This window comes from Triticum urartu, chromosome 3A (genome assembly GCF_056163025.1).
Source record: "Triticum urartu cultivar PI428250 chromosome 3A, HENAU_Tu73, whole genome shotgun sequence".
NCBI lineage: Eukaryota > Viridiplantae > Streptophyta > Magnoliopsida > Poales > Poaceae > Triticum > Triticum urartu.
Window position 1 is genome coordinate 455,009,918 of NC_141875.1, and position 71,569 is coordinate 455,081,486.

General features: G+C 44.5%; 4 protein-coding genes and 2 non-coding genes across 8 annotated transcripts; 3 read left to right on the forward strand and 3 right to left on the reverse strand.

The window, feature by feature from the left end:
- Positions 1–13,327: 13,327 nt before the first annotated feature.
- LOC125544415 (lipid phosphate phosphatase 2) lies at positions 13,328–19,198 on the reverse strand. 3 transcript variants are annotated; one of them, XM_087547342.1, is made up of 8 exons: positions 18,817–19,198; positions 18,653–18,740; positions 18,447–18,556; positions 18,280–18,373; positions 17,961–18,149; positions 17,784–17,843; positions 14,269–14,430; positions 13,328–13,574 (listed from the first exon to the last, which is right to left on the reverse strand). In XM_087547342.1, exons 1-8 carry the CDS (start codon positions 19,054–19,056, stop codon positions 13,546–13,548), a joined length of 972 nt encoding a protein of 323 aa, XP_087403468.1. In that variant the 5' UTR covers positions 19,057–19,198; the 3' UTR covers positions 13,328–13,545. The 3 variants fall into 3 exon arrangements, with proteins under 3 accessions (XP_087403468.1, XP_048564063.1, XP_087403469.1); XM_048708106.2 differs by lacking the exon at positions 13,328–13,574 and adding an exon at positions 13,648–14,050; XM_087547343.1 differs by lacking the exon at positions 13,328–13,574 and having other exon boundaries at positions 13,648–14,430; positions 18,817–19,197.
- A 692-nt stretch (positions 19,199–19,890) lies between these two features.
- LOC125549792 (U4 spliceosomal RNA) lies at positions 19,891–20,041 on the reverse strand. Its single transcript, XR_007301511.1, has one exon. It is a non-coding gene; the product is annotated as a U4 spliceosomal RNA (small nuclear RNA).
- Positions 20,042–20,114: 73 nt separating this feature from the next.
- On the forward strand, positions 20,115–24,312 carry LOC125544416 (HMG-box (high mobility group) DNA-binding family protein). The gene is made up of 5 exons (XM_048708107.2): positions 20,115–20,534; positions 22,901–22,958; positions 23,036–23,080; positions 23,928–24,008; positions 24,086–24,312. Exons 1-5 carry the CDS (start codon positions 20,362–20,364, stop codon positions 24,116–24,118), a joined length of 390 nt encoding a protein of 129 aa, XP_048564064.1. The 5' UTR covers positions 20,115–20,361; the 3' UTR covers positions 24,119–24,312.
- A 154-nt stretch (positions 24,313–24,466) lies between these two features.
- On the forward strand, positions 24,467–24,539 carry TRNAR-ACG (transfer RNA arginine (anticodon ACG)). The gene has a single exon. It is a non-coding gene; the product is annotated as a tRNA-Arg (tRNA).
- A 4,630-nt stretch (positions 24,540–29,169) lies between these two features.
- LOC125544329 (GDSL esterase/lipase At4g10955) lies at positions 29,170–30,547 on the forward strand. The gene is made up of 2 exons (XM_048707972.2): positions 29,170–29,408; positions 29,494–30,547. The coding sequence occupies exons 1-2, from the start codon at positions 29,278–29,280 to the stop codon at positions 30,497–30,499; spliced, it is 1,137 nt and encodes a 378-aa protein (XP_048563929.2). The 5' UTR covers positions 29,170–29,277; the 3' UTR covers positions 30,500–30,547.
- A 5,631-nt stretch (positions 30,548–36,178) lies between these two features.
- Positions 36,179–38,306, reverse strand: LOC147980051 (protein FAR1-RELATED SEQUENCE 5-like). Its single transcript, XM_087515453.1, has 5 exons — positions 38,130–38,306; positions 37,980–38,045; positions 37,717–37,894; positions 36,326–37,512; positions 36,179–36,193 (listed from the first exon to the last, which is right to left on the reverse strand). Exons 1-5 carry the CDS (start codon positions 38,304–38,306, stop codon positions 36,179–36,181), a joined length of 1,623 nt encoding a protein of 540 aa, XP_087371579.1.
- Positions 38,307–71,569: the final 33,263 nt, after the last annotated feature.

Sequence of the window (71,569 nt, forward strand, 5' to 3'; positions counted from 1 at the left end):
GGTGACGATCTTGATGTACTACAGCAGCAGGGCTTCGCCTAAACTCCGCTACAATATTATCGAGGACTATGGTGGCTGGGGGTGCCGCACACGGCTAAGGAAAAGATCACGTGGATCAACTTGTGTGTCTCTGGGGTGCCCCTGCCTCCGTATATAAAGGACTAAAAGGGGGGAGGCTGGCCAGCCAAGGAGGGCGCGCCAGGAGAGTCCTACTCCCTCTGGGAGTAGGATTCCCCCCCCCCCAATCCTAGTTGGAATAGGATTCGCGGAGGGGGGGAAAGAGAGAGAGGGGCCGGCCCCCTCTCCTTGTCCTATTCGGACCAAGGGAGGGGAGGGGCGCGCGGCCCATGAGGGGCTGCCTCTTCTCTTTTCCACTAAGGCCCATCATGGCCCATATAGCTCCCGGGGGGTTCCGGTAACCTCCCGGTACTCCGGTAAAATCCCGATTTCACCCGGAACACTTCCGATATCCAAACATAGGCTTCCAATATATCAATCTTTATGTCTCGACCATTTCGAGACTCCTCGTCATGTCCGTGATCACATCCAGGACTCCGAACAATCTTCGGTACATCAAAATGCATAAACTCATAATATAACTGTCATCGTAACCTTAAGCGTGCGGACCCTACGGGTTCGAGAACAATGTAGACATGACCGAGACATGTCTCCGGTCAATAACCAATAGCGGGACCTGGATGCCCATATTGGCTCCTACATATTCTACGAAGATCTTTATCGGTCAGACCGCATAACAACATACGTCGTTCCCTTTGCCATCGGTATGTTACTTGCCTGAGATTCGATCGTCGGTATTCCAATACCTATTTCAATCTCGTTGCCGGCAAGTCTCTTTACTCGTTCTGTAATACATCATCCCGCAACTAACTCATTTAGTTGCAATGCTTGCAAGGCTTAAGTGATGTGCATTACCGAGAGGGCCCAGAGATACCTCTCCGACAATCGGAGTGACAAATCCTAATCTCGAAATACGCCAACCCAACATGTACCTTTGGAGACACCTGTAGAGCTCCTTTATAATCACCCAGTTACGTTGTGACGTTTGGTAGCACAAAAAGTGTTCCTCCGGCAAACGGGAGTTGCATAATCTCATAGTCATAGGAACATGCATAAGTCATGAAGAAAGCAATAGCAACATACTAAACGATCGGGTGCTAAGCTAATGGAATGGGTCATGTCAATCACATCATTCTCCTAATGATGTGATCCCGTTAATCAAATAACAACTCTTTTGTTTATGGTTAGGAAACATAACCATCTTCGATTAACGAGCTAGTCAAGTAGAGGCATACTAGTGACACTTTGTTTGTCTATGTATTCACACAAGTATTATGTTTCCGGTTAATACAATTCTAGCATGAATAATAAACATTTATCATGATATAAGGAAATAAATAATAACTTTATTATTGCCTCTAGGGCATATTTCCTTCAAAACTCTCCCTCAACGTTTTGCTGGATCGGAACTCGAGGGACGTCACCGAGTTGAACGTGTGCAGAACTCGGAGGTGCCGTACGTTCGGTACTTGGATCGGTCGGATCGGGAAGACGTACGACTACTTCCTCTACGTTGTGTCAACACTTCCGTTGCCGGTCTACGAGGGTACGTAGACAACACTCTCCCCTCTCGTTGCTATGCATCACCATGATCTTGCGTGTGCGTAGGAAATTTTTTGAAATTACTACGTTCCCCAACTGTGGCATCCAAGCCTAGGTTTTATGCGTTGATGTTGTGCACGAGTAGAACACAAGTGTGTTGTGGGCGATATAAGTCATACTGCTTACCAGCATGTCATACTTTGGTTCGGCGGTATTGTTGGATGAAGCGGCCCGGACCGACATTACGCGTACGCTTACGCGGGACTGGTTCTACCGACGTGCTTTGCACACAGGTGGCTGGCGGGTGTCAGTTTCTCCAACTTTAGTTGAACCAAGTGTGGCTACGCCCGGTCCTTGCGAAGGTTAAAACAGCACCAACTTGACAAACTATCGTTGTGGTTTTGATGCGTAGGTAAGAACGGTTCTTGCTAAGCCCATAGCAGCCACATAAAACTTGCAACAACAAAGTAGGGGACGTCTAACTTGTTTTTGCAGGGCATGTTGTGATGTGATATGGTCAAGACATGATGCTAAATTTTATTGTATGAGATGATCATGTTTTTTAACCGAGTTATCGGCAACTGGCAGGAGCCATATGGTTGTCGCTTTATTGTATGCAATGCAATTGCGCTGTAATGCTTTACTTTATCACTAAGCGGTAGCGATAGTCGTGGAAGCATAAGATTGGCAAGACGACAATGATGCTACGATGGTGATCAAGGTGTCGCGCCAATGACGATGGTGATCATGAAGGTGCTTCGGAGATGGAGATCACAAGCACAAGATGATGATGGCCATATCATATCACTTATATTGATTCCATGTGATGTTTATCTTTTATGCATCTTATCTTGCTTTAATTGACGGTAGCATTATAAGATGATCCCTCACTAAATTATCAAAGTATAAGTGTTCTCCCTGAGTATGCACCGTTGCGAAAGTTCTTCGTGCTGAGACACCACGTGATGATCGGGTGTGATAGGCTCTACGTTCAAATACAACGGGTGCAAAATAGTTACACACGCGGAATACTCAGGTTTAACTTGACGAGCCTAGCATATAACAGATATGGCCTCGGAACACGAAGACCGAAAGGTCGAGCGTGAATCATATAGTAGATATGATCAACATATTGATGTTCACCATTGATACTACTCCATCTCACGTGATGATCGGACATGGTTTAATTGATTTGGATCACGTGATCACTTAGAGGATTAGAGGGATATCTTTCTAAGTGGGAGTTCTTAAGTAATATGATTAATTGAACTTAAATTTATCATGAACTTAGTACCTGATAGTATCTTGCTTGTCTATGTTTTATTGTAGATAGATGGCTCGTGCTGTTGTTCCGTTGAATTTTAATGCGTTCCTTGAGAAACCAAAGTTGAAAGATGATGGTAGCAATTACACGGACTGGGTCCGTAACTTGAGGATTATCCTCATTGCTGCACAGAAGAATTACGTCCTAGAAGCACCGCTAAGTGCCAAGCCTACTGCAGGAGTAACACCAGATGTTATGAATGTCTGACAGAGCAAAGCTGATGACTACTCAATAGTTCAGTGTGCCATGCTTTACGGCTTAGAACCGGGTCTTCAACGACGTTTTGAACATCATGGAGCATATGAGATGTTCCAGGAGTTGAAGTTAATATTTCAAGCAAATGCCCGGATTGAGAGATATGAAGTCTCCAATAAGTTCTATAGCTGCAAGATGGAGGAGAATAGTTCTGTCAGTGAACATATACTCAAAATGTCTGGGTATCATAATCACTTGACTCAACTGGGGGTTAATCTTCCTGTTGATAGTGTCATTGACAGAGTTCTTCAATCACTGCCACCAAGCTACAAAAGCTTCATGATGAACTATAATATGCAAGGGATGAATAAAACTATTCCTGAGCTCTTCGCGATGCTAAAAGCCGTGGAGGTAGAAATCAAGAAGGAGCATCAAGTGTTGATGGTCAATAAGACCACCAGTTTCAAGAAAAAAGGGTAAAGGGGAGAAGAAAGGGAACTTCAAGAAGAACAACAAACAAGTTGCTGCTCAGGAGGAGAAACCCAAGTCTGGACCTAAGCCTGAGACTGAGTGCTTCTACTGCAAGCAGACTGGTCACTGGAAGCGGAACTGCCCCAAGTATTTGGCGGATAAGAAGGATGGCAAAGTGAACAAAGGTATATGTGATATACATGTTATTGATGTGTACCTTACTAATGCTCGCCGTAGCACCTGGGTATTTGATACTGGTTCTGTTGCTAACATTTGCAACTGAAACAGGGGCTATGGATTAAGCGAAGATTGGCTAAGGACGAGGTGACGATGCGCGTGGGAAATGGTTCCAAAGTCGATGTGACCGCGGTCGGCACGCTACCTCTACATCTACCTTCGGGATTAGTATTAGACCTAAATAATTATTATTTGGTGCCAGCGTTGAGCATGAACATTATATCTGGATCTTGTTTCATGCGAGACGGTTATTCATTTAAATCAGAGAATAATGGTTGTTCTATTTATATGAGTAATATCTTTTATGGTCATGCACCCTTGAAGAGTGGTCTATTTTTGATGAATCTCGATAGTAGTGATACACATATTCATAATATTGAAATCAAAAGATGCAGAGTTGATAATGATAGTGCAACTTATTTGTGGCACTGTCGTTTAGGTCATATCGGTGTAAAGCGCATGAAGAAACTCCATACTGATGGACTTTTGGAACTACTTGATTATGAATCACTTGGTACTTGCGAACCGTGCCTCATGGGTAAGATGACTAAAACGTCGTTCTCCGGTACTATGGAGAGAGCAACGGATTTGTTGGAAATCATACATACAGATGTATGTGGTCCAATGAATGTTGAGGCTCGTGGCGGATATTGTTATTTTCTCACCTTCACAGATGATTTAAGCAGATATGGGTATATCTACTTAATGAAACATAAGTCTGAAATATTTGAAAAGTTCAAAGAATTTCAAAGTGAAGTTGAAAATCATCGTAACAAGAAAATAAAGTTTCTATGATCTGATCGTGGAGGAGAATATTTGAGTTACGAGTTTGGTCTACATTTGAAACAATGCAGAATAGTTTCGCAACTCACGCCACCCGGAACACCACAGCATAATGGTGTGTCCGAACATCGTAATCGTACTTTATTAAATATGGTGCGATCTATGATGTCTCTTACTGATTTACCGTTATCATTTTGGGGTTATGCTTTAGAGACGGCTGCATTCACGTTAAATAGGACACCATCGAAATCCGTTGAGACGACGTCTTATGAACTGTGGTTTGGCAAGAAACCAAAGTTGTCGTTCCTGAAAGTTTGGTGCTGCGATGCTTATGTGAAAAAGCTTCAACCTGATAAGCTCGAACCCAAATCGGAGAAATGTGTCTTCATAGGATACCCAAAGGAGACTGTTGGGTACACCTTCTATCACAGATCCGAAGGCAGAACTTTTGTTGCTAAATTCAGAGTTTTTCTAGAGAAGGAGTTTCTCTCGAAAGAAGTGAGTGGGAGAAAAGTAGAACTTGATGAGGTAACTGTACCTGCTCCCTTATTGGATAGTAGTACATCACAGAAACCAGTTTCTGTGACACCTACACCAATTAGTGATGAAGCTAATGATAATGATCATGAAACTTCAGATCAAGTTACTACCGAACCTCGTAGATCAACCAGAGTAAGATCCGCACCAGAGTGGTACGGTAATCCTGTTCTGGAAGTCATGCTACTAGATCATGATGAACCTACGAACTATGAAGAAGCGATGGTGAGCCCAGATTCCGCAAAATGGCTTGAAGCCATGAAATCTGAGATGGGATCCATGTATGAGAACAAAGTATGGACTTTGGTTGACTTGCCCAATGATCGGCAAGCAATTGAGAATAAATGGATCTTCAAGCAATTGAGCCCAGATTTCACAAGAGAACCAAACACATCAAGAGACGCTTCAATTCCATTCGGGATTTAGTCCAAGTGGGAGACATAGAAATTTGCAAGATACATACGGATCTGAATGTTGCAGACCCGCTGACTAAGCCTCTTCCATGAGCAAAACATGATCAGCACCAAGGCTCCATGAGTGTTAGAATCATTACTGTGTAATCTAGATTATTGACTCTAGTGCAAGTGGGAGATTAAAGGAAATATTCCCTAGAGGCAATAATAAAGTTATTATTTATTTCCTTATATCATGATAAATGTTTATTATTCATGCTAGAATTGTATTAACCGGAAACATAATACATGTGTGAATACATAGACAAAAACAGAGAGTCACTAGTATGCCTCTACTTGACTAGCTCGTTAATCAAAGATGGTTATGTTTCCTAAACATAGACATGAGTTGTTATTTGATTAACGGGATCACATCATTAGGAGAATGATGTGATTGAATTGACCCATTCCGTTAGCTTAGCACTTGATCATTTAGTTTGTTGCTATTGCTTTCTTCATAACTTATACATGTTCCTATGACTATGAGATTATGCAACTCCCGTTTACCGGAGGAACACTTTGTGTGTTACCAAACGTCACAATGTAACTGGGTGATCATAAAGGTGCTCTACAGGTGTCTCCGAAGGTACTTGTTGGGTTGGCGTATTTCGAGATTAGGATTTGTCACTCCGATTGTCGGAGAGGTATCTCAGGGCCCTCTCGGTAATACACATCACTCAAGCCTTGCAAGCATTGCAACTAATAAGTTAGTTGCAGGATGATGTATTACGAAACGAGTAAAGAGACTTGCCGGTAACGAGATTGAACTAGGTATTGAGATACCGACGATCGAATCTCGGGCAAGTAACATACCGATGACAAAGGGAACAACATATGTTGTTATGCGGTCTGACCGATAAAGATCTTCGTAGAATATTTAGGAGCCAATATGAGCATCCAGGTTCCGCTATTGGTTATTGACCGGAGACGTCTCTCGGTCATGTCTACATAGTTCTCGAACCCGTAGGGTCTGCACGCTTAAAGTTCGGTGACGATCGTAATTAGGGTTTTTGTGTTTTGATGTACCGAAGGTTGTTCGGAGTCCCGGATGTGATCACGGACATGACGAGGAGTCTCAAAATGGTCGAGACATAAAGATTGATATATTGGAAGCCTATATTTGGATATCGGAAACGTTCCGGGTGAAATCGGGATTTTACCGGAGTACCGGGGGGTTACCGGAACCTCCCGGGGGTTATTGGGCCTACATAGGCCATAAGGGAGAAGAGGAGGGCCGACCAGGGCAGGCCGCGCGCCCCCTCCTCCCCTAGTCCGAATAGGACAAGGAAGGGGGGCGGCGCCCCCCTTTCCTCTTTCTCCCTTCCTCCTTCCTTTTCCAACAAGGCAAGAGGGGGGAGTCCTACTCCCGGTTGGAGTAGGACTCCTCCAGGCGCACCCATAGGGCCGGCCGCACCTCCCCCTCTCCCTCCTTTATATACTGAGGCAAGGGGGCACCCCATGACACACAAGTTGATCCTCGTGATCGTTCCTTAGCCGTGTGCGGTGCCCCCTTCCACCATATTCCACCTCGGTCATATCGTAGCAGTGCTTAGGCGAAGCCCTGTGTCGGTAGAACATCATCACTGTCATCACGCCGTCGTGCTGACGAAACTCTTCCTCAACGTTTTGCTGGATCGGAACTCGAGGGACGTCACCGAGTTGAACGTGTGCAGAACTCGGAGGTGCCGTATGTTCGGTACTTGCATCGGTCGGATCGGGAAGACGTACGACTACTTCCTCTACGTTGTGTCAACACTTCCGTTGCCGGTCTACGAGGGTACGTAGACAACACTCTCCCCTCTCGTTGCTATGCATCACCATGATCTTGCGTGTGCGTAGGAATTTTTTTGAAATTACTATGTTCCGCAACAATTGTGAGTCACCATGACACGTTAAACCCTGCAGTATCAAAATATTTTTTTTTCCTTTTTTTGGCAGTGAGGGCTATCAAATTCTAATTCAATCCATAGCAGGGGAAACAGGTTCTGACAAAATTTAGAGATATCGTATTTTTGGTGGGTCTATCGTTCTTCTATAACTTTGAATGTAATTAAACATCTACTGAAGTTATGTACTGTACTTTCAATTTTCTTTTTTTTGTTTATGTCGTACTGGATACCGGAAACTAAAAGTTAGTATAGAAATATAGTCGAGAGAAACCCCTTAGAATTCTATTAAAAAAGGTCTTAAGTCTCAAGTTACATATTCCCTCCGTTCATAAATATAAGATGTTTTACATATTTTAATATAGACTAAAAAAGACCAAAATGAGTAAACAAATAATACGTCTATAAGGATTTGAATGAGACAAAAGTTAGAACAACTATAATAATAAATAGAGGTAGTATCTTCTAACATTTTTTGGTAAACGTTTGGGGTCAGGGCGCCGGCCGAACTCTCGACCGGTCGTCCACATAGCCAGCGCACACACGGGAAGATGGGTGGGACCACACACACCACTCGTGAGCAGCCTTATCCCCTCCAATTTCTTTCTCGTGGTAAAAAACATCGCCGGTCGTAGCAAAAAAAAAAAAAACAGCGGATGCAGCAAATCGTTGTCGTTGTTGTCGTGAGGCCGCAGCTCCGCCTGATGAATGTAGCGAAAAACTTCGCCGTTAGTAGCAAAATCCAACTATGGTTGAAACCTTCTTTTCATGGTCGTTTGAAGATTTCTGTGATGTCGGTTGAAGCTTTTTGTGATGCAGGTTGAAGCTTTTTGTGATGCAGGTTGAAGCTTGTCGCGACACCGGTTGAAGCTTTTCGTTGTGGTAGCGGTCGGTTCCAGCATCTGTTATCGCTGTTTGAAGCTTTTTTTGCATCGTTGTAGCTTCCCAAAACGCCGGTTGTAACATCGGGGGGTTGTCCCCCTTGAAGCATTTTGTTGTGGGTCCCTCCGATGGAGATCGTCGCCCATGGCCGAGGTTGCCGACGCGGTTGTAGCTCGCCGCGTAGCCAGTGCCAGCAAAAATCCAAGGCCGGTTGCAGCAAAAAACTATGCTATGGGGGAAGCAGGGGTGCGGGATGGAGCACGACTATGAGGGTGGCAGCCGGCGGCGAAGGCGCAGGATGGTGGAGCCTGCTAGGCGGCGACGGCGCGCGGCCATGGGATGGCCTGCGGCAGGATGCGCGCGACCACGAGAAAGAAATTGGAGGGACTAAGGTTGCTCACGAGTGGTGTGTGTGGTCCCACCCATCTTCACGTGTGTGCGCTGGCTGTGTGCACGACCGGCCGAGCGTTCGGCTGGCGCCCTGGCCCCAAACATTTACCAAAAAATGTTAGAAGATACTCCCTCTCTTTATTATTATAGTTGTTCTAACTTTTGTCTCATTCAAATCCACATAGATGTATTTTTGTTTACTCATTTTGGTCTTTTTTAGTCTATATTAAAATATTTAAAACATCTTATATTTATGAACGGAGGGAATATGTAACTAGAGACTTAAGACCTTTTTTAATAGAATTATAATGGGTTTCTCCTGACTATACTTCTATATTAACTTTTAGTTTCCGGTATACAGTACAACATAAACAAAAAAAGAAAATTGAAAGTACAGTACATAACTTCAGTAGATGTTTAATTACATTCAAAGATATAGAAGTAACGATAGACCCACCAAAAATCCAATATCTCCGAATTTTGCCAGAACCTGTTTCCCCTACTATGGATTCAATCAGAATTTGATAGCCCTCACTGCCAAAAAAAAGAAAAAATATTTTGATACCGCAGAGTTTAACGTGTCATGGTGACCCACAATCCACAATCCACAATCAGCCTTTGCGCGAGACATTGGCGAGAGGTGAGGGTGACCATTAGAGCAACTCTAGCAGACCCCGCATCCGGCCTCGACCCGCAAAATTGAAGGAAATATCATGAGTTATGTGGTTTGGTGACCGAATGTTGTATGGAGTCCCGGATGAGATCACGGACATGACGAGGAGTCTCGAAATGGTCGAGAGATAAAGATTCATATATTGGACGATGATATTCGGACACCGGAAGTGTTCCGGGGATACCGGGTGCATATCGGGTCACCAGAAGAGGTTTCCGACATCCCTCCGGCAACTACATGGGACTTAATGGGCCAAGAGAGAGACAGACCAGCCCCTAAGGGGCTGGTGCGCCCCTCCCATATGGGCTGGCCAAATTGGAGTAGAAAAGAGGAAGGATGGAAGGAAAAAGGGAATAGGATTCCTCCTCCCCCCTCTTCCCTTCCTACTCCGAATAGGAATAGGAAAGGGGGAGGCAAAATTGGGAGGACCCCAAGTAGGATTCCTCCTACTTGGGGTGTCCCCTTGGCTGCCTCTCCTTCCCTCCAACCTATATATATGAAGGGGGGCACCGCTAGAACACACACCAATAATTGTTAGCCGTGTGCGGCGCCCCCTTCACAGTTTACGCCTCCGGTTATATCTTCATAGTGCTTAGGCGAAGTCCTGCGCGGATCACTTCACCATCACCGTCACCACGCTGTCGTGATAATGGAACTCTCCCTCGACACTTTGTTGAATCAGGAGTTCGAGGGACGTCATCGAGCTGAACGTGTGCAGAACTCGGAGGTGCCGTACGTTCGGTGCTTGATCTGTCGGAACGAGAAGAAGTTCGACTACATCAACCGTGTTGTCTAACGCTTCCGCTTTCGGTCTACGAGGGTATGTAGACACACTCTCCCTCTCTCTTTGCTATGCATCTCCTAGATAGATCTTGCATGAGCATAGGATTTTTTTTGAAATTGCATACTACATTCCCCAACAGTGGCATCAGAGTCAGGTCTATGCGTAGATGATATGCACGAGTAGAACACAAAGAGTTGTGGGCAGTGATCGCCATACTGCTTACCACTAATGTCTTATTTTGATTTGGCGGTATTGTTGGATGAAGTGGCTCGGACCAACCTTACATGACACGTTCATGAGACCGGTTCCACCGACAGACATGCAACTAGTTTTGCATAAAGGTGGCTGGCGGGTGTCTGTTTCTCCAACTTTAATTGAATCGAATTTGACTGCGGCCGGTCCTTGTTGAAGGTTAAAACAACAAACTTGATAAATCACCGTTGTGGTTTTGATGCGTTCTTGCTAGAAGTCCGTAGCAGCCACGTAAATCTTGCAACAACAAAGTAGATGGTGTCTAACTTGTTTTTGCAGGGCATGTTGTGATGTGATATAATCAAGACATGATGTGATATACGTTATTGTATGAGATGATGATGTTTTGTAGAAGTTATTGGCAACTGGCAGGAGCCTTATGGTTGTCGCTTTATTGTATGAAATGCAAACACCATGCAATTGCTTTACTTTATCACTATGCGTTAGCGATAGTTGTAGAAGCAATAGTTGGCAAGATGACCACGACGCTATGATGGAGATCAAGGTGTTAAGTCGGTGACGATGGAGTTCATGACGGTGCTTTGGAGATGGAGATTAAAAGCACAAGATGATGATGGTCATATCATGTCACATATTTTGGGGGGACCACACGCACCACTCGTGAGCAACCTTATCCCCTCCAATTTCTTTCTCGTGGCCGCGCGCCGTCGCCGCCTAGCAGGCTCCACCATCCCGCGCCTTCGCCGCCGGCTGCCACCCTCACAGTCGTGCTCCATCCCGCACCCCTGCTTCCCACATAGCATCGTTTTTTGCTGCAACCGACCTTGGATTTTTGCTGGCATTGGCTACGCGGCGAGCTACAACCGCGTCGGCAACCTCGGCCATGGGCGACGATCTCCATCGGAGGGACCCACGACAAAATGCTTCAAGGGGGACAACCCCCCGATGTTACAACCGGTGTTCTGGGAAGCTACAACGATGCACAAAAAAGCTTCAAATAGCGACAACAGATGCTGGAACCAGCCGCTGCCACAACGAAAAGCTTCAACCAGTGTCGCAACAAGCTTCAACCTGCATCACAAAAAGCTTCAACCTGCATCACAAAAAGCTTCAACCGTCATCACAGAAATCTTCAACCGACCACGAAAAGAAGGTTTCAACCGTTGATAATAGAGATTCAACTGTAGTTGGATTTTGCTACTAACGGTGAAGTTTTTCGCTACATCCATCAGGCGGAGCTGCGACCTCACGATGACGGCGACAACGATTTGCTGCATCCGCTGTCTTTTTTTGCTATGATCGGCGATGTTTTTTTTTACGTCCATTCAGCGGCGGCGACAGACTGGCCGGCCGTCGTCGATGCAATTCCATGCAGGGAGCATCAATGGCGAGGGGCAACGGCAGAGCTATGACCGGAGCTACACCCATCGCTGCTGAGAGTTGAAACTGTAGGTGCAGTTGTTGCACTGGTCGAGGTGGTGACGAGATCGACCGATGAAGGTGGGCACCGGCGACGAGGACAACCGGGGAGGGTGGAGATCGGCGACGAGGACGGCCGCCGGTGGGGACATGCCGACGAGGGGTAGGGACCGGCGAAGAGACGGCCACTGGAGCAGAGGAGACGCGGCGCTGCACACCCGAGCGGGAGGAAGAAGACACTGGGGCGAGCTTGTGTTTTTCCACCGGATCTAATTGCTAATGCGGCCCACATCGAACAGCTGAGGCGCGCGTCCGGCCGAAACTTTTGGGTCGGTGCGCGCGGCGTCTATCGCTGCCCCATCTTTTTGTAGAAGTACAATCTTCATATTTTTTTAGTGTTGTGCAACTTGCCGTAGAGATGGATGTACCTAAGCCGATTGTCAAGCTCAACAACAAAGGAGTGGTTAGTATGATCAATGACACCCAAAAGAATTTATTATCCGTTGGACCTTCATTGAAGAGATCGAAAGGGGTGCCGAAGTCTAGACAAGATTGGTGCGGCTCTCGGCCAATGAGGCGACACACCTCCTAGGTAAGGAAGGAGTACATATTGAATTATGCAAATCATGGTTTTATGTCCCTCCGGAGTGTATTTTGAGCGCTGTATGACAGAGGTTTCGAACTTTTATGAATAAATGAAGCAAGCAATTTTCTTCTAAAAAAGAGAGTACAATTTGGAGGGACCTTTGGTCGTGTTTGTTAATACCGTTCGCTCGCTTTTCTCGAAGTGATAGAAGGGTTTTGGCTCTTGTACAGTAAGAAAATATCATGGTTTCAGTACCACTACATGACAAGAAATATAGTCTGTTTGGTGTGATCCATTAGTGTCATCTAGTGCACTATCCTGTTCCAGTCCTGGCCTCTGCCATACGACACACTTTTCATCATTAAACCCCGGTGCCAAGTGCTGAATGTTAGGTTGATCTCTATCCCGTTCAAACTCAACGGATCGAACGGGCCCTTGACTCACGCCCTGATCGAGGGCGCCCAACCAAACCATGGTTGGTGGGCCCCTGTGACCCGCGATATATAACAGAGGTGGGGGCCGGGACACGACTCACGAGGTTGAACACTGCCACCAACCCCATCGAATACTCCCTACCGATTTAGGATTATCGCGGTGCTCACGGGAAGCTCCACTACCACCGCCATCCACTCACTGCCATCACCGGCCACCGTCACCATGGCCGGCACCGGAAGTTTCTCGTCTGCACCAACAGAGGGTAAGTTTCCTGAAAATCCTACCCTACACGATCCCATGGATCTATCGCTGAACTGTTGACTGACCGGCATTGCGAAATATCTTACTCAATCGTCAGGGTCAATAATATCTTCTACGGGCCACATCGCTCCAGCGTGAAAAGTGAAAAGCGAAAGCTTAGCAGAAGAATTTACAAGAGTATATTTGGCTGCGCCGTCATGCATGCACTGATACACGTTCTTATCTGATCTCTCGTAGTTTCGTTCCGCGCAACTTGGCAAGCAGAGCAGGAGTAGTGGTATTTGACATGGATTTCCACCGTCGGTGAGTCCCCGTGCCCACCCTGGCTGCCGGCACCCGTTCGCACACCCGCTCTGCTCAGAATGGGGATGGTGGTTCGCTCTTCAGTAACCAGCATTCAGTCCTCATCATGCATGCATGCATGCTCTGGCAGTATAAACTCTGGTTATGTGTTACTTCAGAAAAAGTATGCAGAGAAGGACTGGGAAATTCGTAGCAATTGTAGAAAAAACAGCTATACACATCGGAAGCATTCAGTATATGTACATAGAGATACAGTGAAATCTCTAGCCCTACACATCAGAAGTTGGAAGCTAGACCTCCATTCTCCAAGGCTTAGGCCCCAACGGAATAGATTCCACATTACATGTGTATATACATACAGATTCAGTGACATTTCTAACCGTACACATTGGAACTTGGAATCTGGATCTCCATGGCTTTTACTAGATGCCAAGTGATCGATCTACAATACATGTTACACAGGGCCATTGCCTTGTCCTACGCACCGGACTCTAAGAAAGTAGTACTATGTATACAAAGAGATTCAGTGACACTTCCAACCCTACATTTTGGAACTCCGAAGCTGAGATCTCCAAGGCTTAGGGTAGGTGACAACGGATCTATCCACAGGCCACAATATATGCATGTTACTCCCTCCGTTTCTAAATATAAGTCTTTTTAAACATTTCAAATGAATTATAACATACGGATGTATGTAGATATATTTAGAGTGTAGATTCACTCATTTTGCTCCGTATATAGTTACTAGTTAAATTCTTTAAAAGACTTATATTTGGGAACGGAGGAGTACTTGGGGCCATCGCCCTGTCCTACGTACCGGACTCCATCGCGTCCAACGTGCGGCTCGTGTTTGCTCCTGTCTCACCCTGCCGAGGGACAACTGCGGTCGAGTCACTGTTGCTCATTTCAGTAGTGCGCCGCCTCCGGCTCTCCTCTTCCCTGTCGCTGATGTACCTAAAGTGTGCATGAGGCCAGAAACCTGCAGCCATTGCGTTGATTATGGTTGTTTGTTAGATCAAATTCAGCAAGCACACATTAGCTTGTATCGACAGAGAAAGCAACGGAAAGTGCAGTTTCAAAATTGCAAAAATTAAAATAAAGTTGGTGTAGTCTGTTTCCGGAATATAGTCAAACATACGGTTCTAGTCAACTTATTTTCCTTTAAGATCTAAGATTTGGTATTTGCGGAACACGATTATACAACATTTAGGGCCTTTTTAGTCACAAGATTCTGGAAAGATAGGCATACGAAAGACACATAAATAGAATACGAATCCATGTGGAAAGCAGAGGAGTTAAAAACACAATCTTGTAAACATGGAAGTTCAAGAGTAGGAAAAACAGGTGTACGAATAGTAATAAAGACAACCAAATTAAAATCAAATCACATAAAAAATATATAATTAGAATGTTATCATCCCGCTAAAGACCTTCATCTCGTACTTCATAGGTATAAACTCTAAGAAGAGATCCAATAAATTGTAAAATTAGTGTGTTTTTCTTTAAAGCGGACATCGAAAGACATTTTCTCCATTTCACTGAACCAGGAGGTTTGCTTTAGTAATCTTTTTCTACAACATGTTGCTGTTATGTGCCACTTGATTTTTTTGAAGGAAGAGAAAAGAAAACTAAATAAGCATATCAACATATTTCTTGTGCATCATCCGTTCCATTTCTTGTGCAACAAGTGACTTATTTAGTACCCATGGCTTCATGGGATATTTCCCCCCGTGTATTTGTCTTCTAACATTTTTTTATTAGGTTGATTCTCCAACATATTTATGTTGCATACAGGACAAGGTAATGTCATTTCTCCCTTATCTTGTGTTTTTAGGTGTTACTTGATTCTTTTGTAAAAACTATTTCTTGAATAAACATCATTGAAGTTTATTTCCCTCGTGGGTAGCTGTCCATAAACAAATATTTTTTATTGAATTTCATCAACATATGCCCTACACCTAATTTGTTGTGGACTTTGATAACCAGCGAACATCAGATTTTCAAGCATGGCAAAACAAACATTTTTTTATGACAATTTATGTTGTGAGGATGATAATTTCTTTTATCAAGCATTTTTTGTTAACATTTCCCTTTGTTTTAGAATCGTGCAATAATTTTCCTATATGCATGGATCCGTTGTGGGATGTCTTAAAGGGCAGCTAGCATATTCCTAGTGTTCATTGTACTTAATTGCTCATATTAGGTACAAGTGTTACTCTTCTATTTTGATGTGTCTCAAATTCTTAAAAGACGTGTCTCAAATTTTCCGGCTAAAAAAAGATGTGTCTCAAACAAATACATCGAATCTAACGGTATGGAGTATAATCAGCTTGACTATTGTGGCTCAAATTTTTAAGTGTTTTTACTACTACTTTAGTGACACTAATTGAGATTAGTTAGTATGGACTAATTAGACGGCATCACAGACAATGGTGAGGTCTACGAGGGGCACTCCAGCTACTCCCTCCGTCCCATATGTAAGACGTTTTTTGACACTAGTACTTGGCACCTGATTGGGGAGTCACTTGTGGACCTCGCCCCAGTCCATTTGTGATGCCACCAGCGGGATTTCAAAACTCACATACACATGTCCATTTTCCCTTCCGCCCTTTATGTTTGCCTTTCATTATAAAGCTCCAAATTGTCTGCATGATGGCTTCTCTTGCTCTATTTCAACTCGATCATCCGTGGCCTCATTTGACAAACCAATATTCCATGCAACACGATGATTGGTTCTATTGCTTTGTCTGGATGTCAAATGCTCACCCATGAATCCAACATGGTGATGACAAATGATCACCATGCGAAGTAGACTAAGTTGTCATTTTTAATAAATGGTACATTTTCAAAGGGTCAATGATGTAGAAGAATGGTGATATCGGTGAAGATGTGAACCATCAAATTAAAGTCGGATGGACGAAGTGTTGTCAAGCTTCAGTCATCCTTTGTGACAAGAGTCCAACAAACTAAAAGATAGGTTCTATAGGACGTTGATTCGACTTGCGATGTTGTATCACGCATAATGTTGGCCAACTAAGAGGCGACATGTTCAACAGTTAAGTGTAACAAAGATCCACATGCTGAGATGGATATGTGGCCACGCAAGAAATGATCAGGCCTGGAATGATGATATACACGATAGAGTTGGGGTAGCACTAATTGAAGAGAATCTTGTACAACATCGTCTGAGATGATTTGGACGTATACAATGCAGCTCTCCAGAAGCTCCGTGTGTAGTAGAAGATTAAAGCTTGCTGATAATGTCAAAAGTGGTCGGGGTAGAACAAACTTGACATGAGGGGAGTTCGTAAAGAGACATAATGTCACCAAAGAACTAGCCATGGACAGGGGATAGCTATCCACGTGCCAGAACCATTACTAGGTTTCATGATCTTAATTGTTTCAGCTCTAGACTACCCTAATTTATTTGGACTGGAATACTTTATTGTTGTTGTTGTTGTTGTTGTTGTACTTTTTAATCTCCACTGTTGATTTACATAGAGATTTTTAAATCCTTATAGAGAAGGTGTACCAAAGTATACTACTTCAACTAAACAAGAAATCTTACGATGCTCCCAAATTATTAAGGGTTGTCTATTAATATTGATCTAATTGCTAGGAACTTTTTTCTTTGATAAGGAGGCTACAACCCTCTAATGGCTAGGATGGTGTACTACTTTGTAGAAGGTAAGAGGTAACTTTGGCTATGGCTAAATAAGTTTATTGCACACTTGTGCCGAGTGCAAGAAATATATTCGTTAAACATATTGTGTCAATGAAGGTATACAAAAGACTCATTGAGCAACAGTACAAATATTAGATCAAAACATTTCACCCAAATTTAAGCCATAATTTTTTATGAACTATTTCAATGGCACGAACTTGTAAATAGCTAGACAAAATGATAAATTTGGACTACATACAACACTTGATTAGAAATATAAGATAGATATGCAATTTTAAAGTTTAAGATGCTTATTAAACGTGCATATGTTAGATTACTTGGTATGGCTAAGCAATCAAGCATGACAATTGTGGACAGAATGCATCTCTTCAGACCAATTAACTGGAACGTCATCAAGATTCCATTGTGATCAATTGTCAGATTGTTACCAATTGTTATGGAAGGATGGTGGGGCAAGGTGGAGCCTCTTTAAAAAGCTCAACTAAATGAATGAATAGTACTGTCAACGTAATTATTTTTCTTCTTCTTATTTTTCTGTTCATTCTTCACTTTTTCTATGCACCAAAGAGGGCCTTAACATGTAACTGAAAGTCCTCAGTCCTGATATGAAATACTCCAGATGCACCAAGAGTCCAGAAGAAGTATACCTTTGTCATCAGAGGGTGGTGGAAAGAACTGCAGGTAGCAAACAGACGCAATCACCATTCCTTCACGGACATGACAAACCTCGTCAGCACCGAAGAGAGTTTGGATATTTCCCGCAAAAACATGAATAGAAAAAAAAAGAGTTCAGAGATAACAAAGCATAGGCGCGAGCTTCTGACCAAGGATGCCGCCGGCGAAGACGTCCTGCCAATGGTGCCAGTAGTCATCTACCCGCGAGATGGCGATGACAGCGGCGACGAGGAGAGGCAGGATGACGACGCACAGCTTGGCGACGTGTCCTCGTCGGTCGAAGACGGTGATCTTCCCGGCGAGGTACCACGACAGGAAGCCCAGGCCGGCGAAAGACCCTGCGCCACGGCACGACGAAAAGCTTATTAGGCATCGAGCACATAGTACACAGTACACGTAGATTGTTGCTGCTATCGCTTTGTGACAGTAACAGTGCAACTGAATCTAGTAAAGTGAGTGGCATCTTACAGGAAGAGTGGCCACTTGGGAAGCTCTTGTGGCCTTCTTTGATCACGCTGGCGTCGCCGTGGCATATGACTGCTGTGGTGATGTTGTCGTACACCTGGGCAACAAGGGGACCAGTCTAAGTTTGGGTGCAAGATAAAATTCAGAGAAATCCGAGCGAGTGTCATTACAGCGATTCCGTCAGGGAAGCAGCGCCAGAAGAAGTTGGGGCGCGGACGGCCCACGGCGTTCTTGATCGCATCCGTCAGGACGCCGGTGATCAGCACAGAGAACAGAATACCTGCTTGTTCAATTGAGGCGCATCAGAACGAGACTTGTTTTTCCTGAGCACTGCATTTTCATTAACAACTTGAGGAAAACTACATAAACAAAGTACCAATTGTAGCATGGTGCAAATCATACGCATTCCGCCTCCAGATGTAGATGGCGATAAAGATGAGCATAGGTGCAATGACAGCAACGATCTGCGTGAAAAGACCTCAAATTTCAAACTCAGGAGATATACGCTTCCAAATTTAAATGTGGGAGGGTCGCACGCACCGGCACGGCCCAGACCGGGACGGTGTTGCTCTTCAACGGGTATCTGAGGTCCGCGATCATGCCTTCGCCGACGAAGCGGTGGAACGGCTCGATGGCGTTGAGGACGCATTCCATGGCGATCAGAAGGAGCAGCGCAACCCAGTCGTAGGCGTGCGACCTCGCGATCCTGACGCCATGCGACTGCATCGTGGCGAAGGGGAATGTGCACGCCGGAGCATTGGTACACGCCGGCGCCTGCATCTCAGCCTCTCCTCTGTCTATGTGGATCTATCTAACACTCCTTATCCGTTCCAATGAATGCAGGAGGAGAGACAGTGATGTTAGCGCATTTGCTCTCGACCCCGGACTCTTCCGTTTTCTTTTATTCCGTTGTGGGGCGGCGCGTCAGCCCTTGTTTTATAGCACACAGAATGGAGGACTTGAAGACGACTGGCAGTTGCGAGGGAAATTTCGAAATCGGCTATGCAGTACAGTATTTTTTGGTAGACCCCAAGATTTAAATGACTGACCGGGAATCTGCACGGAGTTGACTGACTTGCGGCACCGCGTATGGACAGCGACTGCAAACCGCGTTCTACGCGGTACCCACTAGGTCCACCACCCAGTTATATATGCTTGCATTTCTGTGCAATGGCAGTGGCAGAATCAATCGTGCTCTCAGGTCCTTGAAAAATTTGTCATCAGTGCTAGCTGACCTGTACCCGCGGATCTGAGAAACTACTCCTAGTACCAATTCCAGCTTCAGAAGCAACCAGCGATTTAGAAACGAAAACTGAAGAAACAATTAGTACCAATTCTACACATCACTGCCAGCGGACCTGAGAAAATACTAAAATCATCTTCAGCAGTGCCCGCGGATCTGAGAAACAATTAGTACCAATTACAGTTTGAGAAGCAACCATCTTCAGTTCCCGCGGATCTAAGAAACAACCTATACTAATCGCAATTTGAGAAGCAACCATCACTTTTGACAAAACTTAATCTTCACCTTCATAGGCCGTCAACCTTCAAAGGTCAGGCCAAAGGAACAAAAACTACTCAAGAGTACTAAATATTTCGAATGTTAGATTTGTGGGCTTTACCCTTCCCGAAGGAAAGGAGCCCTTTCAGAAATTCTCAGTGGCCCCGGAGGGCCAAAGAGGGGGTTTGGAAATAGTTTTCAACCAGCAATTGACGCGCCTCGGTATAACCTCACTAGCTGCGTCATTGCCCCAAGCGCAAAGATGCCTTTTCCAGGCCGCCCATCGCCCCATCTTATACCCGGCCACCCCTCGCGCTCCTTCCTCCACAACCGATGTGGGACAAAACTAACGCAACGCTGCCCCTGCACAGAGCAAAACAGACCGACTCAATGAATTATTAGGAGCGGGCGGGCCAGATATCCTTGCTGGGCCGTGCCTTCCCCTGGCCCATGCAAACCCGGGAGCCCAGCAGCCAGGTGATCCAGAGTCTCTGTACGCTCGGCTTCTCTGCTTCTTTCTTCTTCCTCCTCCCGCAAGCCGACCTACGCCTCTGTACGCTCGGCGAGCCCGAGAAAAGTGCGGGATGAAGACGAGGTCGCAGACCACCCCGAAGCCCCTCAATACGGTGCGGCTGCCCCCCGTAGAGAGCCCCCGCACGAGGTCGAGGCCGAAGCCGAAGCCGGAGACGCGGAAGAAGGGGACCCTCGGCGACCTCCGCCGCCCCAAGAAGCCCCCAACCGCCTTCTTCTATTTTATGTATGTCCAATTCTTCATCTGTGTTTAATCTCGTGTCTGCTTACTGGCGACTGCTCTGCTGAGAAGCAATTGGGATGCGGTATTAGGGGTTTCTCTGGCTTCTCGGCTGGGCTGTTCGCTCGCAACCTCGGGCTAGTTAGGATATTACACCTCTTCGGATGTGCGGCAGTTCTGTTGAGAAACTTTGAATCGGTGCGTGCCTTAGTGGTGGTGTTCTGGTGCAGAGAGCTCTAGTGAGCCCCCATGTCCTGGTAATAAGGTACTACTATTCTGAAGATGTTTCATCTCAGTCTAGCAGTCAGAGGTGCATTTGTTTGTTCTCTAATCGATGGGTGCAGCGTTGTTCGGACCTAGTATCTTATTTTGTCAATTCGAACTGTTTTCAGCTTATCTGAAAACCGGAACAGTTAATAATCACTGATATATAAACAAAAAATGTACTATGTGCTGTTGACTTACCCCAATGTTGATGTTCCAAAATGCTTTAAGTACTGATAAAGAACAACTGCTCCTCGCAAGTAAAGAATAACTGCAATAGGACATTATCGCTGCACCATATAAACGTTTTCTGCTTCATCCAGTCATCATCTTTGAACATATTGATTGCTTATCCTTTGGGTTCTTCACATGGCTTTAGGTGTAACACAAATACCAAACATCCTTCCTGCTGTCCTGGTGTTGAACATTTAATCTATCGTGGACACAATGACTACAGAGATAAATAATTCATTCCTCTGTCCATCGTAGACTGTTAACCAGGGCACCAGGCTAAAATGATGAAATTGCTGTACATATGATCCATGCTTTTCGAGTCGAACGACTAGTCGTTGACTAGTCGAGGAGTCGTAACTGCAAGGTCGACTCGACTAATTGGCTGAGTCGAGCGACTCAATCGACTAGTCGTTGACTAGTCTAAGAGTCGTAACTGCAAGGTCGACTCAACATGTCGACTCGACTAATTGGCTGAGTCGAGTGACTCAATCGACTAGTCTAGGTTTATGAGTCGAACGACTAGAAGTTGGCCCAGCCTGTCATTTTTTTTTCTATTTGCTTGCCCAATCCCCCCGTGAAACCTAGATCGCCCCAGTTTTCCCCTGACCCAAACCTATACTGGCTTACGCGAGCCTCTCCCTTGGCCACAGCCGCCACCCCACAATCCTGCCGGCCGGCGCCGCGGCAAGCTGGTCTGCTCCTCCCCTGGTTGCTGCTGCTGGTGGTGGTCTGCTCCTCCCCTGGTAACTCATGTCGACTATGAGTCTTGACTAGTCACAACTAGTCAAGAGTTGCTAACCCAAAACGACTCGTCGAATCGAAAACCTTGATACGATCTTGAATGTACGATTTGCATCCGACACTGAAATCAAATAGTGGAACAATGCTTTCAGCTTATCAGTAGCACCGGAACGGTTAACTCATGCTTTCAGCGTTGTTCGGACCTAGTATGCTTTTTTGTCAATTCGAACTGTTTTCAGCTTATCAGTAGCACCGGAACGGTTAATAATCACTGATGTATGAACAAAAATGTACTATGTGCTGTTGACTTACCCCAATGTTGATGTTCCAAAATGCTTTAAGTGCTGATAAAGAATAACTGCTCCTCGCAAGTAAAGAATAGCTGCAATAGGACATTGTCGCTGCACCATATAAACGTTTTCTGCTTCATCCAGTCATCATCTTTGAACATATTGATTGCTTATCCTTTGGGTTCTTCACATGGCTTTAGGTGTAACACAAATACCAAACTTCCTTCCTGCTGTCCTGGTGTTGAACATTAATCTATCATGAACGTAATGACTGCAGAGATAATTCCTCTGTCCATCGTAGACTGTTAACCAGGGCACCAGGCTAAAACAATCAAATAAATAACGAAACTGCTGTACATACGATCTTGAATTACGATTTGCATCCCACACTGAAATCAAATGGTGGAACAATGCTGATAGACTGGCATCGGACGGTGGCTGGAGTGCATCGGACATAAATCTTACATGGATGTGTCGTACGCATAGCAACGGTCAACAAATAATGCAAACATGCGATGTATGTTGCCAAACGCCTATCTCTGTCCCTGTGCGACTCATAGCTTGCATGCCTCAGTACATGTCTGATTTCACAGCACTCCTTATGTTTCACGTTTGTGTATTTAAATTGTTTAATTAATTGTCTAATTAGAAATATCTGTAGGCAAACATAGGCTTTTTTTCCCTAGAACCTAGTTGATTTCCATGGGCATCAAGAAAGAATCCTGTGTTCCAAATGGGGCCTTAATGTTCTCTTTATTTATATGATCATTTCATTGCCCTGGTTAAGATGTTTCATCGCTTGCACTGAACCAATTTTACTGAAGCTGGTATATTCTCTTGAAGGGAGGATTTCCGGAAAACGTTTCAGGAAGAAAATCCAAGTGTAAAAGCAATGCAGGATGTAAGTTTCCATCATTTAAATTTGAAGCTTGAGGTTGGCTTTCTTAGTCTTGTAATGTAATATACCTTTCACTGCAGGTAGGGAAGGCATGTGGTGAGAAATGGAATAAAATGGCATTTGAGGTTGGTATTTTCCTTCCAATAGCCTGATGATGTCTGTGTTGCATTAGGTTGCTGTCTGGTACTATAATATGGTTGATAGGAATATATGTAGTGGAGATGTCGTTTGGTTTCTTTGATGATTCACTTATTTCCGTTTTGTTATTGGAAATCAATAGAAGCTTCTTTGTCCAATCATGAAATGCAAAACCTTGCCTTGATATTTTATTCAGCAAGATCCAAATTTCGCAATGAAAATACCGTCCTTTTCCGCCTGTCCCTTGTACCTTGCCGATGTGCCTAGTAGCTAGATCAAGTTCATTGCTTATCCCAATCCAGAGAAACAGCTGAAGGGATGCACTGACACAGGTTGTAGGTTTAACAGTGGAAGTTTCATGACCTGTATACTCAGAATTAATTTTGTAGGATGTAAGCTAAGTTTCTTATTGATGATGGTACACTATTGCACATTTACTATCATTTACATGTTGGTTAGTAGGTTTATTGTTTCTATTTAGCTGGCTACACTAAAAAAAATTGAAGTCCCTACCTGTAGACAGTTCTACACATATGAATCCACTTAACATTGATGATGATAATGACCCATCTTTGCTATACCGGTCATATTATTGTGAAATTTCTCATTTAGGAAATGTAATTTGGCACATAATTATTTAGCAGTTATGTCTTCCCATTGACTTGTGTAAGACCACATTACATAATTTGGTGGAGTTATAAAACCGTCTTCTAACTGTAAAAGATCCATTCAAAAGTATGCTTACAAAAGGAAACTATGTTGCCAAAACTGCTAGACAATACATTATGTTGTATTCTACTGATGTTAACATTTTCACCTTGTTCTTCGCACCAGGAAAAGGTGAAGTATTATGATCTAGCTACCGAGAGGCGTGCTGAGTTTGAGAAGGCGATGGCTCAATATAACAAGAAAAAGGTGTTTGTTGTACATGTATGTGCATATTTTATCCTATTTCTCACTCATCTGATCATTTTTTGTCCTACTTCATGTAGATAAATGGTGAATTGTCCGAAGAATCAGAGTAGAAGTGAACATTGGGTTCTGTTGATGCCACAAGTTAACTGGATGAATCATTCAATTGTATATTACATGCCTGAGCATTGTATGAGTTCTATTATCTATAGATGGCTAGAATTCTATACACCGAAATGTAACGTCAGTGTTACAATGACTCACTTCAGTCTCATATTGGCGCTATTCACCCGAACGGCCGAACTAATGTGTTGTGGGCAGTACGTTTACTGTTTCCGAGTGACATTTCAATAGCTGTAAATTTTAATCATAACTCGTACACATTAATTAAACAGGGGGCTTGTTAACCTACTGCTTGACAACTAAACTAAAAGTACTATGAGTGTGAAAATATCAACAATGACTCCGTGGCCCAATGGATAAGGCGCTGGTCTACGAAGCCAGAGATTCTGGGTTCGATCCCCAGCGGAGTCGTTTTTATCTCTCAATACAGTTTTTTTGGTTCCAATTTAGTATTCTGGTGCAGTTTCGTTTCTAAAAAAAATTCAAACACAAAGTTTTTATCTCTCAATGCAGTTTTTTTGGTTCCAATTTTGTATTCTGATGCAGTTTCGTTCCTAAAAAAAATTCAAACACAAAGTTTTATTTATGCCATTGCCATCTACTATATGATGGCGCTTAACCTTTCGGTTGAGGCAGTTTTTTTCGTTCCAATTTTGTATTTTTGGGTGCAATTTCGTTCCCCAGCGGAGTCGCTTTTATCTCTCAATACAGTTTTTTTTGTTCCAATTTTGTATTCTGGTGCAGTTTCGTTCCTAAAAAAAATTCAAACACAAAGTTTTTATCTCTCAATGCAGTTTTTTTGGTTCCAATTTTGTATTCTGGTGCAGTTTCGTTCCTAAAAAAAATTCAAACACAAAGTTTTATTTATGCCATTGCCATCTACTATATGATGGCGCTTAACCTTTCGGTTGAGGCAGTTTTTTTCGTTCCAATTTTGTATTCTGGTGCAGTTTCGTTCCTAAAAAAAATTCAAACACAAAGTTTTTATCTCTCAATGCAGTTTTTTTGGTTCCAATTTTGTATTCTGATGCAGTTTCGTTCCTAAAAAAAATTCAAACACAAAGTTTTATTTATGCCATTGCCATCTACTATATGATGGCGCTTAACCTTTCGGTTGAAGCAGTTTTTTTCGTTCCAATTTTGTATTTTTGGGTGCAATTTCGTTCCCCAGCGGAGTCGCTTTTATCTCTCAATACAGTTTTTTTGTTTTCAATTTTGTATTCTGGTGCAGTTTCGTTCTTAAAAAAAATTCAAACACAAAGTTTTATCTCTCAATGCAGTTTTTTTGGTTCCAATTTTGTATTCTGGTGCAGTTTCGTTCCTAAAAAAAATTCAAACACAAAGTTTTATTTATGCCATTGCCATCTACTATATGATGGCGCTTAACCTTTCGGTTGAGGCAGTTTTTTTCGTTCCAATTTTGTATTTTGGATGCAATTTCGTTCCCCAGCGGAGTCGTTTTTATCTCTCAATGCAGTTTTTTGGTTCCAATTTTGTATACAGTTTTTTTCGTTCCAATTTTGTATTCTGGTGCAGTTTCGTTCCTAAAAATAAATTCAAACACAAAGTTTTTATCTCTCAATGCAGTTTTTTTGGTTCCAATTTTGTATTCTGGTGCAGTTTCGTTCCTAAAAAAAATTCAAACACAAAGTTTTATTTATGCCATTGCCATCTACTATATGATGGCGCTTAACCTTTCGGTTGAGGCAGTTTTTTTCGTTCCAATTTTGTATTTTGGGTGCAATTTCGTTCCCCAGCGGAGTCGTTTTTATCTCTCAATGCAGTTTTTTGGTTCCAATTTTGTATACAGTTTTTTTCGTTCCAATTTTGTATTCTGGTGCAGTTTCGTTCCTAAAAATAAATTCAAACACAAAGTTTTTATCTCTCAATGCAGTTTTTTTGGTTCCAATTTTGTATTCTGGTGCAGTTTCGTTCCTAAAAAAAATTCAAACACAAAGTTTTATTTATGCCATTGCCATCTACTATATGATGGCGCTTAACCTTTCGGTTGAGGCAGTTTTTTTCGTTCCAATTTTGTATTTTGGGTGCAGTTTCGTTCCTAAAAAAATTCAAACACAAAGTTTTATTTATGTCATTGTCATCTACTATATGATGGCGCTTAACCTTTCGGTTGAGGCAGTTTTTTTCGTTCCAATTTTGTATTTTGGGTGCAGTTTCGTTCCTAAAAAAATTCAAACACAAAGTTTTATTTATGCCATTGCCATCTACTATATGATGGCGCTTAACCTTTCGGTTGAGGTTATGAATAAGATCGACGCTCACTGAAGAAAAAAATACAAGGTTAATTGAGATCAAGTGCGCAAATCAAAAACTTCACCGTGGCCTTGTTGTCATCAATCTGTAATAGTTCGTTTCTTCCCTTCGTAGTCGTTGGCTTTGGGGAGAGCGGCTCACCACCGTCAAACCTAGGGTTGGTTTGGGAAACCCTTGCAACCTACACAACTGAGACATCAAATACAAAGTTTTATTTATGCCATTGCCATCTACTATATGACGATGCTTAACCTTCCGGTTGAGGTTATGAATAAAATCGACGCTCGCTGAAGAAAAAGTACAAGGTTAATTGAGATCAAATGCGGAAATCAAAAATTTTACGGTGGCCTTGTTGTCATCAATCTGTAATAGTTCGTTTATGCCCTTCGTAGTCGTTGGCTTTGGAGAGAGCGGCTCACCACCGTCAAACCTAGGGTTGGCTTGGGGAACCCTTGCGACCTACACGACCGAGACATCAAATACAAAGTTTTATTTATGCTATTGCCATCTAGTATATGACGATGCTTAACATTCCGGTTGAGGTTATGATTAAGATTGACGCACGGAAGGAAAAATGCAAGGTTAATTGGAGTCGTTTTTCTCTCTCAATCCAGTTTTTCGTTCCAATTTTGTATTCTGGGTGCAGTTTCGTTCCTAAATAAATTCAAACACAAAGTTTTATTTATGCCATTGCCATCTACTATATGATGGCGCTTAACCTTTCGGTTGAGGTTATGAATAAGATCGACGCTCACTGAAGAAAAAATACAAGGTTAATTGAGATCAAGTGCGCAAATCAAAAACTTCACGGTGGCCTTGTTGTCATCAATCTGTAATAGTTCGTTTCTGCCCTTCGTAGTCGTTGGCTTTGGGGAGAGCGGCTCACCACTGTCAAACCTAGGGTTGGCTTGGGGAACCCTTGCAACCTACACGACTGAGACATCAAATACAAAGTTTTATTTATGCCGTTGCCATCTACTATATGACAATGCTTAACCTTCCGGTTGAGGTTATGAATAAGATCGACGCTCACTGAAGAAAAAATACAAGGTTAATTGAGATCAAATGCGCAAATCAAAAACTTCACGGTGGCCTTGTTGTCATCAATCTGTAATAGTTCGTTTCTGCCCTTCGTAGTCGTTGGCTTTGGGGAGAGCGGCTCACCACCGTCAAACCTAAGGTTGGCTTGGGGAACCCTTGCGACCTACACAACTGAGACATCAGATACAAAGTTTTATTTATGCCGTTGCCATCTACTATATGATGACGCTTAACCTTCCGGTTGAGGTTATGATTAAGATTGACGCACAGAAGGAAAAATGCAAGGTTAATTGGGATCAAGTGTGCATATCAAAACTTCATGGTGGCCTTGCTGTCCTCAATCTGAAATAGTTCGCTTCTGCCTTCGCATTCGTTGGCTTTGGGGAGAGTGGCCCACCCGTATCAAACCTTGGGTTGATTTGGGTAACCCTTGCGACCTTCACAACTGAGACATCTTTGTGGCGGCCACAAAGGGTGGTGGTGGGCGATAGTCTTCACGACACTTTCTAGGAATCAACTTGGCTTGATGGGTTGCGGCCTCGAAAAATTTACGATCTATCCAAAAGAAAGAACTGTTCGGTTCAGAAAGCACTTTCCAACAATTTCCGGGTCTCCCGGTTGAAGACCATTGAGGGCATCACGATTGACCATCTTAACGAATTTGTTACTCTCTGGGAGAAGCTCTCTCACATGCACCTCAACCCCGACATGACCGATACTATCTCTTGCAAGCTCACCAAAGACGACCACTACTCCGCGGCTACGGACTACAACGTGCAATTTCTTTGTTTAGTCGACTCAGATATGACTAGGAATGTTTGGAGGATCCGGGCTCCCCTAAGTGCAAGTTCTTCATTTGGCTTGTCATCAATAATACGTTTTTGACGCTGAATGGTTACAAAAAAAGGATGGCCTAATTTCAACCACTGCCCCCTTTGCAAGCAAGTTCAGGAATCGACGGCTCATCTTTTTTTCAAATGTTGCTACTTGATCAGATTTTGGGACATGATTAAAGCGGGGCTAGGTCTCCATGATGTCCATCCTCACGATTGAGCCATTGCCGACTCGGTGAAGACTTGATGGAGCACTATCGCGTCTAGGATGACGCAACCGCGAAGGCTGCTAACCTCTCTTATGCTAATCGTCTCGTGGGAAATCTGGAAAGAAAGGAATGCTAGGGTATTCCATAACAGTGTGGTGCCTGTTGGTGTTTTCGTCGCGAGAATCAAAGAAGAAGCGGGGTTGTGGTGCCTTGCCGGTGCTAAACATTTGTGTAACGTGATGCCACGAGAGTGATGTATTGTATGGGGCCTTTGGCCTTTTGAAATTTGGTCTAAACCTCTAAAACTACTTATTCAATGAAAATGGCAAATCTTTTGCCTAGCTCAAAAAATATATATATGGTGACTACTTTGCTTCCACTTCATCCTGGTATCGATAATTTGACGGTTTTTGGGAGTGCAGATGAAAATAAACCATTTTAGAATACAAACATGAAGTTGGGACTTGATGGCCAAAGTAGAGGGCTGAAAATAAGATCCCCCAAATTCAGTTTGGCGAACATAGTGCTGGCGCATGGCATGGCAACTGTTGGGGAATCTTGTGCGCTCCTCTCTAACTGTGATCCACCGGTTCTAAAGCGAAACTGAGATGAGAAAGAATCAGGTGCCGTATTGCCCTGACTGGAGACGATGATGGAATAGAGACCATGGATAAAACGTCCCGTCGCACTTTTCTTTTTCAACTTAAAGCAAACTATTCTTGCCGACCTTACATATATCATCCGAAAGTCCGAGCCATTGTGTGGGCGTGCTCTTGATTTCACGCGGGAACAATGGCCAAGGCGATGCCAGACCAGAAATCCGGCGATGCAGCGACGGCGGCAGCGAATCCGCTCGAGTTTCATGTGTATGGCCCCCGCAACCTGTCGTCCATCAGCTGGAAAGATCTCCTCAGCTCAAGCTGGTCAGTATACTCGGCACATTTACACTCACACTTGCCCAGGTCGCCTCTGGGAATTACTGGAAGTTTATTGCGATGGTTGACGCAGGAAGAACGCCAACTACCGGCGGATGGTGATCGCGTGCTTCATCCAGGGGGCTTACCTGCTGGAGCTGGACCGGCAGGAGAAGCGCGACGAGCGCACCGGCCTCGCGCCGCAGTGGTGGCGCCCGTTCAAGTACAGGCTCGCCCAGGTGCTCGTCGACGAGCGCGACGGCTCCATCTACGGCGCCGTCCTCGAGTGGGACCACCAGGCCGCGCTGTCCGACTACATCCCATTCCGCCCCACCCGCGCGCCGGTGGCCGTCGTGGCGCTGCGCGGCACGCTGCTCAAGGCGCCCACGTTCCGCCGCGACGTCGTCGACGACCTCCGCTTCCTGGCCTGGGACAGCCTCAAGGGCTCCGTCCGCTTCGCCGGCGCGCTGGCGGCGCTGCGGGACGCCGCGCGCAGGTTCGGCGTCGGCAACGTGTGCGTCGGCGGGCACTCGCTGGGAGCCGGGTTCGCGCTGCAGGTGGGCAAGGCGCTGGCCAAGGAGCGCGTCTTCGTGGAGTGCCACGTGTTCAACCCGCCGTCCGTGTCGCTGGCCATGAGCCTCAGGGGGTTCGTCGAGACGGCCGGCGAGCTGTGGGGCCGTGCGCGCGCGTGGATCCCATACGTGGGCTCCCAGCCGGCTGCGGACACGAGCGGCGGCAACGCCGGCCACAGTGAAAGTGAGGCGAGGGCGTCGCTCGCGCAGTCGGGGATGGGAAGGTGGCTGCCGTACCTGTACATCAACACGAACGACTACATCTGCTGCCATTACAGCGACGCAGCGGGCGGGACGGCGACCGTGGCGGTCGACAGCGGGGGCGGGAACGGCGGTGGCAAGGCGGGGGCGGCGACGATGCTTGCGGTGTCCAAGGGGCCGAGCAAATTCCTGGCAGCGCACGGTCTGGAGCAGTGGTGGGCCAACGATGTCGAGCTGCAGGTGGCACTCAACCACAGCAAGCTAATCGACCGCCAGCTCAGGTCGCTCTACGCCGCGCCGCCCGCCGCACTGCGTGCCCGGAGTTAGGCTTGTGCCGTCGTTTTACCCGGGAGCAACAAAATACTTCCGATTCCATTTAAAAATGCAACACTTCCGCTTCGGCAGATCCCTGTAAACACAAGAACGGCCGAGATTGCCCAATACCTCTTCATAACAAAAGGTAGGATGGGCATATTTTGAAAAAGCTTCCCCGCCGGTCCGACCACCCGCAAAAAAAAAAAAACAGGCGAAGCAATACGTATATGAATACAGCCCGCCCGCCCAGGAGGGAAAAAAATTAAACCGGCCGACCGCACGCGCCTGGTGACGTGGCAGGCATGCAGACGTGCCAGCCCACGATCACGGCGGCAGTCCCCGCGGTCAACGCGTCGCGCCGCACCCGTCGCGGCCCCAGCCCCCCACGTCCCCCGACCCCACGCCAGCCCGCACCCGTCCGCCAATCACAGCGCCCGAGGCGCGCATGCACGCAGGCGGTTGCACGCGCGTGCCGCCTGCCGGACGCCACCGCTGCCGCCGCTGTCGTCTCCTCGCATGCCGCGCCTCCGCTGCCGCCTGCCGCCGCGCCTGCCGGACGCCACCACTGCCGCCTGCCGCCGCGCCTGCCGGACGCCACCACTGCCGCCTGCCGTCGCTGTCGGCTCCTCGCCTGCCGCGCCGCCGCTGCCGCTGTCGCCTGGCCTGCCACCCGACCGGCCCGCCGCCTGGCCTGCCCCCTCCGGACGCGCCGTTCGCGGCGCCCGACGGTCAAAGCGTCGCCTCGCCTGCCGCGCGGTCATTAACGCGCCGGCGTTAATAGCCGCGCTGCCGCCCGCCCGCCTCCTCCCCCGCCCCGCCCCGCTATAAAACAGCGACGCCCTGCCCACGCCCGTCCCACCGCGCTGTCGCCTGCCCGCCTCCTCCCCCGCCCACACCCGTCCCACCGACGCCCGTCGCCGCCTGCCCGCACCCGATGTCGTTCTTCCGCGGCAGCAGCAGGACCGGCGGCGGCGGTGCCGCCGCCGACGTCCCCGACGCATGGCCGACGAGCATCGGTGTGCCGGAGACGCTGGAGCTCCGCCGCTACTGCCTCCCTGTGCCGCCGGGCTGCCGTCTTCCACGCAACTGGAAGATCGACGCGGACGGCTACGCGACGCCAGGTCCTGGCGCGACGGAGGAGGAGCTCCGCAACCACAGCGGCGGCCGGCACAATATCGAAGGCCGGAAGTGGTTTTGGTGTGGGAAGGACTATTGGGAGGTCATGGCCGCCTTCCGCCTTGCGGCGGCCGGCGAGACCCCCGACCTGACGGGCTACAGCGGCCGTCTTCGCGCACCGCCTCCACCGCACGATCGCCACAGACGTGGCGGTGGCCACGGTGTGCACCCGGCACCGGCGCCCGCGCCGGCCGCCCCTCCCTCGCCGCCGGGGATAGACTTGCCGCCGGAGCAGGTCATCCTCCGCGAGGACGGCGATCCGGATGACACGCCGGGGTACCACGTGGCCGTACGGGCGTCGGAGGCTGCAGCGGCGGCGGCAGAGGCGATGGAGGCCGCCGAGATTGCGGCCGCAATCCAGGCGGCCGAGGCGGCGCAGCAGGCGGCGATGGCCGCGCAGCAGGCGGCGATGGCGGCGCTGGAGTGGCAGCAGGAGTAGGAGCAGGCGCCGGCGGAGGAGGAGGATTCCGACGACGATCCGGTGGACTGGGACGACCTCGCCAACCGGTCCAGCAGCAACGATGACGGCGGCGACGGCCCGGCCGTGATTGACCTCGTTGATAGCGACAACGAGTAGTTTTTTTACTGTGTTTTTTATTTAATTTGGTTATGTCGTTGTAAGCCTAAGTAGTAGACTTTATGTATGAACTTGTAATCATTGAGTTCGCTCGACTATGTAAAATATTTTATCTATGTTGAATGAAATTTAAGTGAAATTTCTTTTGTCCATTTCATTCGAGAGTTATGATTTGATGATGAATTTGTACACGAAAATATGCTAAAACATAATAAAACAGTAAGGACGCTAAAGTACATGATTGCATGCATGTAACAGAACAAAATTTTGCGAGTGTGTGTGCATCCCGAATGTAGTCCTACACGCACGATATGAACGAAATCAGACAGGAAACACATGTCGCTCAGTGTGTGTCCGGACATCGGTGTAGGGTACTTTAGCCTAGGAAACCCTAGAAAATGCGTCCAGGGTTAAAAAATTGCGAGAATTGGCGTGGGTGCTGTGGATGGTGATGGCAGCGTGTGGAAAAAGTGTCGTGACGTTTGACGGAGTAGAAAAAAAACCGTAGTTGGGAACCCACTCCCCGGCAGATCGAGAAGTAGCTGGTTGCACTGGGGCTACGTGATCGCATGCATGCAATTACACCAAAGTGTGCGTACATGTGGGCACGGCCAACGTAGGCCCCCACGCAAGGTTGGAACAAAAACGGATGTTGCGTCACGTCCGGGCAGTGTTTTTGCGATTTTCGACCTGGAAAACCCTAGAAAATGCGCCGAGCGCCGGAAAAATACGAGAATTGGCGTGGGTGCTGTGGATGGTGATGGAAACGTGTGGAAAAAGTGTCGTGATGTTTGACGGAGTAGAAAAAAAACCGTAGTTGGGAACCCACTCCCCGGCAGACCGAGAAGTAGCTGGTTGCACTGGGGCTACGTGATCGCATGCATGCAATTGCACCAAAGTGTGCGTACATGTGGGCACGGCCAACATAGGCCCCCACGCAAGGTTGGAACGAAAACGGACACAAAACAGACGTTGCGTCACGTCCGGGCAGTGTTTTTGCGATTTTCGACCTGGAAAACCCTAGAAAATGCGCCGAGCGCCGGAAAAATACGAGAATTGGCGTGGGTGCTGTGGATGGTGATGGCAACGTGTGGAAAAAGTGTCGTGACGTTTGACGGAGTAGAAAAAAACCGTAGTTGGGAACCCACTCCCCGGCAGACCAAGAAGTAGCTGGTTGCACTGGGGCTATGTGATCGCATGCATGCAATTGCACCAAAGTGTGCGTACATGTGGGCACGGCCAACATAGGCCCCCACGCAAGGTTGGAACGAAAACGGACACAAAACGGACGTTGCGTCACGTCCGGGCAGTGTTTTTGCGATTTTTGACCTGGAAAACCCTAGAAAATGCGCCGAGCGCCGGAAAAATACGAGAATTGGCGTGGGTGCTGTGGATGGTGATGGCAACGTGTGGAAAAAGTGTCGTGACGTTTGACGGAGTAGAAAAAACCGTAGTTGGGAACCCACTCCCCGCCAGACTAAGAAGTAGCTGGTTGCACTGGGGCTACGTGATCGCATGCATGCAATTGCACCAAAGTGTGCGTACATGTGGGCACGGCCAACGTAGGCCCCCACGCAAGGTTGGAACGAAAACGGACACAAAACGGACGTTGCGTCACGTCCGGGCAGTGTTTTTGCGATTTTCAACCTGAAAAACCCTAGAAAATGTGCCGAGCGCCAGAAAAATATGAGAATTGGCGTGGGTGCTGTGGATGGTTATGGCAACGTGTGGAAAAAGTGTCGTGACGTTTGACGGAGTAAAAAAAACCGTAGTTGGGAACCCACTCCCCTCAGACCGAGAAGTAGCTGGTTGCACTGGGGCTACGTGATCGCATGCATGCAATTGCACCAAAGTGTGCGTACATGTGGGCACGGCCAACATAGGCACCCACGCAAGGTTGGAACGAAAGCGGACACAAAACGGACGTTGCGTCACGTCCGGGCAGTGTTTTTGCGATTTTCGACCTGGAAAACCCTAGAAAATGCGCCGAGCGCCGGAAAAATACGAGAATTGGCGTGGGTGCTGTGGATGATGATGGAAACGTGTGGAAAAAGTGTCGTGACGTTTGAAGGAGTAGAAAAAAACCGTAGTTGGGAACCCACTCCCCGGCAGACCGAGAAGTAGCTGGTTGCACTGGGGCTATGTGATCGCATGCATGCAATTGCACCAAAGTGTGCGTACATGTGGGCACAGCCAACATAGGCCCCCACGCAAGGTTGAAACGAAAACGGACACAAAACGGACGTTGCGTCACGTCCGGGCAGTGTTTTTGCGATTTTCGACCTGGAAAACCCTAGAAAATGCGCCGAGTGCCGGAAAAACACGAGAATTGGCATGGGTGCTGTGGATGGTGATGGCAACGTGTGAAAAAAGTGTCGTGACGTTTGACGGAGTAGAAAAAAAAAACGTAGTTGGGAACCCACTCCCCGCCAGACCGAGAAGTAGCTGGTTGCACTGGAGCTACGTGATCACATGCATGCAATTGCACCAAAGTGTGCGTACATGTGGGCACGGCCAACGTAGGCCCCCACGCAAGGTTGGAACGAAAACGGACACAAAACGGACGTTGCGTCACGTCCGGGCAGTGTTTTTGCGATTTTCGACCTGGAAAACCCTAGAAAATGTGCCGAGCGCCGGAAAAATATGAGAATTGGCGTGGGTGCTGTGGATGGTGATGGCAACGTGCGGAAAAAGTGTCGTGACGTTTGACAGAGTAAAAAAAACCGTAGTTGGGAACCCACTCCCCGGCAGACCGAGAAGTAGCTGGTTGCACTGGGGCTACGTGATCGCATGCATGCAATTGCACCAAAGTGTGCGTACATGTGGGCATGACCAAGGTAGGCCCCCACGCAAGGTTGGAACAAAAACGGACACAAAACGGACGCTGCGTCACGTCCGGGCAGTGTTTTTGCGATTTTCGACCTGGAAAACCCTAGAAAATGCGCCAAGCGCCGGAAAAATACAAGAATTGGCGTGGGTGTTGTGGATGGTGATGGCAACGTGTGGAAAAAGTGTCGTGACGTTTGACGGAGTAGAAAAAAACCGTAGTTGGGAACCCACTCCCCGGCAGACCGAGAAGTAGCTGGTTGCACTGGGGCTATGTGATCGCATGCATGAAATTGCACCAAAGTGTGCGTACATGTGGGCACGGCCAACATAGGCCCCCGCGCAAGGTTGGAACGAAAACGGACACAAAACGGACGTTGCGCCAGCCGTCGTTTGTTGGCTCTTAGATGCACATATAAATGCAGGCGGACGCCTCCTCGTTTGCTAAAAAAAATTTGACTAGAAAAAAAAACAGCCCGACCTTCCCTTGTGGACCCAGGGACTGTGCATCCAACCCAAATCTAGCCGACAGGCGACTCGGGCGGTCGATGCGGACCCCACAAGGACCCACAAGTAGGCCAACGAGGCTGACAAGGAGCTTGTAACAGAGGAGTTCGAGAGAAACAGCCGACACGGCTATTTAAGCCGGTCGGTGCGCCCTTCCGTTGGCGAGGTGGGACTAAATAAGGCGATGCGGTCGACGCAACACTGACGAGGCTCCATTTCTTGCAACGTCGCCGCCCGGCCCATGTCAGCCCAGTACGATAGGCCCAGCCTCGCCCCTCCCCGGCCCAGTCACCGTCGCCTCGCGCGCCCGACGAAGGAGTTTAGTCCCACCTCGGAAGCTGACGGGGGTGAGGACCAGCTTAAATATGCCGGCGTGCTACACAGGTCGAACTCCTCTGCTAGTACTGCTTGAAATCGCCGCCCCGTTGGACCCGGCTGCTGGGCCCTTGATGGGCTTTATATGGACCTCCCGAGTCACCTCGTTGGCTTGATTTGGGTTGGGAATATATCCCAACTTGCGGTCCAGCTGCTGGTCGGGCATTTTTTTGCACAACAACGGTCGGCCATGTTTTTTGCAACAGGTACAGTAACAAAAACGCAGCATATTAAAACTGTGAACTCTTTCACATAGCAGTACAAATAAGATGGCAATTCATTAAACAAATATGATGTGTCATATCACATATGTTCACATAAGTATTTTCATCACACATAAATAAATCGAGGCATAAAGTTTTCTGCCACACAAGTACGAACAAGAAACAACATAGTTTATTCGGATGTAAAAATATCTCCAGCTGACCCATCTTGTGCAAATCATCTTGCAGGATGTAAAAATTAGCAGGTGTGAATACTTTGGCGGCATGCTCCTCAAGTGCCTTATATTCAGTAACCGACGGTGGTTCTTTTTGGTGTGCCTCACAGTCATCGTACGCCTCATTCTCACGCAGGCGAACTATACAGTTCTCATAATGCACAACCAAATCAACTATTGTGATACCGTAGTCTAGGTGTAGGTGAAGGCAGGAGTTGAGGCTTTCGCTTCTCTGGTTACTTCGCATACCAAGGAAAAAACCATCGGAAAGATATGAAGCTGCCCAAAGTCTCTTCTTCCTGTACATCCTGTCAAGCCACTCTTTAGTTCTATCCGTCTTCCACTTATTATAGAAAGCGGTCCATCTCTGCTCAAAGTTCGCTTGAGAGGTGGCATAGTATAGGAGCGATCTGAACTCATCCAGTGACTTGTAATGCAGGTGCCTCTGCATATTTTTCTCGATATGCCAGGAGCAAAGATGATGGAAAACATCTGAAAGCACAGTCCGAATAGCCCAGATCATTGCAGCGTCACCATATGTGATTATTGACTTTGGCTTCACTTGACAGTTTGCCTTCATAAATGTCTGCAGCAGCCACACATATGCCCCTTCTGTCTCGTCAGCAATTATGGCACATCCAAACACTGTGGTGCAACGGTGGTTGTTAACTCCGACAAAGGGGACGAACGGCATACCGTATCTGTTCATCTTATACGTGCTATCAAACACAACCACATCTCCGTAGTCCTGATAGTCCCTCCGCGACTGTGCATCACACCAAAACATACTCTTCAGTCGCCCTTCCTTGTCACGCACATACTCAAAAATAAACTCATGGTCCTTCTCCTTCCTGCTCCTCATAATGCCAACTGCCGTCTCTGCGTCACCTTTTGCGATGAGCTTCATTTTTTCTCTACAACAAAGATTGTAAATATCCCTCCTGATAAGCCCGCACTTATCGTACGAACCGTATCTGCTGATAAAGTTGTCCATTATTATATGCTTTCTTATCCCGACAGCTTCCAACGCCAATATCTCTGCCCTCGTGCCTTCTCCAATCCGTCTGTGAGACCACAGAAAACAAACCTCGTCGGGCCTAACCATCGCGTGGTTGTGATCATCCACGAATGACGCGACAAACCAATCACCACGTTCTCTATCCAGCTTCACCACCATATGTGCACCGCAATCGCAACGAGTCTCCAGTCTAAGCCCGCGCTTGCGGCCCTCCATGGTTATAAACTTGCTCTGCCTTCTACCTGCCCTGGAGCAAAGAAATCTCCGGTACCGTATCATTCCTGAAGCACCTCGTTTGACTTTCTGTTTTCTGATGCTAAACCCGTTCTCTTTGGCGTGATTGTTATAGAATATGTATGCATCACCTTGCGACCGAAAGGTCATAGCCATCACCTTCCAATGTGTATCCACCATTTGCTGCTGCCTTCGAGCCTCCTCAATGTCGATCTCCCCCTCATCGTGATCACCGCTAATACCATCTGACTCCTCCTACAAAATTCATATGAAAATGTATATGTTAACTACTATCATTTAATTCATAATATTCATCGATGTACAACATCTATCTACGAACCTGGCTCAAGTTATCCGCGAATGATTCCTGTAAACTATTTTCCACATTGTCAACATCCACATCTTCCTGCAAATTTGTATACATAGAGAAATAGTTAGCCATGCCATACATTGCAGGTTCAAAGATGAAATCAAAATATACTACACTTACGTTTTCACTATTTGCGCCATGTTCATTATGATCAAAATCCTCCGAAGGCAAGATATCAAATGATGACACGGAATCGTTGTCGTTGCTGTCATCATCTTCATTAAAAATATCGTTATCATTCCGAGTCGCCTTATTAGTACCATTATCATCCCCCGTCAATGCGGTTTGTTCATCCATGGCAACACGCCTAACTGACCAAACTGCATAACATTGTGAATTCATCATGTGTTAAGTTTGTACTATGGATCATGCCCAAGTGCAACTCTATCTGCCTACAACATGCGGTCGTCCGGGGAGGCGCCGCTGCGACGGCATGTTTATTCAACCATAAACCCTAGATCACTATGTGTGACTCATATCATCTAGCATGCTAGGTTTAGACGAGGAGATTAGATGGCAAACCTTCGGCCGTGGAGTAGACAGCGGCGACGTGCAACACGAGGGTTAGATGGAAGACGACAACGACGTGGAAGACGAGGGCCGCGGTGTAGACGTCGCCGACGTAGGTCGATGCAGGGCCGGATCCGCGGCGTGCGGACGACAGCGCGGTCAGTCGCAGCCGACAAGCCGTCCGACGGCGACGTGCAAGACGAGGGTTAGATGGAAGACGACGGCGACGTGGAAGACGAGGGTCGCGGTGTAGACGTCGCCGGCGTAGGTCGACGCGGGACGGATCCGCGGCGACGTTCAGATGCGGCGTCGGATGGGGTTCAGTCGGCGGCGATCGCATAGTTGGAAACTGGGCGTGATCGACGTGCGTGATCGTCAGGCGGGCGAGAAGATCGTGCAGCTGACTTTTTTCCTCTACACGTGCGGTGGTTTTTTTATTCGTCAAGGTATACGGACGTCGGTCTATACGGTATGATAGGAGGTGGGCATACGTTTCTTCCATATGACCATTATGCCCTTCTACGTTTTGTTGGGGGGGGGGTCTACCGAAGCAAGGCTCAAAATGCAAATGTCCGGGTATTTGTGCGCGGAGAAATTTTAATGAAAAGATTCACAGTTTTGTGATAGAACGAATGCAAAATTACTCCCATGTCAAAAGCGTTCTTATTTCTTATATTATGGGACGGTGAGAGTGTAAAAAATATTTATATTATGAAACGGAGGGAGTAGGTATCTGCTTTTTGCAAAGTTAGTTTCTACGGTACACCCTTTGAGGTCAACCTGGGATCGGCGTGGGTTGATACGGGTTTAGTGGTGTGGATTTTATTTTCGATGTCAGTGGATAGGCTTAATCGGTTTAATGATGGAAAACGGTGTGGTCTGGGGCGGGTTGACCAATTTTCGGCCTCAGACGTCGTGGTTTCAACCTGCAAAACTGAAATGACCGAAGAACAATAATGCTACACTTACGGAGACTTGGTTACATACTATAATTTACACATAGATCTGGCATCGTTTGGTTAGTTCGATGAAAATTCCATAGAATTCATTGTGTAAGTGTAGCATTATTGATCGAAGAATGGGTTGAACCCATGGGTCGAAATCCACTGTTCTCCTTCTCTCGAGGTCTGAATATAACTCTCCACCCTTGTCTCTGAAGGAAATATGCCCTAGAGGCAATAATAAAGTTATTATTTATTTCCTTATATCATGATAAATGTTTATTATTCATGCTAGAATTGTATTAACCGGAAACATAATACATGTGTGAATACATAGACAAACAGAGTGTCACTAGTATGCCTCTACTTGACTAGCTCATTGATCAAAGATGGTTATTTTTCCTAACCATAGACATGAGTTGTCATTTGATTAACGGGATCACATCATTAGGAGAATGATGTGATTGACTTGACCATTCCATTAGCATAGCACTTGATCGTTTAGTTTGTTGCTATTGCTTTCTTCATGACTTATACATGTTCCTATGACTATGAGATTATGCAACTCCTGTTTACCAGAGGAACACTTTGTGTGGTACCAAACGTCACAACGTAACTGGGTGATTATAAAGGTGCTCTACAGGTGTCTCCGAAGGTACTTGTTGGGTTGGCGTATTTCGAGATTAGGATTTGTCACTCCGATTGTCGGAGAGGTATCTCTGGGCCCTCTCGGTAATGCACATCACTTAAGCCTTGCAAGCATTGCAACTAATGAGTTAGTTGCGGGATGATGTATTACGAAACGAGTAAAGAGACTTGCCGGTAACGAGATTGAACTAGGTATTGAGATACCGACGATCGAATCTCGGGCAAGTAACATACCGATAACAAAGGGAACAACGTATGTTGTTATGCGGTCTGACCGATAAAGATCTTCGTAGAATATGTGGGAGCCAATATGAGCATCCAGGTTCCGCTATTGGTTATTGACTGGAGACATGTCTCGGTCATGTCTACATAGTTCTCGAACCCATAGGGTCCGCACGCTTAAAGTTTCGGTGATGATTGTATTATGAGTTTATGTGATTTGATGTACCGAAGGTAGTTCGGAGTCCCGGATGAGATCGGGGACATGACGGGGAGTCTTGAAATGGTCGAGACGTAAAGATCGATATATTTGACGACTATATTCGGACATTGGAAAGGTTCCGAGTGATTCGGGTATTTTCGGAGGTACCGGGGAGTTACGGGAATACGAGGAAGAAGTAATGGGCCTCATGGGCCAAGTGATGGAAGAGAGGAGGCAGGGCGCGCGGCCCCCCTAGCCCAAACCGAATTGGACTAGGGGGCCGGGCCCCCTTTCCTCCTTTTCCTCCTTCTCCTTCCTTCTCCTTCTCCTCCTTCCTTTCCTCCTCCTAGTAGGAGTAGGAAAGGGGAGTCCTACTCCTACTAGGAGGAGGACTCCTCCTCCTGGCGCGCCCATAGAGGGCCGGCCGGCCTCCCCCCTTGCTCCTTTATATACGGGGGCAGGGGGGCACCTCTAGACACACAAATTGATCAGTTGATCTCTCCCAGCCGTGTGCGGTGCCCCCTCCACCATATTCCACCTCGGTCATATCATAGCGGTGCTTAGGCGAAGCCCTGCGTCGGTAGCAACATCATCACCGTCACCACGCCGTCGTGCTGACGGAACTCTCCCATGAAGCTTTGCTGGATCGGAGTTCGCGGGACGTCATCGAGCTGAACGTGTGCTGAACTCGGAGGTGCCGTGCGTTCGGTACTTGGATCGGTCGGATCGTGAAGACGTACGACTACATCAACCGCTTTGTGCTAACGCTTCCGTTTTTGGTCTACGAGGGTTCGTGGACAACACTCTCCCCTCTCGTTGCTATGCATCACCATGATCTTGCGTGTGTGTAGGAAAATTTTGAAATTACTACGTTCCCCAACAGTGGTATCAGAGCCAGGTTTTATGCGTAGATGTCATATGCACGAGTAGAACACAAGTGAGTTGTGGGCGATATAAGTCATACTGCTTACCAGCATGTCACACTTTGGTTTGGCGATATTGTTGGATGAAGCGGCCCGGACCGACATTACGCGTACGCTTACGCGAGACTGGTTTTACTGCCGTGCTATGCACACAAGTGACTAGCGGGTGTCAGTTTCTCCAACTTTAGTTGAACCGAGTGTGGCTACGCCCGGTCCTTGAGAAGGTTAAAACAGCACTAACTTGACAAACTATCGTTGTGGTTTTCGATGCGTAGGTAAGAACGGTTCTTGCTCAGCCCGTAGCAGCCACGTAAAACTTGCAACAACAAAGTAGAGGATGTCTAACTTGTTTTTGCAGGGCATGTTGTGATGTGATATGGTCAAGACGTGATGAGATATAAGTTGTTGTATAAGATGATCATGTTTTGTTGAAGTTATCGGCAACTGGCAAAAGCCTTATGGTTGTCTCTTTATTGCATAAGATGCAAGCGCCAAATAATTGCTTTACAATTGTCGCTATGCGATGGCAATAGTTGCAAGAGCAATAGTTGGTGAGACGACCATGTGACGACACATTGATATAGATCAAGATGATGGAGATCATGGTGTCATGCCGGTGACGATGGAAATCATGATGATGTTTTGGAGATGGAGATCAAAGTCACAAGATGATGATGGCCATATCATGTCACATATTTTGATTGCATGTGATGTTTATCTTTCATGCATCTTATCTTGCTTTAATTGACGGTAGCATTATAAGATGATCTCTCACTAAATTTCAAGATAAAAGTGTTCTCCCTGAGTATGCACTGTTGCCAAAGTTCGTCGTGCCCAGACACCACGTGATGATCGGGTGTGATAAGCTCTACGTCCATCTACAACAGGTGCAAGCCAGTTTTGCACACGCAAAATACTCAGGTTAAACTTGACGAGCCTAACATATGAAGATATGCCTCGGAACACTGAGACTGAAAGGTCGAGCGTGAATCATATAGTAGATATGATCAACATAGTGATGTTCACCATTGAAAACTACTCCATTTCACGTGATGATCGGTTATGGTTTAGTTGATTTGGATCACATGATCACTTAGAAGATTAGAGGGATGTCTTTATAAGTGGGAGTTCTTAAGTAATATGATTAATTGAACTTAAATTTATCATGAACTTAGTCCTGGTAGTATTAGCATATCTATGTTGTAGATCAATAGCTCACGTTTAGCTCCCCTGTTTTATTTTTGATATGTTCCTGGAGAAAACTAAGTTGAAAGATGTTAGTAGCAATGATGCGGATTGGATCCGTGATCTGAGGTTTATCCTCATTGCTGCACAGAAGAATTATGTCCTTAATGCACCGTAGGTGACAGACCTATTGCAGGAGCAGATGCAGACGTCATGAACGTTTGGCTAGCTCAATATGATGACTACTTGATAGTTTAGTGCACCATGCTTAACATTTTAGGATCGGGACTTCAAAGACGTTTTTGAACGTCATGGATCATATGGATGTTCCTGGAGTTGAAGTTAATATTTCAAGCAAATACCCGAGTTGAGAGATATGAAGTCTCCAACAAGTTCTATAGCTAAAAGATGGAGGAGAATAGCTCAAGCAGTGAGCATGTGTTCAGATTGTCTGGGTACTACAATCGCTTGAATCAAATGGGAGTTAATCTTCCAGATAAAATAGTGATTGACAAAATTCTCTAGTCACCATCACCAATTTAGTAGAACTTCGTGATGAACTATAGTATGCAAGGGATGATGAAAACGATTCCCGATCTTTTCATGATGATGAAATCGATGAAGGTAGAAATCAAGAAAGAGCATCAAGTGTTGATGATTAACAAGACCACTAGTTTCAAGAAAAGGGCAAAGGGAAAGAAAGGGAACTTCAAGAAGAACGGCAAGCAAGTTGCTGCTCAAGTGAAGAAGCCCAAGTCTGGTCCTAAGCCTGAGACTAAGTGCTTCTACTGCAAAGGGACTGGTCACTGGAAGCGGAACTGCCCCAAGTATTTGGCGGATAAGAAGGATGGCAAAGTGAACAAAGGTATATTTGATATACATATTATTGATGTGTATTTTACTAGTGTTCGTAGCAACCCCTTGGTATTTGATACTGGTTCAGTTGCTAAGAGTAGTAACTCAAAACGGGAGTTGCAGAATGAACAGAGACTAGTTAAGGGTGAAGTGACGATGTGTGTTGGAAGTGGTTCCAAGATTGATATGATCATCATCGCACACTCCCTATACTTTCGGGATTAGTGTTGAACCTAAATAAGTGTTATTTGGTGTTTGTGTTGAGCATGAATATGATTTGATCATGTTTATTGCAATACGGTTATTCATTTAAGTAAGAGAATAAATTGTTGTTCTGTTTACATGAATACAACCTTCTATGGTCATACACCCAATGAAAATGGTTTGTTGGATCTCGATCATGGTGATACACATTCTCATAATATTGAAGCCAAAAGATGCAAAGTTAATAATGATAGTGCAACTTATTTGTGGTACTGCCATTTAGGTCATATTGGTGTAAAGCGCATGAAGAAAATCCATGCTGATGGGCTTTTGGAATCACTTGATTATGAATCAGTTGACGCTTGCGAACCATGCCTCATGGGCAAGATGACTAAGACTCCGTTCTTCGGAACAATGGAGCAAGCAACTGACTTATTGGAAATAATACATACTGATGTATGCAGTCCGATGAATGTTGAGGCTCGCGGCGGGTATCGTTATTTTCTAACCTTCACAGATGATTTGAGCAGATATGGGTATATCTACTTGATGAAACATAAGTCTGAAACATTTGAAAAGTTCAAAAAACTTCAGAGTGAAGTGGAAAATCATCGTGACAAGAAAATAAAGTTTCTACGATCTGATCGCAGAGACAAATATTTGAGTTACGAGTTTGGTCTTCAATTAAAACAATGTGGAATAGTTTCACAAAATCGTGCCACCTGGAACACCACAGCATAATGGTGTGTCCAAACGTCATAACCGTACTATTATTGGATATAGTGCAATCTATGATGTTTCTTACCGATTAACCACTATAGTTTTGAGGTTATGCATTAGAGACAGCTACATTCACGTTAAATAGGGCACCATCTAAATCCGTTGAGACGACACCGTATGAACTATGGTTTGGCAAGAAACCTAAGCTGTCGTTTCTTAAAGTTTGAGGTTGCAATGCTTATGTGAAAAAGTTTCAACCTGATAAGCTCAAACCCAAATCGGAGAAGTGCGTCTTCATAGGATACCCAAAAGAAAATGTTGGGTACACCTTCTATCATAGATCCGAAGGCAAGATATTCATTGCTGAGAATGGATCCTTTTGAGTTCTAGAGAAGGAGTTTCTCTCAAAAGAAGTGAGTGGGAGGAAAGTAGAACTTGATGAGGTAACTATACCTGCTCCCTTATTGGAAAGTAGTTCATCACAGAAATCTGTTCCTATGACTACTACACCAATTAGTGAGGAAGCTAATGATGATGATCATGTAACTTCAGATCAAGTTACTACCTAACCTCGTAGGTAAACCAGAGTGAGATCCGCACCAGAGTGGTACGGTAATCCTGTTCTGGAGGTCATGTTACTTGACCATGACGAGCCTACGAACTATGAGGAAGCGATGATGAGCCCAGATTCCGTGAAATCGCTTGAGGCCATGAAATCTGAGATGAGATCCATGTATGAGAACAGAGTATGGACTTTGATTGACTTGCCCAATGATAGGTGAGCCATTGAGATTAAATGGATCTTCAAGAGGAAGACGGACGCTGATAGTAGTGTTACTATCTACAAAGTTAGAATTGTCGCAAAAAGGTTTTCGACAAGTTCAAGGTGTTGACCACGATGAGAATTTCTCACTCGTATCTATGCTTAAGTCTGTCCGAATCATGTTAGCTATTGCCGCATTTTATGAAATATGGCAAATGGATAAACAAAACTGCATTCCTTAATAGGATTTATTAAAGAAGAGTTGTATATGATGCAACCAGAAGGTTTTGTCAATCCTAAAGGTACTAACAAAATATGCAAGCTCCAGCGATCCATCTATGGACTGGTGCAAGCATCTCGGAGTTGGAATATAAGCTTTGATAAGTTGATTAAAGCATATAGTTTTATACAGACTTGCGGTGAAGCCTGTATTTACAAGAAAGTGAGTGGGAGCACTACAACATTTCTGATAAGTATATGTATGACATATTGTTGATCGGAGATGATGTAGAATTATTCTGCAAAGCATAAAGGAATGTTTGAAAGGAGTTTTTTCAAAGAAAGACCTCGGTGAAGCTGCTTACATATTGAACATCAAGATCTATAGAGATAGATCAAGACGCTTGATAAGTTTTTCAATGAGTACATACCTTGACAAGATTTTGAAGTAGTTCAAAACGGAACAGTCAAAGAAGGAGTTCTTGCCTGTGTTACAAGGTGTGAAGTTGAGTAAGACTCAAAACCCGACCACGGCAGAAGATAGAGAGAGAAAGAAATTCATTCCCTATGCCTCAGCCATAGGTTCTATAAAGTATGCCAGGCTGTGTACCAGACCTATTGTATACCCTGCCCTGAGTTTGCCAAGGAGTACAATAGTGATCTAGGAATAGATCACTGGACATTGGTCAAAATTATCCTTAGTGGAATAAGGATATGTTTCTCGATTATGGAAGTGACAAAAGGTTCGTCGTAAAGGGTTACGTTGATGCAAATTTTGACACTGATCCAGATGACTCTAAATCTCAATCTGGATACATATTGAAAGTGGGAGCAATTAGCTAGAGTAGCTCTGTGCAGAGCATTGTTGACATAGAAATTTGCAAAATACTTACGAATATGAATGTGGCAGACACGTTGACTCAACTTCTCTCACAAGCAAAACATGATCACACCTCAGTACTCTTTGGGTGTTAATCACATAGCGATGTGAACTAGATTATTGACTCTAGTAAACCCTTTGGGTGTTGGTCACATGTCGATGTGAACTATGGGTGTTAATCACATGGTGATGTGAACTATTGGTATTAAATCACATGGCGATGTGAACTAGATTATTGACTCTAGTGCAAGTGGGAGACTGAAGGAAATATGCCTTAGAGACAATAATAAAGTTATTATTTATTTCCTTATATCATGATAAATGTTTATTATTCATGCTAGAATTGTATTAACCAGAAACATAATACATGTGTGAATACATAGACAAACAGAGTGTCACTAGTATGCCTCTACTTGACTAGCTCGTTGATCAAAGATGGTTATGTTTCCTAACCATAGACATGAGTTGTCATTTGATTAACGGGATCACATCATTAGGAGAATGATGTGATTGACTTGACCCATTCCGTTAGCATAGCACTTGATCGTTTAGTTTGTTGCTATTGCTTTCTTCATGACTTATACATGTTCCTATGACTATGAGATTATGCAACTCCCGTTTACCAGAGGAACACTTTGTGTGCTACCAAACGTCACAACGTAACTGGGTGATTATAAAGGTGCTCTACATGTGTCTCCGAAGGTACTTGTTGGGTTGGCGTATTTCGAGATTAGGATTTGTCACTCCGATTGTCGGAGAGGTATCTCTGGGCCCTCTCGGTAATGCACATCACTTAAGCCTTGCAAGCATTGCAACTAATGAGTTGGTTGCGGGATGATGTATTACAGAACGAGTAAAGAGACTTGTCGGTAACGAGATTGAACTAGGTATTGAGATACCGACGATCGAATCTCGGGTAAGTAACATACCGATAACAAAGGGAACAACGTATGTTGTTATGCGGTCTGACCGATAAAGATCTTCGTAGAATATTTGGGAGTCAATATGAGCATCCAGGTTCCGCTATTGGTTATTGACCAGAGACATGTCTCGGTCATGTCTACATAGTTCTCGAACCCGTAGGGTCCGCACGCTTAAAGTTTCGGTGACGATTGTATTATGAGTTTATGTGATTTGATGTACCGAAGGTAGTTCGGAGTCCCGGATGAGATCGGGGACATGACGAGGAGTCTCGAAATGGTCGAGATGTAAAGATCGATATATTGGACGACTATATTCGGACATCAGAAAGGTTCCGAGTGATTCGGGTATTTTCAGGGGTACCGTGGAGTTACGGGAATACGAGGAAGAAGTAATGGGCCTCATGGGCCAAGTGGTGGAAGAGAGGAGGCAGGGCGCGCCCCCCTAGCCCAAACCGAATTGGACTAGGGGGCCGGGCCCCCTTTCCTCCTTTTCCTCCTTCTCCTTCCTTCTCCTTCTCCTCCTTCCTTTCCTCCTCCTAGTAGGAGTAGGAAAGGGGAGTCCTACTCCTACTAGGAGGAGGACTCCTCCTCCTGGCGCGCCCATAGAGGGTCGGCCAGCCTCCCCCTTGCTCCTTTATATACAGGGGCAGGGGGCACCTCTAGACACACAAATTGATCAGTTGATCTCTCCCAGCCGTGTGCGGTGCCCCCCTCCACCATATTCCACCTCGGTCATATTGTAGCGGTGCTTAGGCGAAGCCCTGCGTCGGTAGCAACATCATCACCGTCACCACGCCGTCGTGCTGACGGAACTCTCCCGTGAAGCTCTGCTGGATCGGAGTTCGCAGGACGTAGAGCTGAACGTGTGCTGAACTCGGAGGTGCTGTGCGTTCGGTACTTGGATCGGTCGGATCGTGAAGACATACGACTACATCAACCGCGTTGTGCTAACGCTTCCGTTTTCGGTCTACGAGGGTACGTGGACAACACTCTACCCTCTCGTTGCTATGCATCACCATGATCTTGCGTGTGCGTAGGAAAATTTTGAAATTACTACGTTCCCCAACAGTCTCCATCCCAAACAAAACTCTAGGGTTCCATGCTCGCTGCTTTGGCTAAGAGCTCTAGCACGCGTGATTCAACTAGTCCACCTTCTGGTAGGAGATCAAAAGTGTGGGAACACTTTGAGTCAGAATTGGTAATGAGAGATGATATTTTTAAGGCTGACTGCAAGTACCGCAAACTAAAGCTGATGAGGAATAAAAAAACTGAAACGAGTAGCCTATTAACACATTTCCGAGTCATGCTCAAAGATTGAAGTTGTAGATAGGAATAGGTTTCTTGCTACCTAAGAAACGATCAGATATTGGCTGTGTCTTCGATCCTAAGAGAAGTCGAAGACTCATGGCCAAGTACTGTATCCATGTTGAGGTCCCATTTAGAAAAATTTAAGAACCCTTACTTTGACGAGTGGATGGAATGAATGCAATGAACCTTCAAAGTACTTGGCCGTCAAACAATTCGCAACGATTGTCTTCTTACACATAAGGACATGAAGCAACAGTTGCACACTAAATTGTAGGGTCTTGATTCTCGTGTATGCCATGCCTCACCTCAGACATGTATCACGGCTCACTATATTGATGCCAGCTTCATCTTGAAAGGGAAGGTTATATCTTTGAAGCTCATGAAGTATCCACATACAAATTTAGCCATCATGACTCTTAGCATGTGCCTGGTAGAATGGGGTATCAAAGGAAAGTTACTTACCCTAACATTCGATAATGCACCGAACAATACAAAGCAGTTCAGTTTTGTTGGTTAATAAGGACCACGACTTGCTCTTTGATGGAGTGGATTTTTCATGTGAGATGTTGGACACACATTCTAAATCTCTTGGTTCACGATGGAATATCACATATCAAAAAGTCAATAGATAAGATATGTGGCCTTTTAAGGCATATCAATTCTTCACCCTCAAGAGTCAAAACATTCTATGAGATTGCCAAAAATAAAGAACTACCAGAGAAGGCTTGTCTATTTCTTGATATTCCAACTCATTGGAATTCTACCTACGAAATGCTCAAAAGCTATCAAGTATAAGTGGTTCTAAATAGTTATGTGAGTGACAATGGTGAGCTAGTACCAGATGTCACTGAGTGAACAAATGCTGAGGTAATCTGTGGTTTCCTTAAAGATTTTGAAGAAGCTACAAAGCAGTCTTGGCCGATAGAACACCCACTACACATCTGTTCTTGCATATGGTGTTGTATATCCGCAACACATTAAGGGATCCATAGTGGAAAGTTAATGGAACCATGGAGGCACTTGGCTATTTCTATGGGAAAAATGTTTGACAAGTACTGGAAAGAGGCTTCATTGAATGTGATACTTTTCACTGCCCTGGTACTTGACCCAAGGAGAAATTAGAATGACGAGATTTCTTCTACGAAAAGTACTGTGAACATGTGGATGACACTTAGACAAGTGTAGACAGCATAACAAATTTGATGAGGTTATACTTTGAGAAGTGTCATGAGCAATTCAAGAGAAGTGGCAAGCAACCATTGTCTCACAGATCCATGCTTAATGTGGGATCTCCCATTCTTGGCAAACGGAAGCTTGAGGAAGAGTTTGCTCAATACAAGTCAAGAAGGGCCTATTGCGCCAAGGGCGAAGTTGGACGCATACCTCGAGGAGGAATACTTTGATAAATCTAGCGAAATCTTTGATATATTAGCATGTTGGAAAGAAAATGTTGAAAAATACCGCGTGCTCTCGGCCATGGCACGTGATTTACTTGATGTTCCTCTTAGTATCGTATCGTCTGAGTCAGTATTCAGTAGCGGAGTAAGATCTCTTGGAGACGCACGAACCTCCATGAAACCAAAAATGTTGTAAGCTTTGGTTTGCGCAAATGACTTACTTATCAATGTCCCAAACAATGAATGTATAAATAGTTTTAAATAAATTCTGTTACAAAATTAGCCTACATTGTTTAACATGTGTATTTGTACATGCATGTCCAAGCTTGACAGTATGAGGGTCAAAATTCATACTTGGAATGAGATGCGGTTTTGAGGTATCATATGTTCAACTTTGTATATATGTTGTTGTGACCATATATAATGTATATGGTATCATCAATGTGCCTTTTATGCTTGCTTGCATTTACTTTGGTCTATGATATGCATTTTACTTTGTTCTATAATATGTTTGATGAAGTTTTTTTTTACTGTGATACAACCCCAGATATTGTTGTCAATGCATGTTACTCTACTAACACAAGGTGATATATCCCTTTTATAATTTATGCTAGCATTACTAGTGAGCTTTGTGGGCATGAGACTAGCACCCTTTTTTCAACATGCTTCACATAAAGACATATAGTAGCACTAGTTATACTCCTAGCATCTTTCCCTTGGCATTGAGGACATATATTGTCTCATATATTGGTGCTTTCAAGACCGTACCATTGTAATTAGAGGGAAATTATTTAATTGTTTTGCATGGTATCCATTGCAGATATAGCAGACTAGCAGCACTATGAATTGATATTTTCTAACATGAGGCAGACAAGGAATGGAATGTCCAATTTCCTGGGAACTGTAGCATTTTGTGCTTGTGGGCAATTAGTATTTTTTTTACGTGTTGTCAGGTCATGATTCACACGGTTCCAGTTGCCTGTAATAAGTGTCAACCTACTCCTGAGATATTAAGTCCTTTTTGAACTCCTAAGATATTAAGTCTTCTTGTCTTTTTGTGTTGAAATAAAATGTGTTATCATGTTAAACATGCTTGATATTCTTTTTTCTTAGTTAGACTATGAGTTTTGCAAGTTGACATAGCCACTGTTGAAGGTGTTCTTTGTCGTTACTCTAGCTACACCGTCGTTGCCATCTTTTCCTTTGTTTCTGAGAAAATTATGCTCTATGGAAATTCTCCTAGAGAATAGTTATGTAATGTTATGTTGTACAAAAATGCTGCATTCTGAAAAAGTATTTTTGGAAAAAATCTACAATCTTTGTTCTGAAAGATATGTTGCAACAGAATCTTCTTTTAGTATTTTTTATTTGTTCTCAAAATTTAAGATGCAATATCTGGATGCTTGCAACTTGTACTGCACACTACAATAGTGACACAACATCATGTCCCCAACACAGTGCATAGATGCACACTAGCAGGTCAGCAACGCAGTGCACATCCACACACGAGAAGGTCAGTAACACACGAGGTCAGGAGTAGCACAGACATGCAGGCGCATAATGCATCCATGGGTTGCTTTATGGTTTCAACCCACGGTTGAAACCAATTTACTGAGGTGGTTTGGCATGGGTTGGTTGTAAAACGTAGGTAAGTTCAATTGGGGCGGGTTCCACATAATTAGTTGTTGTATGGGTTGGAATGACAACTTGACTAGTTCGTGCCTGGTTGAATTGGACATGGGGTGGGTCATAGACCGTTCCTAGGTTGACTTCTAGGTGCACCAAATATCATATAAAAGTGCAAAAATTCTAGTCTTACAAACAATTTTTACAGACCCTAGGAAACCGTCCATCCGCGCTAATCAAACCTTCTCCTGAAATTAATGGTGGGTCATGCCCTATCGGGGTTACAAATACATGGTAGGCCCGAGTATACGAATGGCCCACCAGAAGGGCATAGCCCATCAGAGATACGACCCAGAAGATCATGGGTAAAAGGACATCACCTTTAGCCCATAGGAGTCGGAGCCCAGGATAACAAGGGTCAAAAGGGTGGTGCAAGATCTGATCAAGTCCCTATAGTTGGATTCTACACCCTGCTACTTCTTGAGCTTGTGTTGGTTTTTTCCTTGAAGAGGAAAGGGTGATGCAACAAAGTAGAGATAAGCATTTCCCTCAGTTTGAGAACCAAGGCATCAATCCAGTAGGAGACAACACTCAAGTCACCGAATACCAACACAAACAATCATACAACTTGCACCCAACGCGATAAAGGGGTTGTCAATCCCTTCATTGTTACTTGCAAAAGTGAGATTTTATAGAGATAGATAAAAGTAAACAAACAGTAAAGTAAATATTTTTTTGTATTTTTGGTTTATACAGTACGGAAAGTAAAAGATTGCAAAAAGAGTAGATCGGAAACTAAAATTGTAGATCGGAAACTTATATGATGGAAAATAGACCCAGGGGCCATAGGTTTCACTAGAGGCTTCTCTCAAGATAGAAAATAATACGGTGGGTGAACAAATTACTGCCAAGCAATTGATAGAAAAAGCGCAAAGTTATGATCATATCTAAGGCAATGATCATGAATATAGGCATCACGTCCGTGTCAAGTAGACCAAAATGATTCTGCATCTACTACTATTACTCCACACTATCCAGCATGCATCTAGAGTATTAAGTTCATAAAGAACGGAGTAACGTATTAAGCAAGATGACATGATGTAGAGGAATTAACTCAAGCAATAAGATGAAAACCTCATCTTTTTATCCTCGATGGCAACAATACAATATGTGCCTTGCTGCCCCTACTGTCACTGGGAAAGGACACCGCAAGATTGAACCCAAAGCTAAGCACTTCTCCCACTGCAGGAAAAACCAATCTAGTTGGCCAAACCAAACCGATAGTTTGAAGAGAATTACAAAGATACCAAATCATGCATAAAATAATACAGAGAAGATTCAAATAATATTCATAGATAAGCTGATCATAAATCCACAATTCATCGGATCTCGGCAAACATGCCGCAAAAAGTATTACATCGAATAGATCTCCAAGAACATCGAGGAAAACATGGTATTGAGAATCAAAGAGAGAGAAGAAGCCATCTAGCTACTAGCTATGGACCTGTAGGTCTGTGGTAAACTACTCACGCTTCATCGGAAGGACAATAGAGTTGATGTAGAAGCCCTCCGTGATTGAATCCCCCCCGGCGGGGTGCCGAAAAAGGTCCCTAGATCTCACAGGTACAAAAGGTTGCGGCGGTGGAAAAGTGTTTTTGTGGATGCCTCTGTTGGTTTGGGGATATATGTGAATATATAGGAGAAATAATTAGATCAGGAGGTGCACGAGGGGCCCACAAGGGTGGGGGCGCACCCTCCATCCTTGTGGACGCCTCATGGTTCCTCTGACTTCATCTTCAAGTCTCCTGGTTGTCTTCTGGTCCAAGAAAAATCATCGCGAAGGTTTTATTCCGTTTGGACTTCGTTTGGTATTCCTTTTCTGCGAAACTCAAAAACAGAGAAAAACAAGAACTGACACTGGGCTCTAGGTTAATATGTTAGTCCCAAAAATAGTATAAAATAACATATTAATGCGTACAAAACATCCAAAATAGATAATATAATAGCATGGAACAATCAAAATTTATAGATACGTTGGAGACGTATCAAGCATCCCTAAGCTTAATTGCTGCTCGTCCTCGAGTAGGTAAATGATAAAAACAGAATTTTTGATGTGGAATGCTACCTAACATATTTATCCATGTAATTTCTTTATTGTGGCACGAATGTTCAGATCCGTAAGATTCAAAAAAAAAGTTCAATATTGACATAAAACAATAATACTTCAAGCATACTAACAAGGCAATTATGTCTTCTCAAAATAACATGGCCAAAGAAAGCTTATCCCTACAAAATCATATAGTCTGGCTATGCTCCATCTTCATTACACAAAATATTCAAATCATGCACAACCCTGATGACAAGACAAGCAATTGTGTCATACTTTTGATATTCTCAAACGTTTTCAACTTTCACGCAATACATGAGCGTGAGCCATGGACATAACACTATAGGTGGAATAGAAGGTGGTTGTGGAGAAGACAAAAAGAAGGAGATAGTCTCACATCAACTAGGCGTATCAAAGGGATATGGATATGCCCATCAATATATATCAATGTGGGTGAGTAGGGATTGCCATGCAACGGATGCACTAGAGTTATAAGTTTCTGAAAGCTCAAAAAGAAACTAAGTGGGTGTGCATCCAACTTGCTTGCTCACGAGGACCTAGGGCAATTTGAGGAAGCCCATCATTGGAATATACAAGCCAAGTTCTATAATGAAAAATTCCCACTAATATATGAAAGTGATAACATAGGAGACTCCCTATCATGAAGATCATGGTGCTACTTTGAAGCACAAGTGTGGTAAAAGGATAGTAACATTACCCCTTCTCTCTTTTCTCTTTTTTATTTGGGCCTTGTCTCATTTTTTTGGCCTATTTTTTTCTATTTTTCGTCCGGAGTCTCATCCCGACTTGTGGGGGAATCATAGTCTCCATCATCCTTTCCTCACATGGGACAATGTTCTAATAATGAAGATCATCACACTTTTATTTACTTACAACTCAAGAATTACAACTCGATACTTAGAACAAAATATGACTCTATATGAATGCCTCTGGCGGTGTACCGGGATGTACAATGAATCAAGAGTGACATTTATGAAAGAATTATGAATGGTGGCTTTGCCAAAAATACGATGTCAACTACATGATCATGCAAAGCAATATGACAATGATGGAACATGTCATAATAAACGGAACGGTGGAAAGTTGCATGGCAATATATCTCAGAATGGCTATAGAAATGCCATAATAGATAGGTATGGTGGCTGTTTTGAGGAAGGTATATGGTGGGTTTATGGTACTGGCGAAAGCTGCGCGACACTAGAGAGGCTAGCAATGGTGGAAGGGTGAGAGTGCGTATAGTCCATGGAGTCAACATTAGTCATAAAGAACTCACATACTTATTTAAAAATCTATCAGTTATCGAAACGAAGTACTACGTGCATGCTCCTAGGGGGATAGATTGGTAGGAAAATACCATCGCTCATCCCCGACCGCCACTCATAAGGAAAACAATCAATAAATAAATCATGCTCCGACTTCATCACATAACGGTTCACCATACGTGCATGCTACGGGAATCACAAACCTTAACACAAGTATTTATCAAATTTACAATTACTCACTAGCACGACTCTAATATCACCATCTTCATATCCCAAAACAATAATAAGGAATCAAACTTCTCATAGTATTCAATGCACTTTATATGAAAGTTTTTATTATATCCCCTTGAATGCCTATCATATTTGGACTAAATTTATAACCAAAGAAAATTACCATGCTATTTAAAGACTCTCAAAATAATATAAGTGAAGCATGAGAGTTCATCAATTTTTATAAAATAAAACCACTATCGTTCTCTAAAAAGATATAAGTGAAGTACTAGAGCAAAATTGCCTACCTCAAAAGATATCAGTGAAGCACATAGAGTATTCTAATAAATCATGATTCATGCGTGTCTCTCTCAAAAGGTGTGTACAGCAAGGATGATTGTGGCAAACTAAAAACCAAAGAGTCAAACCTTACAAGATGCTCCAAGCAAAACACATACCATGTGGTGAATAAAAATATAGCCTCAAGTAAAGTTATCGATAGACGAAGACGAAAGAGGGGATGCCTTCTGGGGCATCCCCAAGCTTAGGCTCTTGGTTGTCCTTTAATATTACCTTGGGGTGCCGTGGGCATCCCCAAGCTTAGGCTCTTGCCACTCCTTATTCCATAATCCATCAAATCCTTACCCAAAACTTGAAAACTTCACAACACAAAACTCAACAGAAAATCTCATAAGCTCCATTAGTATAAGAAAATAAGTCACCTCTTTTGGTACTGTTGTGAACTCATTCTTTATTTATATTGGTGTAATATCTAATGTATTCCAACTTTTCCATGGTTCATACCCCTCGCGACACTACCCATAGATTCATCAAAATAAGCAAACAACACATAGAAAACAGAATCTGTCAAAAATAGAACAGTCTGTAGCAATCTGGATATTTCGAATACTTTTGTAACTCCAACAATTCTGAAAAATTATGAAAACCTAAGAAATTTGTTTATAAATCTTCTGCAAAAATAATCAATATTTTATCACGCTTATGTTAAAAATTAAAATTAATTTCCTAGGCGCAAAAGTTTCTGTTTTTCAGTAAGATCAAATCAACTATCACCTAAGTTATCCCAAAGGTCTTACTTGGCACAAACACTAATTAAAACATAAAACCACATCTAACTAGAGGCTAGATGAATTACTACTTGCAAAATAAAACCTAAAAAACAAAAACAAAAATAAAATTGGGTTGCCTCCCAACAAGTGCTATTGTTTAACGCCCTTAGCTAGGCATAAAACACGAATAGATCTAGGTATTGTCATTTTTGGTATGCAATCCATAAGTAACTGTAACATCCCAAGTTTTCAATTTGGAATGTTATACACTAGATCATCATTGCATATCGTATTTATTGCATTTTGGTTGATCCTAGAAATTTCACGCAACTCAAGGACCCTCGGAGAGAGTTGGGGATTTTGTTATTTTCATATTTGAGTTGTCTCAAATTTTGAGAATAGGATCATTTTATTTTATTTATTTTATCTTCAATTGTTTCTATTACAAAAATATGAGAGAGAGAATAAAATGACTTTCCAAAAATAAAGAAATATTGAGGATTTAATAAAAATCAAATAAGATTTTATTTTGGTTTTATTTGCTATTTTATTTGAATTTAGGAAAAATGCGTGTTTTTCAAAATTGCATTTAGGCCCCAAATAAATGTTCATCCTGTGCGGATTGATTTTAAAAGTCGGGGAAAATTTATTTCGGGATTTTTGGGGTCCGTTTAGTATTTCTTCTGTTTTTTTCCGAGCGTAATTATTTAAAAAAAAGTCCGAACCGACCTTGGGCCGTAACCGACCAGGACTCCTCCTGGCCGGGCCTTTTTATAGTGCCCCGAGGCCCCGACCGAAGCCCAGCCGCGCCCCCTCGCCCTAACCCTAACCCTAGCCACCGCCGCGCCGCCGCCGCCGCCGCGCCCGCGCTGCCGCCTGCCCGCGCCGCCGCCTGCCCGCGCCGCCGCTGTCGCCCGCCGCGCCGCCGCTCGCCGGACCGCCGCCGTTCGCCGGAGGTAGTTTTTTTTCGTCTCCACTTTTTCTCGAAAAACCGTTCGGTTTTCCGACGTTTTGCTCGTTTTTTTAGTTTCAGTTTTTTTAAATAGATCGATTTTTCCGGTTTATTTAAATAGCGAGCGTTCGCCCGTTCGTTCATTTTAACGAACGTTCGTCGTTTTTCTTTTTCTCGGATTAGATCCGCGATTTTTCTGATCGCGATTTCTGATCCGATTTTTGTTTTAGTCTAACTTTTCGCTCGTTTATCGGAATCAGGCGATTCAAGCGTCTGGAGTTTCGTCTCGAAACCCTCTTTCCGTTTAACCAACTTAAACAAGTTTTTGCCACTGTAAAATTTGCCTTAGATCCAGAATAGTAAATGAAGCCTGTTTCTTTTGCCGTTTGTCTTTCGTTGCTTTGTTCGTTTTTATTCTTTTTGCCAACCGGAGTTCTTAAGTTGAACTTTCTAGTTAGATCTCTTATGTGAGTTTTACCTGTGCATTAGTTGAGTACTTATTGTATGCTTGTTTGTTTGCGATAGAGTACCCGGAGTGCGCCGCTTACTACTTTAAATCGCTAGGTTTCTCGGATCATCAGCAAGGCAAGTAACACTTTGATCATGCTTTCCAGCTACCCAGTTTTATTGCATTAGATCAATCCTCACACATTGCATGATTAGGATCTAATTAAATTGTGGGTTTGGGAAGTAGTTGAGGTAGTACCTATTACCTGTTATTATCAAACCTTTGGGAGTTACTTCTACGTTTGCTTATTATGCCATGTTATGCTAGTAGACGTGGATTGGGTGAGTGTATCCATGACAGATGTGAGGTTGTTAATTAATGGTTTACTTAAGGTGGCAACTTAAATACACATCTGGGTGGATTGAGGCACCTGGGTATTCCAGCGATTGCCTGTTTTTCTTTATGGACTGCCACCCAGGCTCAAAGGGATCATGAGATTATTCATGCTAGAAACTTCTGTGTGCAGCCACAAGCTATTATGGGCTCTAGCATAGTTGACTAAGTTGTGCGAACTCTTATAGTGGTAGACTAGCAGATGTAGGGGATGTAGGTTGGTACGGTCTACCCGTTCGTAAGGTGCTAGCGCTTCTGAAAGACTATGTCTCGGTCATCCGTTTCTCAAACACCATGTAGTGCGAGAAATCCAACGGAGGAGATCGAGTCTTGTGGGGAAAAGTGCGCAAACCTCTGCAGAGTGTATAAACTAATTATGGTTAGTCGTGTCCCCGGTTATGGACATCTTGAGTATCTAGTACCTGGATTATCATGTGAATCTCAACATGTTACTCTGAAATTAATTTTGTTGGGTTTTGTTTAATGATGATGCTTAATTGGGATTGAGAATGCTGTCAACCATTCTCAATGTTTAACAACCACCATGATAGTTAAATAAAATTTATAACTTTGCAGTAGGGAAAAATTGGTTTTCCGCAAAACTGTAACCATAGAGCTTTCCACCAGCCAAATATGCATATAGAATAGCCTGATTATTCCATTACTCTCTATGTGTTACTTTGCCAGAATATTCCATGTGCTGACACGTTTCGGGCTGCAATGTTAATGTTGCAGACTTTTCAGACGACGATTAAGGAGTTTTAGGTTGTGGTTCTATACTCAGTGATGCCGTTGGAGTTGATGGACTCACTTATCTTCCAAGCCTTCCGCTGTTATCGTCATTAGACGGCCTTAAGCTATATTTATTGTAATAAGTTATCTTTTGAGACACTCGATGTAATAAGTGTGTGATTGCTACTCTGTTATAAATCCTTCAAGTACTGTGTGGTGTCAGCATTACTGATCCAGGGATGACACCTGAGCATAGAGATTGGACCGTTTGAGGTTTGGTCACTACAGTAACTCTCATAATAGATTCATATGGCAATTTAATTTTCTTTCTTGGAAAGTGTTTGATGCTCTTCCTTAACGGAAATTGAAATCTAATGTTTCCTTCTTTCATATCAATAATTGCACCAATCGTTCTAAAGAAAGGTCTACCAAGAATAATAGGACATGTAGGATTGCAATCTATATCAAGAACAATGAAATCTATGGGAACATAATTCCTATTTGCAACAATAAGAACGTCATTAATCCTTCCCATAGGTTTCTTAATAGTGGAATCCACAAGATGCAAATTTAAAGAACAATCATCAAATTCATGGAAACCTAGCACATCACATAAAGTTTTTGGAATCGTGGAAACACTAGCACCCAAATCACACAAATCATGGCACTCATAATCTTTAATCTTAATCTTAATAGTGGTTTCCCACTCATCATAAAGTTTTCTAGGGATAGAAACTTCCAATTCAAGCTTTTCTTCAAAAGATTGCATCATAGCATCAACGATATGTTTAGTAAAAGCTTTGTTTTGATTATAAGCATGAGGAGAATTCAACATGGATTGCAACAAGGAAATACAATCTATTAAATAACAATTATCATAATTAAATTCCTTGAAATCCAAAAGAGTGTGTTCATTGCTACTTAAAGTTTTGACCTCTCCAATCCCACTTTTATCAATTTTTGCATCAAGATCTAAAAACTCTGAATCATTGGGATGACTTTTAACTAAAGTTGACTCATCAACAGTCCCATATTTATCAAGATTTATATTGGAAAACAAAGATTCAATAGGAGTCACATCAATCACTTTAAGATCTTCATCATTATTTTCACGGAAACTAGAAGAACATGTTTTTACAAACCAATCTCGCTTAGCACGCATCTTAGCAGTTCTTTCTTTGCACTCATCAATGAAAATTCCCATGGCTTTGAGAGACCCATTGATATCATGCTTGGGTGGAATAGATCTAAGTTTCCAAGAATCAACATCAAGAGAAATTCTATCCATGTTCCTAGCCAAATCATCATTCTTAAGCAATTTTTCTTCAATCAAAGCATTGAAATTCTTTTCTGAACTCATAAATTCTTTAACACTATTATCAAAATAAGAGGGCAACTTATTATAGTTTCCATAAGAATTGTTGTAGTAATTACCATAATTATTAGATGAATTACTAGGGAACGACCTAGGATTAAAATTACCTCTATACACGTTATTACCAAAATTGTTCCTACCAACAAAATTCACATCCATAGATTCACTATTATTCTCAATCAAAGTAGACAAAGGCATATCATTATGATCAATAGAAGCACTCTTGCTAGCAAATAATTTCATAAGCTCATCCATTTTTCCACTTAAAACATTAATCTCTTCAATTGCATGCACTTTTTTATTAGTGGAAGATCTTTCGGTATGCCATTGAGAATAATTAACCATAATATTATCTAGGAGTTTAGTAGCTTCTCCTAAAGTAATTTTGATAAAAGTACCTCTCGCGGCCGAATCTAAAAGATTTCTAGAAGCAAAATTCAATCCGGCATAATTCTTTTGTATAATCATCTATAAATTCAAACCATGAGTAGGGCAATTTTGTATCATCAATTTCATCCTCTCCCAAGATTGTGCAACATGTTCACGATCAAGTTGCTTAAAATTCATAATATCGTCCCTAAGGGAGATAATCTTAGCGGGAGGAAAATACTTGGAAATAAAAGCATCTTTACACTTATTCCATGAATCAATACTATTTTTAGGCAAAGATGAAAACCAACTTTTAGCACGATCTTGAAGCGAGAACAGAAATAGCTTCCATTTAAGAATCTCATTATCCACATCCTTTTTCTTTTGCATATCACACAAATCAACGAAATTGTTTATATGGGAAGCGTCATCTTCGCTAGGAAGGTCGGAAAATTGATGTTTCATAACAAGATTCAACAAACTAGCATTAATTTCACAAGATTCCACATTAGTAGCGGGAGCAATCGGAGTACTAATAAAATCATTATTATTGGTGTCGGAAAAGTCACACAATTTGGTATTCTCTTGAGCCATCGTGACAAAGCAAGCAATCCAACACACGAGCACACAAAAAGCAAGCGAAGAAGACGAACGGAAGAGGGATGAAGAAAAGGCAAATCTTTTCGAAAATCATTTTTGAAGTGGGGGAGAGGAAAACGAGAGGCGAATGGCGAATAATGTAATGCAAGAGATGAGAGTTTATGATGGGTACTTGGTATGTCTTGACTTGGCATAGATATCCCCGGCAATGGCGCCAGAAATTCTTCCTACTACTTCTTGAGCTTGCGTTGGTTTTTCCCTTGAAGAGGAAAGGGTGATGCAGCAAAGTAGAGATAAGTATTTCCCTCAGTTTGAGAACCAAGGTATCAATCCAGATGGAGACAACGCTCAAGTCACCAAATACCTGCACAAACAATCAAACAACTTGCACCCAACATGATAAAGGGGTTGTCAATCCCTTCAAGGTTACTTGCAAAAGTGAGATATGATAGAGATAGGTAAAAGTAAACAAGTTGTAAAGTAAATATTTTTGGTATTTTTGGTTTATAGAATGTAAAGTAAAAGATTGCAAAAAGAGTAGATCGGAAACTTATATGATGAAAAATAGACCCGGGGGCCATAGGTTTCACTAGAGGCTTCTCTCAAGATAGAAAATAATACGGTGGGTGAACAAATTACTGCTAAGCAATTGATAGAAAAGCGCAAAGTTATGACGATATCTAAGGCAATGATCATGAATATAGGCATCACGTTCATGTCAAGTAGACCGAAACGATTCTGCATCTACTACTATTACTCCATACATCAACCGCTATCCAACATGCATCTAGAGTATTAAGTTCATAAAGAATAGAGTAACGCATTAAGCAAGATGACATGATGTAGAGGAATTAACTCAAGCAATATGATGAAAACTCCATATTTTTATCCTCAATGGCAACAATACAATACGTGCCTTGCTGCCCCTACTGTCACTGGGAAAGGACACCGCAAGATTGAACCCAAAGCTAAGCACTTCTCCCATTGCAAGAAAAAACAATCTAGTTGGCCAAACCAAACTGATAGTTCGAAGAGAATTACAAAGATATCAAATCATTCATAAAAGAATTAAGAGAAGATTCAAATAATATTCATAGCCGATCATAAATCCACAATTCATCGGATCTCTGCAGACACGCCGCAAAAAGTATTACATCGAATAGATCTCCAAGAACATCGATGAGAACATGGTATTGAGAACCAAAGAGAGAGAAGAAGCCATCTAGCTACTAGCTATGGACCTGTAGGTCTGTGGTAAACTACTCACGCTTCATAAGAAGGGCAATAGAGTTGATGTAGAAGCCCTCCGTAATCGAATCCCCCTCCGACAAGGTGTCGAAAAAGGTCCCTAGATGGGATCTCATGGGTATAGAAGATTGCGGCAGTGGAAAAGAGTTTTTGTGGATGCCTCCGTTGGTGGGGATATATGGGAATATATAGGCGAAAGAATTAGGTTAGGAGGTGCACGAGGGGCCTACAAGGGTGGGGGGCGCGCCCTCCATCCTTGTGGCCGCCTCGTGGCTCCTCCGACTTCATCTCCAAGTGTCCTGGTTGTCTTCTGGTCCAAGAAAAATCACCGCGAAGATTTTATTCCGTTTAGACTCCGTTTGGTATTCCTTTTCTGCGAAACTCAAAAACAGGGAAAAAAGAGGAACTGGCACTGGGCTCTAGGTTAATAGGTTAGTCCCAAAAATATATAAAATAGCATAGTAATGCATATAAAACATCCAAAACAGATAATATAATAGCATGGAATAATAAAAAATTATAGATACATTGGAGACGTATCACACCCCCAGATGAACAAGACTCGGCAGTCGGTCATGAAGATGAAAGGGAGCAGTCGGCTAGGCCTACATTCACCAGATACCTATGATACCCCATCAACCACGATGTCTAAATGACAACAGTTACCCAATGGTGGAGTAATCTAGTTAAATACGATAGTTACTACAAGTAATATCTAGGAAATAGTCCTCTACACCTGAGGCCATGAGTAGCATTAATACCAACCCATTATGTACCCCTCCTAGCGCACTCTATACAAGCTAGGAGGGGGGCATCGGACTAAGGGTTGAGCATTCACACCGTGTACCTTACGCCAAGAGCTAAGAGCACCACAAGAGTAAGGTATTACCTCCATTGAAGAGGGCCCGAAACTGTATAAATCCTTGCACGTACTCCCATCTACATCCCTCGGTTGATACAATCCTCTACATTCATATCCCGATATTATTGTCAAGATTATATCCATGACATGCCCTACTAATATCCAATTAAAAATTGTCATATCAACCCATAATCACCCATAACAGTGGCGGTGCTAGGGTCCTTCCTGGGAATTCCCTGGAATATACAAGATTTTGGCACTTTTTTTACTACATATGTTATGCGCTAAACACTTGGCCCACCGAGTCCAGCCAAAACTGGCACCTACCGCAGTGACCGAACGACGCACCAAACCAAACATGATCGATCTAGTGTCTGGTTAGGCGGGTGATTCCTCCACCGATTATAGTTTACCCAACCTAGATACAGCGGCGGCTATTGCAAGTCTGGCAGCCGCCCACCCTCCCCTCCGGTCGGCACTCTCCGTGACTTCCTCCCCTCCTCTCTACCCTCGACCCTCGCCGCCCTCCCCTCCATGAATTTTCCGCTCTACGTCTGGTTTGGCCCCCCCTCCGCAAAGGCGCCAGTCCGCATCTTCCCTCCGGTCTCCCCGGCTTGGCTTGCCCTGTAGGGACGCAGGCGCCCTCCACGGCATGGCTCCACCTCTGGTAGTCCAACTTCCATGGCCCCGTCGAAGGTCTTTCCCCCTATGTTTTTTAAAAAAGATCTGAAGTTTTTTTTGTAAATGCCACTGCCTGTGATTGCTAGAAGTAGTAGAAGATAGTCACTGACTGCTTGTAGTGAAATTGAATTGCTTATTATGTGATTCATTTGCTACTTATGTGATTCACTGGTTGCTAGATGGACATAATGAACCCGGTGACCACTACTCTTGATCATTTTCACTAATTGGTTGTACATTGAAATTGTTTGTCCAATGACCAATGTCCTTTAGTTCATGCCACATTGCCACTGCCACTGATTTCTACTTTGTTTATGTGATTGTGCTGTATATGAAGAAGAAGGATTTTAGCATATTTGAATTGTGGGACAAATTTTCAAAGGCAAGGACAATAACTTCTACATCCACACCAACTCCTCTTTCTGTTGAGGTTCAAAGCAACCTTCAACTAGCACTAGTGAAAATACATGATGATGCTCCGCAACTGGAGAGGGAGAGATGCTCCCTGACCCAATTGTCGAAGATGATGAAGCGACTGATGAAGATGTCGAAGTAGATTTGGCAGCTCTAGAACGTGATCCCGACAAGCAACTTCCCATATCTTCGTATCATGTCAATGAACAAGATAAAGTTAGAAGGAGATACATTGACTTGGGAGCTTACTTGTATGGCAACATCTAGTCCATGCGATTCATTTGCTGCTTATGATCAAGAGAAGTTGGTTAGGTTTTCTAGAAAGTTTTATGCTAAGGATTTGACAAACGATGGACTGTCAAGACTTCAATACCAAGTAAGCATGTACATTTCTCATGTGCGTATGGATAAAAGTTTTAGCAATTTTAAGAATCTATGTGAGCTTTCAGTTTTAATGGTTGAGTCAAAACGAATCAGTAATATTATATTGCTTACAAACTTCTTAAGTTGGTGCCCATTCTTTCCGTAGCCAATGCTAGTGTTGAGAGGGTATTTTTCTCAATGTAATACGTGAAGAATCCACTAAGAAACAAAACGGGTGATGAATATTTAAACAATTGCTTGGTTGCATTAGTTGAGAGAGAATTCTCCAAGCAAGTGAAATATGAAGATCTCATCGATCTCTTCCAAAAGGGGATCATAAAGTTATATTGTAATTTCTTTTGCTGTTTGTAATCTTTCTTAATTGTTAGAGATATTGCCACAATAATATTTTGCTACCATTATCGATGTATGGTCATTGAGTCATTGATATTACCATTTTACAGTACATTTGTTGTTCTATTATATTGCTTTGGCAAATAAATACTTTTTACAAGAATACATAGGAGCAAATTCCTGGCTGATAAGGACCGACTTTTTCACGACACTCCACCACCAATAGCAACCTCTCGCCCGCGCATGCGATGTACACGAAGTAGAGGGTTTGAACCTTGCGGCCCAGCATGAGAAAACCAATTTCGACGAAGGTACTCACGCGCAAAACAATTTTCACAAAAAGAAATCGCAACACAGAGGTTTTCTAAAGATCCCTTCAAAACTTGATACGGGTGTCTACCCTGAAAAACACATCATGTCTATTTCATAAAAAATAACCCGTCCTTACATGATGCACCGACCAGACCTTAAATAATAAATGACCTATCTTAACCTGCAAGTTGGCCGACTCAAACATTCCTAACTTTATAGCTCAGCTAAATAGAAAATTAATAAAAGTTGGACTCTCCAAATTAATTAGACCGCGCGCCTTATAATTTTGGCCCACAACCCATACATACCAAAAGAAAACGAACTGACACTTTGAGCCTACGAAAATAGTGCACCAATTTGATGATATCTTCTGTAGGCGGATCCCACCCCATAGCACATAAACACAACACGTCATGTGGCCGAGGTCTCCTGGTGTATGCATGTATCTCTGGTGGCCGTGACCTTCCGAAGTAGTAGCGACCATGGACTTCTTTCTGATTTCTATCTCCTGATTGTATGGAACACATAATATAACTGAGAAACAAATCAAACTCTATAGCAAGTCTACTTTCTAGTTGACGTCAGCATGCAAAGTAGTACTTTTCCTTGTACGTGCTCTCTGCTAGATGCTTCAAATTAATATCCACGTAATTCCCTGGGTATGATTGATTTTCCTTCCACTTATGCATGCAAACCATGGAACGTGCATCCATCATCTGGCCATACTCAACTTTCCTGTCTTCTTGAACATGCATTAAGAGTTCTAATTTTCTCTGATGCGCCTCAATCCCAGGCTCAAGCTTCTGGTCAAAGCTATGCACAACGGCTACACACCTAGCGGTAACAGTATCCAATGCTTGGACCTCCTTGTCCTTCTCACATAATCGAAAATAATTAGGCATATAAATATTTACGACATCTAATTCATCAACCTTCTTCGAAGTTTCGGAAATACCGACGTTAGCGATGGCTTTATCACTGGCTCTACCACTGACCCATAAGTGTTGAAAAACTCAAAGATGTGAGAAGGGGTAATTTTACAAGAGCTGTGTTAGTGATATGTAAAAATTCTATGTAAAATTTATATGGAGCATTGCACAACCAACAACTACAGTTAAAATCGTGTGGTGATTATAATCCACACAGATTCACTTTACAACCCTCCACTAACCACATGGTTCACGTGGCATGCTAACTAGCAGAGACATAAATGACTGATAGGTAAGAGTCAAGCTGGCAATGTGTTGGGGATATTACTATCAGTCATGACCCGCCCAGGAGGGGCCGGGTCAGCCCCAATGTCGGGTTACGCAAGAAGCCCAGTAAACATTCAAGACGATAGTTTATTAAACCTTATAGAAGGCCCAAGGGCCTGGAGGCGGCTTAAGGCCCGATATTGTAAACCGCCGTATGTAAGGGAAGACTTGTAAAGAAAGGCAAGTAAAGGAAGTCACCGAGCCGGACACAATTATGAGCCGACCGGGACTCTGTAGGCCACCAGGCGTCAACCCATGTATATAAGGGGACGACCCGGTGGCGGCTTAGGGCAAGCAACAAGAGATCGACAACCAAGCCGGCGAGTTGAGCCTCTTGGTGATCGAAACCTCAGCAATACCAACACAATTAGACGTAGGCTTTTACCTTCATCGTAAGGGGCCGAACTAGTATAAAACCTCTCGTGTCCTTTGTCCTGATTAACCCCTTTAAGCTTCCTAGTTGCGATGGCCCTATGACTAAGTCCTTTCTCTAGGACATTTGTCGTGACAATTCCACGACAGTTGGCGTCCACCGTGGGGCTAGCGCACGGTGGATTTGAGTTCTTGAAGGGCAACTTCGAAGGGCTCAAGGGATACGCTGTGGGCCGGATGACCAAGAGTCGTCGCGACAAGCTCTACATCGACGACGAAGGCTGGGGCCCCGAGGCCGGCTCAATTGAGTACGGGTACCGGGTCCCCTTCGGCGGAATTCACGTCTTCATCGGCCGGATCGGCGAGTCAGGCCCTGAGCCGGACGTCCACACCAACCTCATCGAAACAGCTCAGCGCGCAAAGATCACCCGTGTTCAATATGTCGTGAAGCATGCCTTCGTAGGCTGCGTCCACATCGGTGAATACTCTGAAGGATCGGTAGAGGGCGGAGAGATGGCTGTCTGTTCTGACATTGCATCATCAATGGGCGAGACGGACTCTTTGTACCAGCTGCAGGACGGTATGCTCGGGGGCTGTTCCGATGGCAGGAGTATTCCGGACCCTCTTGAGCCTCCGAATTGGGCCGGAGTCTTCATGGCAGGGACACACCCCGGGCAGAACTCTACAGCAGCGGCGGCAACGCTACCAGGTCGGCTGCAGCTGGGTCAGGAGACCCCGCGCGCCCCCCGGTTCAGATCTTGATGGACCTCATGGATAAACTGACGACTCTGTTGACTGCCGTGGTAGAGCCGGCGGATAAAGCCCAGCATGACGCAGAGTTGGCACGCGTACGTGAAGAGATGGTGCAAGCTAAGGAAAATCTAGCCGCAGAGGAAGTCAGGATGGCAGCAGAGCGGGCGGCTTTGAACGTTCGTGCTCAACAGCTTCAAGCGGAGACCTTCCGGCTCCCGGTGGATCTGAACGCGTCAAACGAGGTCATGAGGAGGAGGCATCAGAAAACTCAATCACGTCTGCCTCTGACGCTCGATCCTAGGAATCTTTTTCATACGCCCGGAGCCGGGGGAAGTAACCCGCCGGAGGCACCCCGGATTACAACACCCGGCGCGCCGGTCCAGCCGCGTGCCATGGATCCACCTCGTATGATTACCGCTCCCCCTCATTACGTCCCAACACCGCCGGGTCACTTCTCCAGACCCTTGGAAAACCTCATCGCAGCATCGGCTCATCTGGTGGCTTTCCCGATGGAAGGTGACTCACCGACGGCGGTTGAAACACGGAGGGTAAGAGAACTTCTTCAAACAGCTCTGGCACAGCAAGATGCATACTCCTACAGTCGAGACAGGATCCATTCAACTCCTCGCCCAAGCCGGAGCCCGAGTTATAGTAGGCATATGGAATCCGCAGACATGTCAAGCAATGATCAACGCCACAACCGGCCATACAGGCATGAGCTGGTGAGGGCTGGAGCCCTTAACTTGGTGGATCAGGAGAGGATTCGGCAAGAGGCGGAACGAGCAGTTCAAATGGCAGCAGATCAGGCGGCTCATCAAACTTTTCTGGCTTATCCAGCAACCTCGGTCGAGGCAGGAGTGGCCACAAGAACCGGAGGCGTTCCTTGCTTGGTACCGGCCATACGTAATGAGCGTTTGCCAAAGGATTTTAAGGGGCCTCGTAAGGTGCCTAATTACACGGCTGACTTGCAGCCCGGGGCTTGGATTGAGAGTTATGAGATGGCTATGGAGTTGTTGGAGGTCAGCGGTGCAGCAATGGCCAAGTATTTCACTATGATGTTGGATGGAACAACTCGTACTTGGTTGAAGGGATTGCCACCCAATTCTATCGGCTCATGGGCGGAGTTGAAGGCCCGGTTCATCCAGAACTTTAAAGACACGTGTAAGCAGCCTATGTCGATTGTGGACCTGACCAATTGCAAGCAAGAGGATGGTGAATCCATAACCCATTGAGTGCGCCGGGTCAAGGAGATAATACATTCATCTGATAAGATGGATGTCTGCTCAGCAGTCTTAATGTTGGAGAAAAATTGCCGTTTTGAACCTCTGAAGCAGAAGCTGGGGCGGCTCAAGCGTGACTGTAATGACATGGGAACGTTGATGGCGGCTCTCGTCAAGTATGCTGATTCTGATACTACCAAGGACCCGGTGTCTGACGAAGAAAAAGCAACGAAGGGGAAGAAGAACGGCAACGGCAAGGGTCACCAGCATAACCCAGCAAATCAAGGAGGTAATAAACGTAAGGCTGATGAGTTTGTTGCTAACACCAATGCATAGGGCGGAAATCAACGGCGCAAGGGCAGACAACCCCCCCGGTCTGGCGGGTCAGGCCCCACCCTTGAGCAACTATTGAATGAACCTTGTCCAAAACACGGCACCCGGGAGAAGCCAGCCACCCACCTGTGGAAAGATTGTACGATCATGAAGGCGTTTAAAAATTCAAACGCGTTTGATGGAGGTCATGGCCCAGGTGGCGGTTCAGGTGGAGGCAGTTTCCAAGGTCCGGGCGCCGGTTCAGGTGGAGGAGGATTTCATGGTGAGGGCCATCCTGGTAATCAAGGAGGATATAATCCACAACCCGGCCAAGGTAATTAGCAGCAACAATCCGGATACCAGAGCAACCCAAAACAGCTGAGTAGTGGGCAATACCATGTATTCACCACTAGTTTATGTAAGAGGGACCAAAAGCTTCACAAGAGGGCCGTCAATGCCTTGAGCCGGCGATTCCATGTTACTTACGTTGGTCAGAGCAGCCTATTGCATGGAGCAAAGAGGATCATCCACCCCGGGTTGATAATCCGGGTCACCTGGCCTTGGTGGTGGCGCCTCAGGTTGGTAGATACAAGTTCACTAAGGTACTCATGGATGGAGGCAGCAGCATCAACATCCTCTACTATGAGACGTTCCGCCGGATGGGATTGACTGATAAGAGTCTTAAACAATCCAACACTATTTTTCATGGTGTAGTACCTGGAAAATCGGCATACCCAGTTGGTAAGATTTAGCTGGAAGTAGCCTTTGGAGATGAGTATGACTCCATAGCAGAAAAATTAACCTTTGAGGTGGTTAAGATCAAGAGCCCATATCATGCTTTGTTTGGACGACCGGCTTATGCCAAGTTCATGGCTCGGCCATGTTATGTGTATTTGTAGCTCAAGATGCCGGGTTATAAGGGCACCATTACAGTACATGGGAGCCGGAAAATAGTTTTGGAGTGTGAAGAAGGTGATGCTGCCTATGCTGAATCCGTTTGTGTAACAGAGGAGTTAAAGTTTTACAAGGATCATGTTGACCCGGCAAACATGACATCATTAAAGAAACCAACAACAGAGCATGAGCCGGTGCTAAAGTTCAAATCGGCTGATGACACCAAGATGGTTGACTTTGTGCCTGGCGACTCATCCAAGCAGTTCATTATCAGTGTAAACTTGGATCCAAAATAGGAAAGCACCCTCATCGAGTTCATCCGTGAGAACCGGGACATCTTTGCATGGAAACCTTCAGACATGCCGGGTGTCCCGAGGGAACTCGCTGAGCACACTCTCAATATTGATCCAAAGTTTAAACCTGTCAGACAGTTACTCCGACGGTTCAATGAAGAATGGCACAAGGCCATTGGAGAAGAGGTGGCTCGGCTTTTGGCAGCCGGGTTCATTATAGAAGTCTTTCACCCAGAGTGGTTAGCTAACCCGGTGCTTGTACTAAAAAAGAACGGCACCTGGCGTATGTGTGTGGATTACACCGATCTGAACAAAGCTTGTCCGGCTGATCCTTTTGCCCTCCCCCGTATTGATCAGATCATTGATGCTACGGCGGGTTGCGCACGTTTGAGTTTCTTGGATGCTTATTTAGGTTATCATCAGATCAAGATGGCAGTCAAAGATCAGGAGAAGACGGCTTTTATCACTCCTTTTGGAGCTTTATGTTATGTGCATATGCCTTTTGGGCTTAAGAGTGCCCAGGCAACGTACCAACGGTGTGTGCAGAATTGTCTTCACGATCAAATTGGGTGTAATGTTCATGCTTATGTGGATGATATAGTGGTAAAATCCAGGAAAGAGGAAACCTTGATCACAGATCCGAAAGAGACCTTCGATAATCTCTGGGTCTACAAAATGATGCTTAACTCGGCCAAGTGTGTTTTTGGAGTCCCAGCCGGCAAGCTCTTGGGTTTTTTAGTGTCTAACCGAGGTATCGAAGCTAACCCGGAGAAAATCAAGGCAATTACATCCCTGGCCAAACCAACATGCATCAATGACGTTCAACGACTGGCAGGTCGTGTTGCTGCTTTGAGCCGGTTCATAAGCCGGTTAGGGGAGAAGGCAATGCCTTTGTATCAGATGATGAATAAAATAGATGATTTTGTTTGGAGTGATGCTGCAAATTCTGCTTTTGAAGATCTGAAGACACAGCTTGCTGAGCCGCCGGTCCTGGCTGCTCCAGTTGAGAAAGAGCCGCTGTTGTTATACGTGGCCGCCAACTCACGAGCTGTTAGTGTGGCTATTGTGGTGGAGTGCAAAGAGGCTGGCAAGGAACATCCGGTTCAATGGCCGGTTTACTATGTCAGTGAGGTGTTAATTGAATCCAAGCAACGGTATCCACAT

Bases quoted from the DNA above. Each gene is read 5' to 3' on its own strand.
- LOC125544415 (XM_048708106.2), bottom strand. From the start codon at position 19,056: ATGCAGGCGCCGGCGTGTACCAATGCTCCGGCGTGCACATTCCCCTTC. The intron at 14,431-17,783 runs GTATACTTCTTC...CAATGGCTGCAG, and splicing joins ACCACCCTCTGATGACAAAG to GTTTCTGGCCTCATGCACAC. The intron at 14,051-14,268 runs GTACGTAGGACA...GCCTGTGGATAG, and splicing joins GTTGGACGCGATGGAGTCCG to ATCCGTTGTCACCTACCCTA.
- LOC125544416 (XM_048708107.2), top strand. From the start codon at position 20,362: ATGAAGACGAGGTCGCAGACCACCCCGAAGCCCCTCAATACGGTGCGG. The intron at 22,959-23,035 runs GTAAGTTTCCAT...CTTTCACTGCAG, and splicing joins GTGTAAAAGCAATGCAGGAT to GTAGGGAAGGCATGTGGTGA. The intron at 23,081-23,927 runs GTTGGTATTTTC...TCTTCGCACCAG, and splicing joins GGAATAAAATGGCATTTGAG to GAAAAGGTGAAGTATTATGA.
- LOC125544329 (XM_048707972.2), top strand. From the start codon at position 29,278: ATGGCCAAGGCGATGCCAGACCAGAAATCCGGCGATGCAGCGACGGCG. The intron at 29,409-29,493 runs GTCAGTATACTC...TGGTTGACGCAG, and splicing joins GATCTCCTCAGCTCAAGCTG to GAAGAACGCCAACTACCGGC.
- LOC147980051 (XM_087515453.1), bottom strand. From the start codon at position 38,306: ATGGATGAACAAACCGCATTGACGGGGGATGATAATGGTACTAATAAG. The intron at 38,046-38,129 runs GTAAGTGTAGTA...ACAAATTTGCAG, and splicing joins ATGGCGCAAATAGTGAAAAC to GAAGATGTGGATGTTGACAA. The intron at 37,513-37,716 runs GAAAACAGAAAG...TCGCGTCATTCG, and splicing joins AGAGAACGGGTTTAGCATCA to TGGATGATCACAACCACGCG.